At 38.7% G+C, this 72,089-nt stretch overlaps 1 protein-coding gene across 2 annotated transcripts; it reads left to right on the forward strand.

The window, feature by feature from the left end:
- Nucleotides 1-13,460: 13,460 nt before the first annotated feature.
- On the forward strand, nucleotides 13,461-58,524 carry GALNT1 (polypeptide N-acetylgalactosaminyltransferase 1). 2 transcript variants are annotated; one of them, XM_054382043.1, is made up of 11 exons: nucleotides 13,461-13,599; nucleotides 19,558-19,732; nucleotides 32,838-33,004; nucleotides 39,765-39,972; nucleotides 41,399-41,569; nucleotides 44,172-44,289; nucleotides 46,159-46,339; nucleotides 53,556-53,695; nucleotides 54,736-54,834; nucleotides 55,589-55,723; nucleotides 57,793-58,524. In XM_054382043.1, the coding sequence occupies exons 1-11, from the start codon at nucleotides 13,461-13,463 to the stop codon at nucleotides 57,937-57,939; spliced, it is 1,680 nt and encodes a 559-aa protein (XP_054238018.1). In that variant the 3' UTR covers nucleotides 57,940-58,524. The 2 variants fall into 2 exon arrangements, with proteins under 2 accessions (XP_054238018.1, XP_054238019.1); XM_054382044.1 differs by having other exon boundaries at nucleotides 19,564-19,732.
- Nucleotides 58,525-72,089: the final 13,565 nt, after the last annotated feature.

The following is a 72,089-nucleotide window of genomic DNA, read 5'->3' on the forward strand; positions in this document are numbered from 1 at the left end:
GAAACCTTACACTAGGTGTCTGTTACCAACCCCCAAACCAAGATTACAGGACCAATGAAACAGTATTCAAGTCACTTCAGCAATCCTCACGTCAACAGAACCTGCTTCTTATGGGAGAGTTTAACTACCTGGACATCTGCTGGAAGAACAACACCTGTCATCCATCAAGTTTCTGGAATATGTAGAGGAGTCCTCCCTCCTCATACAAAAGTTAGATGTGCCAACCAAGAATCAGGTGCTGCTGGACTTGCCTGCTTTGCAGTATCTTTGTTAGTGATAGCCTTGGCTGCAGTGATCACACTATTGTGAAATTTGGGATATGGCTGAGTACGCTAAAGGTTAGTTCCAAGACAAACTGTTTAGATTTTAGAAGAAGAAACTTAAGGGTGCTCAGGCCTTAGTTGGAATGGATCCTGTGTGAAGCTTCCATGGAAGATAAAGGAGCTAGCAAGTGCTGGTAGTTTTTCCAAACTGCACTCCTAGATACCCAAAACCAGTTCATCCCCTAACAAGGCAAGGGAAGTAGGTGGAATGAGAGACCCTCCCCTTGACTTAACTGCGAGTTTCTGGGTCTCCTTAGAACCAAAAGGGAAGTGTACCAGAGATGGAAAAGTGGAACATTACCTGTTGAAGATTACAAGGGCATTACCCTAGAAATATGCAAAGACATGCAAAGATGCATTGAAGCAAAAGCTCAACTTGAACTGAAATTGGCCAGAGATGTCAAAAACATCAAGGAAGGGTTATTCAGATACATTAACAATAAGCAAAACCTGAAAGAGTCTATAGGCCCACTGTTAAACAAGGTAGGTAAACTAGTCACCAACAACACTGAAAAGGCAGAGGTCCTCAACACTTATCTTCACCAATGCTGTTGGGTCCCAGACCTTGGGAACAAAAATGCAAGTTGATGCAGACACAGACCCACTTTGAGTGAAGAGTTGGTGTGTTAACTATTACAGGAGCTTGATCTGTACAAATCTATGGGCCCAGATGCCATTCACCTGAGGGTGCTAGGAGAGCTGACTGAAGTCATTGCAAAGCTACGCTCCATAATATTTGAGAAGTCAGAGATCAGGAGACACCCCTCAAGACTGGAAGAAGGATAATGTCACCCCCATCTACAAGAAGGGTTCCAAGCAGGGCCCAGATAATTATAGACCTATTAGCCTCACTTCAATCCCTGAGAAATTTATGGAACAAATCTTCCTGTGGACCGTTGTAAGTCAACTGAAACACATGATTGGGAAAAGCCAATGTGGATTCACCACGGGATTCACCTGATCACCTTCTGTGACAAAGTAATGCTCTCGGTAGATGCAGGGCAAGCAGTTAACGCTGTCTACCTGGACTTCTCTAAGGCTTTTGACATGGTTCCCACAACCTCCTGCTAGAGAAACTGACATGTTGTGGCCTAGATAGATGGTCCATGCAGTGGGTGGGGAAATGGATGACAGGCTGTATCGAAGGAGTGGTAGTAAGTAGTTCTTTCTCAGCCTGGCAGCCAGTCACAGGTGGGATCCCCAGGGATCGATACTGGGTCCAACATTGTTTAATACTTTCATAAGTGATCTGGATGTTGGGATCAAGAGCACCCTGATAAAAATTGCAGTCAACACTGAGAGGTGAGGCTGACACTCCCGAAGGCAGAACCACCCCCCAGGAAGATCTGGACAGGCTTAATGAGTGGGCTAGAAAGAACCTTATGAAGTTCAATGGGGACAGAGGCTGCCCGGGAAGGTGGTTTGGGCCCCATCCCTGAAGATATTCAAGGTGATGCTTGACAGGGCTCTGGGCAACTTGCTACAGTTGAGGATGCCCCTGCTTACTGCAGAGGGGGTTGGTCTAGATGACCTTTGGAGGTCCCTTCTAGCTCGCTTGGGCCCAGCTCTGCAGCCTGTCAAGGTCCCTCTGGATGGATCCCTTCCTCCAGCTTGTCTGCTGCACCACACAGCATAGTGTCATCAGCAAACCTGCTGAGGGTGCACTCAATGCCTCTGTCCATGTCATTGACAAAGACGTTAAACAAGACTGGTCCCAGGACTGATCCCGGACAGACTTCACTTGTCACTGGCCTCCACTTGGCCATGGACCCATGGACAGCCACTCTTTGGGTGTGGCCATCAAGCCAGTTCTTTATCCACTGAATGGTCCATCCATCAAACCCAGACTGCACCAGCCTGGAGACCAGGATGTGGTGCAGGACAGTGTTGAAGGCTTTTCTCAGGTCCAGGTAAATGATGTCAATTGCTCAGCTTTCATCTATTAATGTTGTGACCTTGTCATAGAAGGCCACCAGGTTTGCCAGGCAGGATCTGCCCTTGGTGAACCTGTGCTGATTGTACCCAATCACTTCTTCTGTCTCAGCAGTGCCTACAGGAGGATCTGCTCCATGATCTTACCAGGCACAGAGATGAGACTGCCTGGTCTATAGTTCCCTGGACCATCCTTCTTTCCCTTGTTGGACATTGGGGTTATGTTTCCCCTTTTCCAGTCAGCAGGGACGTCCCCAGACTGCCATGACTTTTGGAATATAACAGAGAGCAGTTTAGCAACCCCCTCCCCAGCTCCCTAGCACCCATGGGTGTATCTCATCAGGTTCCATGGACTTGAACACCCTCAGGTTCTTAAGATGATCGTGAACCTGATCTTCACTCACTATGGGCAGTTCCTTTTTCCAGCCCCTGCCGTTATCTTCCATGACTCTACGAGTGCGGCTGGAGCCCTGCCAGTGAAGGCTGAGGTAAAGAAGTCATTGAGAACCTCAGGCTTCTCCATGGCACTTCTCAGCAGCTCCTGTTTCCTTTCTCAGGGGGCCCAAACCTTGCTTAGGCTTCTTTTTACCATCAATATACCCATAGAGATCTGTACTGTTCCCCTAGATCTCCCTGGCTAGATTTAATTCTAACTGAGCTTTAGCTTTCTAAGCAGGTCTCTTGCTGCTCAGGCAGCTTCTTTACCTGCCCCCATTCCAGCTGTCCTTTCTTCCACTCCTTGTAGAGTTTCCTTTTGTGTGACAGCGTGTCCAGGAGCTCCTTGCCCATCCAGGCAGGTCTCCTAGCATTCTTTCCTGCTTTCCTCTTTGTGGGGATACTTTGCTTCTGGGCACAGAGAAGGTGATCCTTGAATACTGAGCAGCTGCCCTGGGCCCCTCTTCCCTCTAGAGCTTTGTCCATGAGACTTTGTCCAGCAGATCCCTGAAGTGATCAAAGTCTGCATGCCTAAAATCCAGGGTTGTAAGCTTGGGATATGTCTTCCTAGTTGCCCTGAGGATCTTAAATTCTATTGCATCATGGTCACTGCAGCCAAGGTTATCCCTGAGCCTCACACTGGTCACCAGCCCTTCCCTATTGGTGAAAACAAGGTCCAGCACAGAACTTTTCTCGTTGATTCCTCTACCATTTGGAGGAGGAAGTTGTCATCTGTGCCTTCCAGGAACATCCTGGATTGCTGGTGCCTTGCTGTGTTGTCCCTCCAGCAGATGTCAGGGTGGTTGAAATAGCCAACAAGGACCAGGGCTTGTGAACACAAGGCCACTTCTGTTTGCCTTTGGAGGGCCTCATCTGCTTGGTTCTGCTGGTCAGGTGGCCTGTAGTAGACCCCTACAGCAACATCTCCTTCCCCTGTCTTCCCTTTAATTTTAACGCATACGCTCTCAACCAGCTCATCATCCTTCCCCAGGTGGAGCTCCACTGATTCCAGCTGCTCACTGATACAAAGTACTGTGTCAAATATAAAACGGTTTCATTAGGAAGGGACCTTAGAGATCATCTATTTCAACCTTCCTGCATACGTAATTAGTTCAATTTAATCACAACTTGTAACACAATGAATAAACCATTATGTAGTACCTGGAAGCCAATAGCAGAAAGTTTTTGCATAGACATGAAGTTATCAGGTATTACAGTACTGGCATGTAAGTTCAAACCACTATTACTCTAATCTTTTCCTTATTAAATTGAATGGCAAATATTGCCTCTCCTGACATCTACAGAATAGGCAACCCTTTAAGGAAAGCAAATTTATAAGCCAATAGACATTTATTTTCCTGAAACAAGTACAGTCTCAAATTGGACTACTGACACCTCAAATGCTGACAGAGAGCAAACATTCATCTTCCAAGCCATAGCTACTTCACAGATACACTCTAGGAGGGCTACTGAGTGTGCTTGAGCAAAAGCCAGCAAGACAAAACAGACAGTATTTTCGTCACTGGTTATCACAGGCAGCATGAAGACAATGAGTAATTTACAAGTGGACAGCTATTGTCACTAATAGCAGGAAGCAAGGATTTTAATGTCAGTGCTGGCAATTCACCAAGCTCATAAATCCTCCACGTACTATAATGACTGAAGATGCACCAAGGTGAATGCATAAGGTGGGATGCTTTTTTGGTTTTCTTTTTGGAAAATTCACAGGACTCAGCTTCTTCAGTACAGCAGTGCTCCTGCCAGTCAGCATCCCAGAGCTATAAACTTAGGGGAAACTCAAATAAATCCCTGAAGAGGAGATCTTTCAACAAACATGACAGGACTGGAAGAAGAAAATCCAGGTAACATCAACACAGGTGTTCTAGGTGAAGACCTCCATTTCCTCAAGAAAAAAAAAATTGTCATGTGAGCTACAGAACATTCATTACTCGGAAGAAACAGTATTTTAAAACTAAGTAAGTTTAGCTTCCCTTTCAGAATTAAATGGCAATTCCAAGACTCTTGAATTATCCCAAATATTTATTTAAAAGGGATACTCACAGTAATAGAGATTAGGCTTTTAGTAAACTATATGCTGTCTACAATAAAAACCTGTAAGCACTTCTACATATTTTAGTTACTCCGGATTGTAATATGATGTAACAGCACAAAGGCTTCTGGTCAAAAGCAGCACCATTTCACTTCACAAAGCATATGTTCATTAAGACCACATGCATGCAAGTAGTCAAGAATTTCTAATAATCAGAAAGTCACACATTTCAAAAACTGTTTTAAATTATCTGGCAGGTGCAAGATGAGGTGTAAGTAGAACAGGCTAGCTGACAGCTTATTAATATTCCTGCTGAAAAAAATTAGATTTCTTATTGTGAGCAACCTTCTTTAAGAAATATGCACTGGATTAGCACTGGATTAGCTTACGTAAAAGTAAAAAAATAGTAAGCTGTTCCATATTTTCCATCTTGAGCTCATATTTTCCATATTCCTTTCTTCATAGTCCAGAAAACTCTGTCAGTGTGAGCTGAAATTCCCACCCCACCCCCCCGACAATAACCAGGCTAGCCCAGTCTGGAAGCAAATGAAAGCTGTATTTACAAAGCAGAATCTACCATCTATGATGAAATGCAATGAATATGTACAAATATACAAAATTCACAACATTTACAAATATATACAATCAACAGAAAAGCACAACCAATCTCCCTTTGCTTCCCCCCAAAGGGGACCCTTCCCAAAGGGGCCTCCCTCTCCCAGGAGCTTCCTCCCCAGACCCCCCTTGGACAGAAAGCAGAGTTAGTTAAGCAGAAAGTTGTTAACTTAGCTGCCAAGGTCAGTGTGTGTTATCTTCAGCCAGAAGAGAAGAAGAAACAGCAGCCAGACAGCCCAGCAACTGCCCCCACTGCAGAATGCAGAATGTGCAGAGTGCCCCACTTTGTTTTGAGTAATAGTTCTTAAACATTTCTATCTATCCAATGGAAGTGTTTAGAACAATCGTTATTTTGCTTTCTTACACCCAATAGTGACTTATTTACACTCTTTCAGTTTCTCTGTTTTGAACTTTGCAAGGAAAAATGAAAAAGACAGTTTCAAACCATCACAAAAACAAAATATACTTCCATAATTTTTTAAGTTTTACATTAAAATGTCAAACTGCAAATTCAGTCTTTACCAGCTGAAACTGAACTAAAATTAATACTATCCTTGTCAATAGATCACTCTTCACACAGACACGTTAAATATTTGACAGAATTTTCTGCAGATGATACTTTTTTCAGTTTGCACATGGCAACTCTTATGCACATCAGGCATTAGTTGGTTTTGAAGCATTCTGGGGAAATAAGCAGATTCTTCTTGAAAACATTAATGAATTCAGACAAATTTTGAGGAGCAAATTTTGACTATAAAGATCAAAATAATTTTTTGTCACCAAGCTAGTTGCACATTTTCGTAGAGGAAGACCTAAGCAGACAATGAACAATCAAGGGAATAAATCTTTTAGAAGACATTCTTGAAACTTTATTCATATGTTAGCAGCAATTGTTCAATCTTGCAAGCTGAGTCTCGTATGTTCTAAGATATCTGACCTTCATAAAGATTATGATTATTCTTTAGATACATAGCAGAGTAGAATAAAATTTTCATTAATTCAAACGCTTAAGAGATGGCAGAAAATTACAGAGGCAAATCCATTATCATTAAAGATGAATTGCTAATAAGCAAGAATACAAATTAAAGAAAAGCAGTCAGCTAATTATTAAAAAAAAAATTGTAAGGGGGATTTCTGGAAACATAAGGTAAATTGCAGTGAACAGATTCAACTATCCTTATACAAGTAACTGCAAAAACCTCTAATCCCAAAAACCTTCCTACTGTAGTTTAAAACTATAGAAGGGGAACTTGCAGAAATACCAAATCCATTCAAAGAATATTTTCTTTTGCCTTCAATACACATAAAAATAAATAATTGCAAGTTTTTCAGCAGAAAAGCTTTGAAAACAGTACAGGTAGAGAAAAATTGATGCTACATGCTGAGGCTACAGCATGTTTATCTTAGAGGTGCTGGCTGAATTCTGCCTAAAGGAACCGCAGAACTTGCAGATCAGCAAATCAAATACAGGCAGATTAATATGACAAAGCACGTAATTACATTTATTTAAAAAATAAAATAAAAAAACCTTCCACGCCCCACCACCTTCAGAGAAATACCAAAATTCTAAGCAAAAACTAGCTCAGTGGTTTTTCAGGGCTAAACACTGTTAGAAATAGAGAAAACAGTGGATCTCCTCCAAAAAAACCCACCACCCTCAAAGGAAATTCCCCAAAAAATCAAAACCAACCAACCAAAAAGCCAAAACACAGAAAAATCAAAACCAAGTAAACAACCAACTCCTCTTCCCTAGAAGGGAAAGCCTGATCAGATATGGTGAAAGAAAGGAAAGCTAGAATTGCCCAGTTTTGTGATACATTCATTAAATTATTGCAGTGTTTCTCACAAAAAAACATTACTATATCTGTCTGCAAATTTAAATTCTACAAAGAAAGCAAATGGCTGTATTTCTACAGACAGGCCATGTAGCTCTTAAGCGTGCATACACAAAGTCTCTTTTCCCATCATAAAGCTGTCTGTTCAGCAGGTGACTTCTGCTGCTGTCAACTGGTTTGTACTTAATGAACATGCACAGTATTGTGCTGAGGGTACGATTCTTCACATCTGTCCTTCACTTTCCCTCTTATTTGTACTCACTTGCTTTAGATTTTGTTTTTCTTAATCCTCTCTTCCCAGAGATCTCTGACAACACAAACTTAAGAAATCCTTAAAAGGATTTAAGTCCATTGTCAATCTATGTAAATGTATCTATACATAGTATAAAAAGAACAACCATAACACTTTCTTCAAGAACCCATAAATTTGTGCATGTAGAATGCACAAAGTAGGTAGGTTTTTATTTTGGGTTCTGCTTCAGGTAGGTAAACAAGAACTGTCAGGTAAAAAGCTAAATAGGTAGACTAATAAAGAAGAGTTCTGGAAAAGCTTCAGAACTTGGGGTCACTTGCAAATCTGGACAAAGAAAGAAGACACTCAAAGGGAGAAGGTTGCTATAGTAGTTTGCAAACAGCCCAATACAGAAATGGCTCTTCAGGACTACAGTCCTGAATACTTTCTTTGTCCCTAGGGCATCTTGGTTTTCAGCACTGACACTGTTATTTCCACAGGACCACTCCAGAATTCAGCCTCAGGTGAGCTACAAAGTTGTGTATTTTATAGAGGTGCTTACTGAAGAACTTGTTATGCCTGACGGTACAAGAAAATTTAGAGAAGTATCAGTTCATTCCGAACTGTTGGAAAGGCTAGTTTCACATTTTGGGACATTGTCACAACAGAAATCTACTTTCCCTTTCCTTTTCACTGCATTTTTCCTTTTGATATTCAAGCAAGCGAACTATCCTTAATCTCAGGCAGGCAGCAGCTCTTACCAATTCTGTTCCATGCAAGCAGATGCACTCTCCTTCCCCCACCACTTCTTATATCTACATCTCCTTGATTGCTACCTTAGAAACAAAGATTAATTTAACAGGTGAAGACAGAATGAAAAAGTTATCTTCTGTTGCTGCTGTAATCAAGCCTATATAACAAAGGAGGAAGGAAGAATGGGAGTTACACCACCTAAGAAACACACAGCTGCCCACAGGATTCAAAAAACCTGAAGCACACAGTGCTGACCTATCTACTGAACATCCTTCTCTAAGTGTAAATGCAGACAATTATAAATGATGGACCTAAGCACAGGAACTGTAGCTGACCTGTGGCCATACACTTAACTCGTTGTAAGTGCAAGGCAGGAAACAGTTTGATTGACTCAGGTCATGCATCAGTCCTAAGAGAATGCTAACATTAGCAATCCGTACTAGCAATATGAGTATGTGAAAAGCTGGATTGATAGACAAACAAAACAAAAAGCTCAACCATGAAAAACACAGAAGTTTGACGGCAAACAACAACAACAAAAAAGGTAACATATGGCCAGTTGAAGGAAAAGAATTACTTAATTGCAGAATACTGACTTTATGTACAAAAGAACCCCAAAAAAACAAACAAAAACTAAAAAGGACAAGAAATCCAATCTATTAATTTCACTGTGAACAGCCTTGTCCTCTCCCCCATGCCTCAAATCAGATATATTACATAACCTTATTAAAACCATATAAATTAAGAAACTAAGACTTCATTTGGCAGTATTGCCAAGCTAAGTGCTAGCTACATTGAAGACATTTCTTAGATTCATCTTCGATTTTACAATTGTAATGGGTTATTACTGAAACCAATACAACAGTAAATATTTTAAATCTCTTTATAGTCACTAGCATAGTACTTCCAAACAATTTAGAAAACGTAAAAAAGAATTTTAAAAAATTATTATTTAAATTTGGTCTGCTGAAACTTAAAAATACAAAAAGTATGAACATTGAAACCAAGAACATGTTGCATCTAAATCCAGCCAACGGTAACAAATAATGTCTTGATTTTATTTTTTTCATAATTTTTTCTGCACTCTCAACATACTATTATCAAACACATACCATTATTAATAAGAGAGAGTAACAAGAAAGAAAAAGGTCTAAATGAAACAGGTGGACTTAAATTTAAAACTCAGGTAACCCTGTCAATTCATTGATCAGAAATCCAGACCTATCAGGTATGTCCTCTAATAGCAGTTATTTTTTACAACAAGGGTAGTGAAATACTGGAAAAGGTTATCCAGAGAGGTGGTAGAGACTCTGGAAATGTTCAAACTCAAGTTGGACAGAGCTCTGAGCAACCTCTTGTAGTTGAAGATACTTCTCTTCATGGCAGTGGGGAGTGGCCTGAACGACCTTTAACGGCCTGTAATTTCCCCTCAAATCTGTTACTTCATTAAACTCATCATTAGAGCCAACAGCTGTAGGAAAAGGTGGCTGAGGCTACGGTGGAAGTAAGGTTGAGAGGCCATAGGTGTTACTTCTACTATTACTTAACAGTATGAGGTAGTAATTCTGGATATATTTTTCCCTTTTCCTTAAACTGATCCTTGTTCAAGCTGTACTTTTTAAGCACTGAATTTCACAGAATCACAGAGAAATTCAGGTTGGAAAAGACCTTTGGGATCACCAAGTCCAACCATTAACCCTGTTCTACAAGGCTCACCCCTAAACCATATCCTCAAGCACCACATTCAAACTACCTTTAAACACATCCACTCTTTCCCTGAAAATTTTTCTCCTACTGTTCAGTCTACACCTACCCAGTCACAGCTTGAGGCCATTCCTTCTTGTTCTATCACTAATTGCCTGCGAGAAGAGACCAGCACCAGCCTTTCCACAACGTCCTTTCCAGTAGTTGTAGACAGCAATGAGGTCTCCCCTCAGCCTCCTCTTCTTCGAACTAACCATCCCCAGCTCCTTCAGTCGCTCTTCGTAAGATTTATTTTCCAGGCCCTTCACCAACTTCATCGTCCTCTGCGTTCACTTGAGTATCTCAACATCTCTTTTGTATTGAAGTGCCCAAAACTGAACACAGCACTCGAGGTGTGGCCTCACCAGAGATGAGTACAAAGGTCAGACAATGCCCTCACTGCCACTCCTGCTGGGCACAGCATTTCTGATACTATCCAGGATGCCATTGTCTTTCTTGGCCCCCTGGGCACACTGCTTGCTCATACTTAGCTGCTTGTCATTTAGAGGCCCTGGGTCCCTTTCTGCCAGCAGCTTTCCAGCCACACTGCCCCAAGCCTGTAGCATTACCTGGGTTTGTTGTGACCCAAATGCAGGACCTGGCACTGGCCTTGTTGAAGCTCATCCTGTCAACGTTGGCCATGGACCCAATCTATCCAAGTCCCTCTGCAGAGCTTTCCTACCCTTCTGAAGATCAACGCTCCCACCTAACTTGGTGTCATCTGTAAACTTACTGCTGACACACTCTGTGTCTTCACCAAAGATTATCAATAAAGATGTTAAATGGAAATGGTCCCAACGCTGAGCACTGAGGAGCATCACTTGTGACCAGCTGCTGGCTGGATTTAACTCCATTGACCACCACTCTTTAGGCCTGGTCATCCAGCCAGTGCTTCATCCAGCAGAGCATTGTTCAGCCAAGGCACAAGCAGCCAGTGAGAATTCTGTGGGGAACAGTGTCACAAGCTTTTCAAAAGTCTAGGCAGACAATATTCATATTTGAATGAATAGCCAAAGGCAGTACTTGTCAGTCTTTCAACAGCATCTTGGACAGTACAGCTCTTCTATAAATGCACATCTGCAGACTTCCCTTCTGTTGCCATAAGTCACTAATTTCCTGGTTTTGTTACTTGCTCTCCATCTTGGAAGTCTGGTTGTCTCTTCTTCATCAAGGGGCTCAGACCTGTGGCACTGCAAGGTCTCTGAAAACACACATACCTATTGTTTGCCCTTCTCACAGTATACAAGGCTGCCCACTTTGTCCTGCAGCCCCTTCTGTGGAACAAACAGCACCTCAGTCAGAGCACCACTCCCATGGGTGAGACCACATCATGGCTCCAGCACCAGATAGATTCCTGGTATTTCTTAACAGCCCAAGCTGTGGCTGGTGGAGTCCTCTTTACGTCTGAGTCAGGGCTCTGGTTTGCTAAGAGCAGTTGCTTTAGCAGAGTTTCAGGGCCCCTCTGTTTCACTGTTGTGCTGCCTGAATTTTGCGTGTAAGCAGACAGTGGAAGCGCTATGGTAAAACCAGTGATAAAAATACAATGTAATTCATTAAATCCTCATGAGGGAGTGAGAACCTATGTCTGAAGGTGTAGGGAGAGGCCAACCAATGTATGTTGAAAAGAGAAGGCTCTGGGGTGACCTAATAACAACCTTCCATTACTTGAAGGGCACATACAAAAAGGCTGGAGGGGACTGTTTCCAAAGGCTTGTAATGATAGGATGAGGGGCAGTGGTTTAAAATTAGAGAAAAATAGATTTAGATTGGATGTCAGGAACCAGTTCTTTACCATGAGGGTGATGGAACCCTGGAACAGGTTGCCCACGGAGGTAGTTGAGGCTCCATCCCTGAAGATACTCAAGCTCAGGCTCGACAGGACTCTGAGCAACTTGATCTCTTGGAGGATGTCCCTGCTCACTGAAGGGGGTTGAGCTAGATGACCTTCGGAGGTCCCTTCCAGCCCAAAGCATTCTATAATTCTGTAGCAAAACAATATATATGCAGACTGAGATTGTCTCAAACAAAACTCTTGGCAACTCTTGTACACCCTTTTAGCCTTGTACAAGGGGAACACTGCAGGCTTTTATGTTGCTGTGCCATCCAAACCTGTGCCACTAAAGTGTATACAGATACATGGAGACATGAATATTTCTGGTGCTAATAATAAGAAATAAGCTGTTTTTAGAAGGACGTGATAGTATTTTCCCTCAAGAATTGGAAGGGAAGCAGGAATCAAATTACAACGATGAAATACTAAAGCAGTGGTAGTCTTGATGATACTGTTTTTTGGTGAGGTGTGTTCATAATCATGGCTTATGATTAAAGTTCTCCTTTCCAATGCATTCTTCACTTTAGGCTGAAAGTATGTAGAAGAAGCTATATGTATGTCAATTTTAAAATTATACTGTGTTTTGTCAAAGAGTCTGATTTTCTATTTATTTTATAAGCTAAGAATATCTGCAATTCTGGTTTTAACTACTAGGCTCTTCCCACTGGGAAATACTTCAGGAGTACTTTGTGTTGAAACACGTCAGCATTGGTGGGGAAGCCATTAGTTAAAAAAAATACTTTAAAACCGCCATCTTTTAATGTAAGTGAAGAAGCTCAAAGCTGTTCTTGATGCCATCCTATGCAGTTGTTGGTTACAGAAGTAAGCAGTCTTTGTAGCAAAATTTGCTTGTAATTTGAGTGGGACAAAAGAGAATTTCAGAGGTTGGCATTCTAAAATCTTAATGCATACATGTTGAAAAATATCTAAAAATCTGCTCTGTGATCAAGCATTAAACTATTAAAGTCACTTTAACCATGAAAATTATCAGTTGATACCTTTAGCTTTGAATGCCTAGTAAGCGATCACAGTGGCTTTGCCTACTGTTTAACTTCACCAAAGGGGATCTTTATTTTTTGTTTCCTAGAAGCAAAGAATTTGTCTTTGTGATGAAAGTGAAATGTGCTGTTAGTCTATGTAAAATATAGACATTTGTAGACTAATATTCCTAGTAATAGGCCCAGAAAGTCAGCATATACTACAGGAGCGTGAGAAATGTTGGCTGTGGGCTTTGTGCAGCAAAGATTGATACCCTGCTTCCTGAGAAAAACCTGGTTTTCATTCATTTATCTTGTTTTGATTTCCAGAGAATCCAAAGAGTGCCTTTTCATTTCATTAGCTGTACCTGTCCTCTTATCCAGTAGCTTGGCAGGACACTCTGTTTTGGTCACTGATTTAACATGTGAGGTGATGAATGGTAACATAGTAAATGACTGAAGTAATTATGCTTTAATTGATTCCATTCCCTTAATCTCATTGGAATGCATGGAGCATTCATTTTGATACATACAGCATTTGGGAATTAAATGGTTAACTTCAAACTGTAGTCAAAACTTCTACTTTTAGCTGCTATCCTTGGGTAACTTTGTGAATTTTATTTTTGTTTTGTTTTGTTTTCCAGATATAGAACGTGATCTTTCGAACTGGATTAAAGCAACCTGTTGATATTTTTATTTATACTTTTTAGTTTTTGTACTTGACTTAAAGTGCCATGAAAAAAATTGCATATTGCAAGGTGGTCCTTGCCACCTCTTTGGTTTGGGTCCTTGTGGATATGTTTCTATTGCTGTACTTCAGTGAATGTAACAAATGTGATGATAAAAAAGAACGAGGCCTGCCTGCTGGAGATGGTAAGTTTTCTACCTAAATAATCCTTAAATTATTCTTGTTTAAAATGGCACTCCTTTTAAACATCTGAATCCTTTTATTCCCTGACCTCTCCCTTCTTCCAGTGTAGTATAGCATCAGCTTTTAGACGTCATGGAATGTTCAATGTTTCTTTGAATGCCTTGAGCATGGTACTTGAGGTGTATATTGCACACTGATAAGATACAGAATTCTAAGCACTAATGTATATATAAAAAAAAATGTATGCAGCAAGTAGTTCAGGAATGTAAGCTATTTTAATGTAGTCTATGTTCTACATTTCCATCAGTGAGGAAGCAAAAAAACCCCAACAACCTAAACAACCAAAACCAAGCCAAAATTTGTTTGCCCAGTGACTAGAGCAAGAGGGAACAATGATTCACAGAATCATAGAGTCATTTTGATTGGAAAAGACATTTAAGGTTGTTGAGTCCAACCAATATCTAAGTCTACCAAGTGTGCTGCTAAACTATCTTCCTTAGCACCACATCTATACATCTTATAAACACCCGAAGGGAGGGTGATTCAGCCACTTCCCTGGAGAGCCTATTCCAGCATTTGATAACCCTTTCAGTGAAGAAGCTTCTTATAACATCAAATGTAAACCTTCCTTGATCAACTTCACACAGTTTCCTCTTGTTCTATCCGTTGGTACTATGGAGAAGAGACTGTCAACCACCTTGCTTTCAGGTAGTTCAATAATGTAATGAAAATAAATTCATGAAAATAACTAGAATAAATTTTTATATACATGTGACAAATATGAGGGAGGGTGAGTTAGAGCTGTATCATTCAATTCTAAGTTATTCAGATTAGCTTTCAGTGTTCCTACTGCTATCTTAGTTTTTTGAACACTTCGTAGATGAGCTATGTTTTTGGGTTTTTTTTGAAAGCCAGTGCTATCCATGTTACCAATTTTATTTTAGGGACATTGTCATAGTAGATCACATGGGAGAAATGGTTGGAGCAGGGAGAATTTTCATCTCTGCAATGTCTCGGCACACGCATTTAAAATTACAAGAAGCTGCCACCTCCAGTTCATGTGAAATATCTAATTTTGTAGTATGGTGTCTCCCACCAGAAAGGCAGGCTGTCTCTCTCACTGCCTTATGCATACTGCAGTATGTTTCACTGCTTCTATAGAAAACTCTAAGTTTTCTATTCAATGTTAAATTAATGTACATTTTCCTTGGGTAATCTTGTAGACTTGTAGTAAGGTATGCACAAAAATGTATTTGCTAGAAACCGTGGTTGTAGTGTGGTGGCTTGGTCCGGCTGAAGGCCACCAAAGTCAATCTATCACTCCCTTTCTCAGTTGGACAGGGGAGAGGAAAAATATAACAAAAGTGCAGGAGTCAAGATAGAAGCAATTTAATAAAATGCAAAGCCAAAGCAAAGGCTGTGCATGGAAGCAAAAACAAAGATGTTATTCTCTACTTCCCATCAACTCTCGGGAAGCAGGGCTCCAGATAAATGAATATCCCTCACGCTTCCTTCTTTCACTTAGCTTTTGTATCTGAGTTGATATCGTATGGCATAGGATACCCCTTTGGTCTGTTTGGGTCATCTGGCCCAGTTGTGTCCCCTCCCAAGATCTTGCCCACCCCTCAGCATACTTTTGGGGTGAGGGAATGTTGGAAAACTACAGCCTGGGTGCTGGGTTCAGCGGTAGCCAAAACACTGCTGTGTTATCATCAAGCAGCTACAGCACTGCAAAACACAGCACTAGAAAGATGCTCTCAGGAGAATTAACTCCAGCTCAGCCAACCCAAGTAACACTGCAGTCACCACGGTGATATTTCTTCTAAACCTAATTGCATGCCTCATCATAGATATTCTTGTTTCATCGGTTTACTGACTTGAAGTCTGTAGTAAGTTTATTTTAGACTGTTCTTGCCTAGTTGGATAAACTAGTCTTTAGATATTTCAGCAGGAGCAAAGGATTTTAAGGATAATTTTAGACAGTTCACACTTTCATGAAGTTAGAAGGATGTTTTACTTAAATTTTTAATACGGAAAATGGAGGGAGTTTCTTTATCATAATGGGATTTAGAGTTATGGTCTAAACTGACTTTTGAAAAAATCCTTCTCCTTAATATTGATGGCATAAAATACTAGCATCTTAAATCCTGAGCTTCTGATTATGTGTCTAATATGGGATTGTTTGTATACCACCATTGTGTTTTACAAATTACTGAAAGTAAGAAATAGTAAAGGAATGTGTGTACACGATTGTGGGGAACTGTAAAGTGAATGGGACAAAAGTCTTTGTGTCTGCTGTCATGGAAGTTGAGGGTTGGTGATTGATGTGAATGTGGAGATGAAGGAACAAAAGGGACAAGCACTTAACAGGATGTGAATAAAGAAGCTGAAGTGGAGATGTTTTGGGAAAAGGGAGCCTGGTATGGGGTCTGGGTAGCAGGGGGCTGGGGAACTAAAGTGATATTGGAAGAGGGGTATTTGGAATCTAGTGTCTGTAAGTTGTGTGGGATGATTTTAATGTAGGGTTAAGCCTTTGCCCACGTCCTCCATCATGGTGGTATAAGACAATAGTAGCTTCAGGAGGTAGCCTGGAGAAGTGGGGTCCAAACACCTGGAAGTGTTGGTTCCAGCATCAGTCCATGGGAGCTGGGATGGAGCTTGTGCTTGTCCTGGCTGATACTGTTGATCTTTTTCCACACTGTGACCACTCCAGAAAGTGGAAGTAGGTCGAGGGAAGCTCTCTCCAGTGCTCAGTTCTGAGGTTTTCTCACGTGTTGTGAGCTAGCCATCTGACCTGAATGGTCTGCACTCCTTGCTCAAGCTGTCACAGATGTTCTTTCTGTTGGCACATCTTATGAGTGGTGGTTTGCTTTTTGTAATTCCTGATGACTCATCAGTGAAATTCATACAGACTAACTGTTGTTAATGGAAGACTCTTTTTATAAGTTTAAAGGTTGCTAAGAGCTGGAGAGAAAAATCACTGAACTATAGTAAGCATCATCCATGTTATGTAATATTTTTTTTCCAAATGTAAACTTCATAGGATAGCTAGCTGAGCACTGTTGTTTCCAGATAGGGACTAGTACTGTGGTTTTACTAATAAAGATTTTTTCTTTTTTTGGTAGCTCTGCCTTACTTCTGTAAGAATCTTGTATGTCAGCTCTGAGATCTTGACTTAAATGAAGATCAAATCATTCTTTCCTTATTCCCAGTTACAGTCTTCTTAAAGTTATGACTGCAAAGGAGCTTCAGCTTTTGCACTTGATGCAGATTCTAAATAAACTTCCAAACTAATCCATTTTCCCCTTTTTCCCCCCTCAAAACACATTCCATTTGTGTGATGATTAGAAGCCCTGAAAAAAAAAAAAAACAGACCTAAGATTGATCTGCAATTGCAAGATTTGTGTGTTCTCAGCTACTTACCATCCATTTTAATCAAGTGTCAAGTCATAATCCAGACCTTGTTTTCTGAATTCAGAGCATTTTAGTAAAGACAGAATCTCTAAGTTGTGACTTGAATATCTTCATCTGCATAAAAAATTCTGAAGAGGAAAAATTAACGGCTTCAAGATACAAACCACTGATTTTAATTTTTAAAAATAGAAACTATTCTCATAAATCAGTTTTGTCCTATCATGGCTGAATTGAGTGTAAAATACAAAACTCTGAAATTTTACCTATCTAAATGTCTTCCTTTTAATTATAATGGTTCCTTCAAAGGTGACTAGACTTTGTTTTGGTCAGTTTGTCACTGTTGTGGCTCCTAATGATGTGTCATGGAAGAATCCATCCCTTCTGCTGTAATGGTGTTAAATTTTGAAGTATCTGTTTTTCATCAGACATGTTGCCTGACAAAAAGAAATTTGTAGTCCATAGACATAAAGAGTTCCCTAGTTTTAACAAAGTTCTGGAAAGAGATCCAGCCCTCTTTGAAACCAGTGGTTTACTGATACAAATGAGACATGTATGGAAAAGCATTACTTGATTTCCTGTTGGTCAGGTGATGATGGAGAATTTATTTAACTCCAAAACCTGTAAATTAAGTTTCTGGTTGTTAAAAGTATGTCATCAGTAAGTGTCTATAGTCCTCTAAAGGAATTTTTATTTCATAGTTAAAAAGCAAAAGAACATGGTGGTTTGAATTTTTGACAAAATATTGGTCATTTTAGGAGAATGTTTGTGTTTATATGAAAATTATATGTTTTGGTGGGAAAACATACTAACATAAATTCAGAAACCTGAAAGAAGATGGTTAACTTTCCAAGGAAAATAATGTCTCTGCCTGCAGAGCAAGCTTGACAGCCTTTGCATTTAGTGAGTTCCGTAAAGTACCTGTTGATCTAGTTAGCTGTTAATGGATTTTTCAGCAGGAGAAGAGAGTATTTAAGTAAAATGTGCAATCAAATAGTGTTTATTTGATAATGAAATTAAAAAACTGCTAATGAATTTGTGGAATTGCTACACCTGGATTCAACTAATCTGCTAAACTAACATCTAACAATAGATCTGCAAATGTGAAAGATGAGTTTTTGGTTACTTTAACTAGTTCAGTCCAAGTTAAAAAACAACTGGAAGTGTAAATGAAACAAGAATTATTTTTTTCTTCTAAATAGCAAAAATAGTAGCATAAGACATTCACTCTTCAGAATGCTGAAAAACATAGTGGCTATAACTATATTCTGATAACTTTTGTTTAATCATCTTAAGTATGTTGAACACTCATAATTTAATAATATTTTTTCCAAGTGATAAGAAGTTATGATACCCAATGTAATAAACCCAAGCTGAATTTATAAAATCAAGCCCAAATAATTGCTGCTTTATATTCCATAATTTTATGCTAACTAACTCCAACAGGTACAAACTCTAGTTTAAAAGGTTATACAATTGCAGATTGTGCCTTCAACCACACTTTCTTAAGAGGCAAATATGCAGAACAAACTGCTTGCTCATTTTGCCCATGGTTAAAACAAGTGCCTACATTTGCTTGGCTGAAAACTAATAGAGTAAGTATGAATGTCTGGCTGGCAATTTGTAGAATTTTGTAACTTAATCAAGGAAGTCAGGGTGAGTTTGGTAAAAAGAAACCATCTCTGTGGTGGGAGGATTTTCTCTGCTAAATGTTACTGCGTGAACACAAGAGCAGTTGCTTCAGGTATTCGAAAAAGACAGTTTCTCAAGGAACACATTATGCTTGTGACCAATTAATGCTAAATTCAAACTAGCAAAGTGCTTTTGTTATCAGTAAGTATATATCTTAAGTGTTAGTGTTTTGGCAAAGATAGCAGGCTTGAGGTTTTGGGGTTTTTATTCTATATATGGCTGTTTGCTTTTGGCATAAACTTGAATTACGCTGTGCTGTCCTGGATGCAAATTAAAGGTAATTTGAAGCTAGGCTTGTTACTGAGGGCTTTGGTGCCTTTATTTTAGAATATTTCCTATTCTTCTGTTTAGATCTTAAATGTTTCTTAAGTAAAACTGAATTTGTAAAATAGTAATATATTTCAAATTCAGTATTCAAGAACTTAAAACATTTCTGTTCAGGAAGAAACTAAAGTGGTATTCGTAAAGAAAATGTAGCATGGGAGTTTTTAAATGTTTTATTGTTTGTTTTAAAATCTCAAATAGTTCAAAGAATCTAGATTCTTTTTCTCTTCCTCTCATCGTTTGATCAGATACTTGTTATTTAAGTTTTCTTTGGTTTAAAAATGTCAGGTGTTACTGTTTCTGTTTTGAGTAGTAATATCAAACTTCAGAATGTAATTTTGTTGGCTAAAATAATGCTAGTAAAACTGAGAGAAACTTATTTCATGCTCCAAAGTACAAAAATTTGTTTTCACTGCCAAAATCTGGTGAGTTAGAACTCTGGTTTAAACAGGAACACTCCTACAGTGCAGAATAATATATAAACAAACACAAGTAAGCATTACAGTCGTTACCAATATTTTATTTATTCTTAGTTCCAGAACCCATACAAAAACCACATGAAGGACCTGGAGAGATGGGGAAGCCGGTAGTCATTCCAAAAGAAGAGCAAGAAAAAATGAAAGAAATGTTTAAAATCAATCAATTTAATTTAATGGCAAGTGAAATGATTGCACTCAACAGATCTTTACCTGATGTCAGGTTAGAAGGGTAAGTGCTCTATGTTTTATTAAAAATACACTCTACTTAAATGAAGAATGTGCAAAGTGTGACCCAGACCAAGAGTTCTGTTCTGTAGGGTGTTACTGTTGGAGTCAAAAGTAGGAAGATTTTCTGTATATACAGTACTTGTAAAATAAGATGGGACAGCAGAAAGTAGTGTAATTAACTTTGCTTGCAAGAGTGAATTCTCTTTGAGGAACAGAAATTAATTTGGTTGAACGAAAACCAAATTAACTTAAGGCTTGACGTTTCAGAAAGAAATGAGTTATTTTAAAAATTCAGGCACTCCTTGTTAATGAGGCAGGCTAAAATTCTGCATTATACAAATTAGAAAAAAATATGATAAGAAATAGTTTAAATGTTTCGTACCTAATAATATGGGCAAAGCCTCATTTGATTGCGTTATGTTTTCTAATATCTATCTGGTTTGGTTTTGATCTTGCCTCTGAAATACTGATCCTTCCAGAGCTATTTGAATCATAAGTAATTTAAAAATAAAATTGTAGACTTGTTTTAAACGAAGTTAATATTGGTTTACTCTTCTGGGGCTACTCTGAATGGGTAGCTGGTGATTTCCCTCATCACCACATCCTCTTCCTTATGAAAGGGACTCTGAAGTTAAATAAAGCTCATGAAACAGTGTTTTATCAGTTACCTATATTCTTCTGCAAGTATCAGATGCTATATAAAATCCATTTCTTTAGAAACTCTGCTGTTTCTACTGTATACAGAAGGCCTAGCTGCTGAATTGTTTTCGTTTCCTTCTTCAGAAGATGATGTTAGAAGAATGAGATAACGCTCAGACCACTTTTCATTGTTAATGAGTGGTTAAAGAGCTGGTTTTGTAGGTACTTTCATCTCCTATAACTAATGTGATTCTGTGTAGCATGTGAGTTCCTTGTAGTAACTGAGCCATATATTTTTTAAAATATGATTTTGTATGTTGAATTAATGTAACTTTTCAATTTATTTTCTTACATATATTATTAAGTCAGATTTTATGGTCACTACTTGCCCATTTCTCTATGTAGTGGAAGAATGCAGACCATTAATTTCCAGGGTTTTCTTTCAGAAGTGACGTAATTTGGGGGAAGCTAAATACTTTTCTCATGATGGTTGGGATCACTTGGCATTTATGCAGATTGATGTGGTGTCTGCCCCTATGCTTGCACTCTATATAGGATAAGAAATTGCCTCACTGTAAAGTGGTGACTTCCACTGGTTAAGAGCTTGTAATTACCATTCTCAGCTTTTAGCTGTGAGGAGAATAATGTGTTTCATTGGAGATTTTTGTCAAAGCTGGGATGCTAATGATGTGATGATTTCTGAAAGACCAGAATGGAAGGAATTAGCAAAGCTTTGGAAAAAATAATAGTTACCAACAACTGGCTATTCAGAAGGCAAATATGAGTAATTTTTTGTTATTGCTCTGGAAATATGGAGGAAACTAAATTACATCATCTGTTCATCAGCATTCATATTGGAAAGCTTGCATATATATATATATATACTGCCATTTTTATAGTGTAAGTATGAAGATAAAATAAATTAGTGAATCTAAAAAGCTGACTTAATCATAAGCTTTTTTAAGGCTATACTAATAATTAGTGAAAAATAGCAAGAGATATTGTTACAAACTATTAAAAATGTGTTACCTAAGTTGAGCTATAGGAATTATTTTATCTTGCACATTTGGCCATGCTCTGCAATTACTGTGTTTTACAGTGAGATATGCATTATAAATTTTAAAATGTTGCATTTGTTTCTTTTTCCCACTTGTATGAATGCAAACACTATCACAATACTGTGTGTGAAAGTGGAATCTTAGAATAAAATTTTAGATAAGATGTCAGGGCAGAGTTGGATTTTCTGTTTTGGTAAATTGCTGCCAAAAATGTTTATTTACTGTGTGCATTTTTAGTGGATTTTGATAGAAAAATGGTCTCCAAGAAGCTCCTCATTTTGTCATTTTTCTATCTACTCTCTAAGGTGACACTAATTAAGAAGCTGGGGCATATGGTATCATTTGCCCAGCAAATTTAAGAACAATACTGTGTTTGCAAGGCAGACGTAGCTTAATATATATATTATTGCTACTTTCCAAGAACACTGTAGCCATTTTCAAAATTCTGAAAAGTATAAACATGTTCCATTGTTGTATATGTGTCTTATGAAAGTATTTATCTGATCAGTCAAAATACTCACATGGTCAGAAACACTTTCTGCCATGTTAGTGGAGAACTTCTTTTGTAAATTATTCTATCTGTATCCCTGCCAATACGGAAACAGCGTGGGGAGAAGGAGAATGGGTAATTTCAAATCATTCCATACCACATTTATGTGCTTAAAGCAGAGCTGCAAGTACAACTCAAGCGAGGTTTTGAAGAAGCAGGATATGTTCAAAGGCAGAGTAAGCAGTTCAACCGTGTAGGTGTTTTCTTCACAGGTTTTGCTGGTTGCTTCTTTTCATGGTAGGAGGGAGGAAGATGTGACTTTTAAGTCCTTTTAAGTCCCTCAGCATGTCAGTTCTGAAATTCAGAAGTCTGTAAAAATTTTGCTTAATTGTTAATCATCGAACAGCTGGTGGAATCAGGTATGCCAGGACCTATTTGCCACACATGTTTAATGGAGATGGCACAACCTGTCAGCTGGAGAGCAGCTCTTGAAGTAGTCTGCATTACCTTTCACATTGATTTCTAGTTCTGCCAAACGTCTTGTGTCATCTGTGCAAAGAAAGTACATTTGTGTACACATTCAGTCCTCAAGTGGCCACAGGTTAATCTCCATAGATGATGCACTCTGGGCAAGACATTTAGCCAACAAATTTTGTTTTCTTACTAGAAGAACAAAAATGTGAGCTAAACCAGAAGTAATTTTTTTAGCCTGTATACTTCCCACAGTCTGGACTCTGGGACATGCTAATGTAACTAACAAACACAACTGGACTAGCTGGAGATAGCCGATCTGGATTTAAGTTGTTAATAGAATCATTCTTATAAGCATGTACTCTTTTGGTCTGTGAATCAGGAAGGAGAAGTATGGATACCTTAGCAACCCTTTCTTCAAGGCTGCAGGTTGTGTAAAACTTGGCATAATAGTTCTTCCTTGTCATTTTATTCCTTGCTTGGCTGAATTTTGCCAGAATTAAGGGTACCTTAGTTAATTCTGCATAATATTTGGGATCTTTTAACTGTCCTCTTCTCAAACTCTCAAATTCAGGAAGTAGATCTATTAGGGTTCCAGCGATATAGGTGATATTAGTGTATAGTCAGAGTTTTTAGCAAGGTGGCCCTACATATTTTAAGTGAACTGGGTGTAAATTCATGCAAACTATTTCTTCAGCCACTTAATAGAAAAATAAAATGCAGGTCTCTGAGACCTTTATGTTTAACTAGTACAGTAATGTGACCTGTTTAGGCTATTATTGAAGGCTTTTTTTTTGCCAAGTCTACCCTTCTCAGCTCTTGCTACCGAGCTTACTTACTAGATTCCCTTCTCAGTTCCTTACTGCCAAGTTGGGAGGAAGTAGAACATTTTTTTTGTCTGGTGTTAAAAAACATTCTTCTAAGTAACTTAGATAAATGTTGTGGAGTTCATAGCAATTATGCTAGGCTTCTTTCTGAACAAGTCCTTCATGTGACTCATTCTGTCATCTCTTTGCTTAGAGGATCTGTATTTAGATTTAGGCACTGCTAATTACATGATACTGAAAAGGATATTGTTATGGGACTACAGTCTAGTTTTCATTTTGTATTTTAAAAATGTATTGTTGGTTTTAAGCCTCAGATACATGTGAGACGACACTGTAGTTTGGAGTGTTGACTTCTCAGAAAAAGTTGATTTCAGAATCATAATATGACATGTTCCTAAAATTCATTTTCCTATAAATAGGTTTGAGTATATCTATTTATAGTAGAACTAGTTAAGACAGAACACATGCAAGAGCGTGCTCTTTGGACTCAAATGTGTGACATTGTATGGGTTTTTAAATGACAGCACTTGAAGTATTTACTTCTATGTGAGGCTTGTGACGATGTGCTGTCTTTTTAAAATTAATTTAATATAGGAGAAAAGCAAAGGTGCTAGTGTTATACAACATACAATCTGGTGTAAATGTGGACTTCAGCCAGAACAAGTCTTCTCACTGCTTCTGTTGATATTTATCTGATGATTGTGTAGCCTGGCATTTACTGGCTGGATGGAGTATTGCATGTGAAAAAGGGGAAACCCTGTATTTTGCTGAATGATCAACAGCCCGCAGTTGCATCAGATTAGATGGAATGTGGCACAAAAAAAAAATCTTTCTTGAAGTGCGTATTAAACTCCTTGTAAGATCACAGGGATTTCAATAACTCCAGAAATTGTGACATGCTTTGTGAACTTTTGGTATTTGCTTATTTCAGGTAATAGTGATGTAAACAATAATAAAAAAACATAACAAATTTGTCTGCACAGGAGGACTTCAGAGGTTTATTCAGTATTTTATTACACACTAAAAATCCAGGCTGTTAATTAATCTGGCATCTGTAATTTGTGGGTCTGATTACCAGCCATGTAGCTTTCAGCAGTGTCATGCTGGAAGTCTGAAAGCAGGTGACTTTAGAATTCTATCAAGCAGGATTACTTTTTTCATCTGGGTTTTTTAGTGCATATAACTTGTTACTGGTCCAGTGTAGAATCAACATTTGGAAATGTTCTTGTTCATGTTCTCTTAATGATTTAGCTGGAAGAAATTAACCATAAATTATTTTCCTAGAGAAAGTTTAGAGGGAGAAAAGTCACTTTAAAATCTTACTTCCTCTAAACAGTTTACTTTTCTCTGTATAGACATATATATACACATTTGCATATGCATACATATATTTGTGTGTGTCTATATATACAGATAAAAAAATGGCAATCTCATTCTTAGTTATAAGCGTCTTCTACTTTGGATGAGCAGCCATGTCCTGAACTATATTCAAATTGGTAGGTCAGGTATGGATAATAGTTTGTCTAGGGATCTTGAGGTTCAATTTTCAGTGCTTGAGGACAGAATTATTTTTGCTTCTGTCACGAGATGCTTTCCGGTGATCAGTTTCAGGACAATAGTCAATTGCAGCTAATTATTTTTGTGAAATTCTGCTTGAATTCTGTAACCACGATGGTTTTAAGGACCATTTTGGATTTTGTTTCCAGGGTCTAAAGAAGATTTCTACTTGACTCATGAGATAATGCGACCTTTCTTATTTCCAAATCTTTGAGATCAGAAGAAAGGAAAATTTCATACTCTTGATGTCAGGTAAATTATGTAATACTATTGAAGGCAGATATTAAGCAGACTGGATGGAAATGTTTAAATAATAAGGGATTTGCCAGCATTCAGGTCACCTCTTCAGAAAGATTAATTAGAGTTACGATATGAATTATAGAAATGAAGATCTCTTTCTAAACCAAACTGTTCTGATTTGATTGGAAGAAGCAGCTTCAGGAGCAGAATGAAGTGTTGCTGCAACCTTATCTGCACTTTTCTCCTTATGCAGCCACATGACAAAGCTGTGGTTGACTGCAAAGTCTGTGTAGTGAAAAGTGGTTTGGCATGTTACAACAGTCAGTCATTCTGTCTTTCTCAGAAGTTATTTTTTTTTAGCCCTTTTAGCTGTATTGTTTCTGTGTGAAGATCAGATTTTTATCCAGCTTATCTTCAATTTGTGAGCTTGAAGTATCCTCAACATTTTTGTTTGAAGCACCCTCATTCCTAATGATATCAGGAGGCTGCTACTCATATCCAGAAAGGACTGTCGGTGTTTACCAGAAGCACACTACTCAGCTTGAGGTGCTGGTGGTTCTTGCCGTAATCTTCTTGACACTCTCTGCCACTCTCACTACAGGATATTATCCTCTGATGGAAATGTAGGTCAGTCTCAGTGGTTTCAGGGTGACTCAGTCCTACTTCTAAACTTTTCAGCCATGTTAAGTAGAGAGGAGTTTTGCATTTGGCATAGTTGTTCCTCAGCTTTATTATATAAACGTTATTGCAGTCTATAACTTACGGCAAAATAGGTAGGTAAACAATGGAGCACTGACGTTTTATGGCACTGCAGTGATGTTGATCAGATATTGGTAACCAAAGTCTGAAGTTTTGTGAGAAGAGATCAGATTTTCTTCTCTATCGGCCTTGCATTAACTTTGATAACTTTAATAGAACATAAGCATGTGTTTTCCAGTCAAAAGACACAGGTGCTTACAGTCCAGAAACTCCCAATATATTTTAATACCAAAGAGTACACTGTTTATACTGCATCAGTAACATTAAACACGTTTATTACAGGTCCTGTGCTGTGTAGCATTTCATCAAAACTTTAGCTCTAACCCTATCTTCAGCAAGACTCAGGTTATTCTTTTGTCAAGTTTAAGTTCTGGGATGCAGCTTGTTTATAACTTCAGCTTACAGTTATAATCCCTGCTGTTGCTCATACAGCTTTTAAAAACACATCAGCACTGCATTATCATACTGCAGATATGAGTTTCAGTCTGAGTTCCACTGGGTTTTCCCAGCTGAGTTACTTAGCTCACATTAAACACATTTGCTTGAGTTCCATCTCTATGCTTTATCAGAGCACTTTGGGCTGCATGTGCTGGGCTAGTTTTTGAGCTCCTGTAAATTATTGAATGTGCCTTTTTCCTGTGCAAGGCTGATGGAATCTGGGAGTGAAATTGGCTTAAGGTTGTGTGTAAGTCTGTTAATTTTTTGTCATTTTTTAAATTCTATCTTAAAAAAAAAAACGTTTCAATGCTTCTTTGTTCTGTCATTGCTCCTCTGTGAAGAATAACCTGTTGACAGCATCAGAAGGGATAGGGGTATGCCCTGTAGTACTTAGAAATCTAGCATTTATTTCTAGTGCAGAATGCAATTATGAAATAATCTTTCTAGAAAATTGCCTTATTTTTCCCCCTATTTTGTCTCTGTGAATGAGGTTTCTGTCATTGTGTCTCACTGCATAAACACTATGGTAGTGTATGATTGATTTCCTACAAAATCTCTATCCTGTTTGTAGTTTTTTTGGAGTGTGTTGCTTTAGCCTAAATATAAAGTATTTAAGAGCTATCAGGATATTAAATCCTGGTTTATTACATTACTTTCAAAAGTTATTTAGCATGACAGATTATTCAGCAAACAGATCACTGTTAACATTGTAAATATTTGTCTTTTAATATATATGGCAGTATTACATGTATCACTCAATCTTGGGGGTTAGGAAAAATTTCCAAGTAAATTGATCTATGAATACACTTTTGTAGTACTGATAATGTCAAGTGCTATTCTGTGATAAGGTGGCTGAACAGATGCATTTTCTAAGGTAATCTTTGATGTGTTTGTCTTAGTCCCAACAATAAACTGAAAAGAGTGGCATTAGGATAGCAAAGGATGGTGTAATGAGTTCTTGGCATCTCTGCATCTCAGGAGCCAATGCCTATAGAGAGTAAGCCTTACTGATCTCTAAGACAGACACAGAGCAGAGCAGATAGGTATCAGAATTTTTGTCCTGAGGGGAACAGAAATGAAGAATCTTGTAAGATTGCCTGGTCTGTCCCTGCAGTGGTGAAGCACCTTTTTCTCTTGCCTTTGCTAGTGGCACCAGATGTGGAGGAAAGTTGAGAGTAAAGGTTGTGGTGTTGTAGAAAACACAAAATTAAGAGTTGTCTTTTTGTGCAGGAGTGTGATGAAGCAGCAATTAAACTGTGAGATTTAATGGCTTAATTTGAACAGAATTGCTTTACTTGGTGTCTCTTGTGGTTACTTTTGTAATAAGTCCTGTGGACTGTTTGTACCCTGGGCTGAAAGCAGTTTTTTGTGAGGGTCTTCATGTATTCAGGTAATTTTCAAGGGGCTATACATAATCATCAAATAAAATTCTTTATGATTTCTTTTTCTGAACATCTCCCTATCTAAAATGTGCAGAACATCTATACAATATTCAACTAGCGCCTTCACAAAAAGTTACCATAACAAAGAAGCATAACACAACTCGTTACTTTGGCCTTCCATTGTAAAAACTTGCAATCAATTAAAAACTTCGAAACCAGGCTGGCTGCAAGGTGGTAGGGACAACAACTTGTACTTATTTTGCTGTCATTGTTCTTTTTTAGCAATATTATAGATATGTATGCTAGGGTCTGTGTTACTTCCTTTGCTTTTAGCCTATTAAACTTCAGTTCAAATTATGAAAGACTTGTACGTGTTACACTGCCTTGTGCTCTTGGGGAGATACAGATCTAGGAGTAACCATAGAGTTACAAGGAACTTAGGTCAAGATATTCTTAGCATATGATGCAAAATTGCAAATATCTGAAATGTTGTGAAGAATGTTTGTGAGCATCTTGAAGAGGTCAGAGCAGAGTCATGCCTTTATAGTCCTGTGCCTCCTTCATAAAATAACTTTTTAAAATACAGTTTGTAAACTTTTTTTTTCTCAAATCTGAATTTGATGGGCCATTGAAAATCTTGGATGATTTTATTTCCCAATTCATTTTCTTTCTTATATCCTAGTTGCATGAAAGCGATAAAATTAATATTAGGGAAGAATACAATATTAGGAAAGAATGCAGCTGAAGGTAGAGATTGCAGTGCATGAGATGGAGACTTGCTGTTTTGAGTGCTGGAACATGTACTTCAAGAGAAGTAGGCTAGGCTTTTTGTCCTGATCAGATTTTAACAGTCTGACCTATTCTCTTCTGTGTGTTTAGGTTCTCGGGCAGTAAGTTTCTGTATGCATTTAAAATATCTAACATTTTTTGGGAATTTCCACAATCTAAATTATATATGGAGTCACGTTAGCCAAGAGTTTGCACGGTGAGTGCCATGGATTAAGCAAAGGATGATGCATCCCATGTGAAGCAGACATTTTCAGCTGCTGTTTGGAGATGTTTAGCCTTCCTAATAGTATGCCCTCAGTTTTTAAACTGTTTCAGGTGTGATGTAACAAAAGGAACATAATGCATTAGTAGTTAATTATGATTTAAATTGTCCTTGATTCATGCTGTGTCATACCCCTCTTGGTTATATACTGCTACTAATGTTGCATAACTGTTGGTTGAAACTAATGCTTTCTTTTATATTATACAATAACCCCTTTCTGGGATGGTTTGTTTCCAAATGAAAGACAAAACTTAATTTCAGTGTTTGTTAGTAAGGAAAAAATGTGAGGCTTACATAGAAGGTTAATATTCTAATGACAGGTGTCAGCTGTTCTGTTGTGTTTGACTTATGTTCCTAAGGGAGGAGTATATGTCAGTGTTTTCAAAATAAAAACCAGGGCATTTTATTTGTATGTATTCATAAAAGTTTGTACAAATATAGCTAAAAGGTATATATTTAAGTGCAGGTGAAAGGAGTATTAAAAATTGTACTCCTGATTTGTTTTCTTTATCCTGCCTGCATCAATGAATCTTTCCAGATAGACTTCACACCGAATACTTTATTAAGAATAGTATTCAAAACTTTCAAGCCAGTTCTGTTATGAAACACTTCTGTGTTTTGAATGGCAGCCTTTCACATATTGGTAAACAAGCGAGTCTAGGGTCACTCTTAAATTGTTACCTCAGAAAGGGTTGATCTCTGGGGATGAGAATAGGCAAGTCACGGTATGCAAGGATGGTGTTCATCTTCTGCAGGACAGGGCAGTGGGAATGCCAGTTGGAATGACTTGGTATGGGGGAGTATCTTCCCTCCCCACCCCCCAAATTCCTGTAAGGCTTCCTCTTAGTGATGAAAGCTCCTCTTAAAAGATGGATGTTAAATGTTTTGACATATTTATATTTCAGACAGTGTAATAGTTTATAAACATGGGACTTGGCTGGCTATTTAATTGATTTGAGTTCAGTAAAAATAAAATCTTCTGTAAAACTGTAAAAAAAAGGGCAAAGCCAGAGATGTGAGATTTAATATTACAATAGTACATCCTGTGGCCACCCCAATAAGGTATTCCTGGTGAATGACCCATTGTTATTACCCTTCACAGAAAACTGCTAACAGGCATCTCTCAATGCTTTTACAAATACTTGATCAAAAAGTAGAGGAACTATTGTTGGGATTATATTACTGCGGAATCTGAAGGTTTGCATTCAGACGCTTATCTTCTGGTCTAAGGAACAGTGCAGCAGAAGGAATAAAACATTAAGAATTTGGTTTTCAAGTAGCAAAATAGACTGAAAAATTGACTACAATGGGGGCCAAATTATTTGGTTTATGGTTAAATTTTTTATCTGAAATTCCTAGCTGCAATGGTTTAGTGCAAGGGCTAAAACACCTGCTCCCCCAACACAAAAGTGAGGGGCTGAGAAAAAAAGATCAGAGTTGAATATAACATAAGATATCACAGTGTGTAATTACCTTAGCTAATAATCTAATTATACAACACATGATTACCTTAGCTTAGCCTATTTGCAGAAGAAGCACCGTGAAATACACAGCAGGAAGAAAACGAGTATAAAACTGAAAACCAAAACCAGCAGCTACCCAACTCCCACTCTTTCTGCCACCCTGCCTGTAGAAAAGAGACTGCAGCCAAAAACCAGAACCCAGAAACATCAACTGGAACTGGAAGCCTCCCATATTGCAATCTGAACTTCAAGCCCCATCATACTTTGCTCTAGGTAGCACTTTCATTTTTTTGAAGATGGCATGACTTGGTATGAATAGCAGTGGCAGGTTCAACTCAATCCGTGACGCTAGTGTTTTTGTGAAAAGCTATTTTGTTTTTCAAGTGATACTGTAGAAATGACTTTATCAGTTGGCATGCTTTGCAGGGGTGTTTTTAATATGTGGATTAAATCAGCAAACACAGGGCTGTAGCTGATTTCCTTAAAAGATTTGAGGATGTTCACATCGTTGTGGTGAATGATTGTTTGACTCGAATTGTATCATAAGTATGTATAATATTGAAGGTATACTACCTGATACTACTACTTCAGTTCTCAGAAATGAAACTTTCATATACTTCTTCAATTTTACTTGGATTTACTGATCTTTTCTGGGATCTCAGTTGTGATCGACCATAGGTTACTGTGCATCAGTGCATTGTCACCACCTTGGAGCTGAAATGTCTGTGTGCTCTCTCTTGGAGCTCTGGGGAAACCAAGTTAGCCAGCCCAGCTTTGGCTGTCATTCCTGATATCACTGTTTGGGGTGGGACTATATGCTGACACCATAATCTGGAACTAGAAAGCTGTTCCTTCTGTATTGTTTTTATGTGTTTGGGGTAGAGGATATGCACTATGTACCTCTTAAGCCCTCAGAGAGCGCTGCTGTTAAGGTGATAGTCACAAATACTTGTTAACTTATTTTAATAGCAATTAGATTTGGTAACATTACAGGGAAATCACTCAATAATTTGGGATCTAACAAAAGCATTTTTGTTGGAATGAAGCTTCCTTGAATTTCATGTTTTTCTGCTTCAGTGTTTTCCTTGTGTTTGACATCTGCATGTATCTCTTAGATCTGATTCTTAATGAATTTAGTACCATCAAAACTTATGTAAGTTTCTAAGTGTGTTCTAAGGAACAGATCTGTGCAGACAACGCTTGTATGCTTATTTCTTTAAAGCAGAACAGATTTTTGGAACTTTTAAGAGTACTTAATGTACAGTGGATTGATTTTTCTAAAAGATACTGAAAATAACGCCTGTGTAAAGTGTTGGCAGCATGTGGGGTTACTTGGAGTGTTTTGTATGTGTGTATGTATCAATGTCCTATATATTTAGTTAGAACTAAATCTGTGGTCTTCTGTGTAACACTGTGTGTCGGTGTGAGCTGAAATTCCCCCCATACCAACAATAACCGGGCTAGCCCAGTCTGGAAGCAAATGAAGGCTGTATTTACAAGCAGAGAAATGCAATGAGTATGTACAAATATACAAAATTCACAACATTTACAAATATATACAATCAACAGAAAAGCACAACCGATCTCCCTTTGCTTGCCCCCAAAGGGGACCCTTCCCAAAGGGGCCTCCCTCTCCCAGGAGCTTCCCCCCCAGACCCCCCTTGGACAGAAAGCAGAGAGTTAGTTAAGCAGAAAGTTGTTAACTTAGCTGCCAAGGTCAGTGTGTGTTATCTTCAGCCAGAAGAGAAGAAGAAACAGCAGCCAGACAGCCCAGCAACTGCCCCCACTGCAGAACGCAGAATGTGCAGAGTGCCCACTTTGTTTTGGGTAATAGTTCTTAAACGTTTCTATCTATCCAATGGAAGTGTTTAGAACAATATTTTGCTATCTTACACCCAATAGTGACTTATTTACACTCTTTCAGTTTCTCTGTTTTGAACTTTGCAAGGAAAAATTAAAAAGACAGTTTCAAACCATCACACACTGATATGTGAAAACACTTCTCTTTTAGTGAACCTTCATAGTGCTTCCAGTATGTATGCAATGTGGAGAAAAAAAACCCTTTTTGTGTAATATAAACACATTAACTGATGACATATACTTACTTACCAGTATTATAGGTAGCATGCATGTAGTCTCGGCTATTTCCAAATATAACTATCCAAAAGTCTTTACCTCTTTTAGTTATTATTTGGTTTTATTCATTATATGCTTTTTATTAAGTTTATTCCTAGTTTATTTATTATATACCTTTTATTCATTATATACTTTTATTGCATTTACTGCCTAGTTTAAATTTGCCATTTCTTACTTTGTGTCTCTCTTTCCATCCCCCTTCTACAGTGCTAGAATTTCCCTCTTGCCCTTTGAAGGGAACGCAAACCTAAATTAAGGGTTTGAATTGATACATCTGGACACAGTACTCTTCACAAAACAGATAGTGAAAATAACTGTTATCATTTCTGTGTTAGCAATATGCATATCTCATTTCTAGAACTGGTTATTGAACTGGTGTTCTCCTTTCTTAGTGGTAGGATGGAATACATGTATATATAAAAGTTGGGGTCGATTTTAGGTAAAAATATAAATGCATGTACCATCTGCTCCTTTGTCATACTTCGCATAAAATTTCTATATTGTAGATGTTATTACTTGTAGTCAGAAATAAACCCCAAAACTGCAGTTCTGATTACTTGACCTTTACAAATATATGGCTTGGTTTTGTTTATAGGTGTAAAACGAAGGTGTATGCAGACACCCTTCCCACAACAAGCGTCGTCATTGTTTTTCACAATGAGGCTTGGAGCACACTTCTACGAACGGTTCATAGTGTGATAAACAGGTCACCACGGCACATGCTGGAAGAAATCGTCCTCGTTGATGATGCCAGTGAAAGAGGTAATAATGTTGATGCCCTAGCTTGCTGCTCTCTTTGCTTCAGAGATTGAGACTGACTTCTGTGGGTTTCGCTCTACTCAGCAAAACAGTAGTTGGGGCGGGTGAAGATAAGAGTGAGCAGTGCCCATTTTGAAGTACAGGTGGGTCATTCCCCACTGAAAACTAGTGTAAATGAGTCTGTCTACTTTTCTACTGTCTACTGTTGGCAGTGTAGAGCTTGTGTTTGACAGTGGATTTATCCTATTACAGCTTTTACACTTTGTGTTTAAAATTTTAACACAAAGCGTAAAGCTTGAGGGCATTTGATACTTCAGTCACCTGTTCCTCAGACACATCATAAATTGCTGTCATCTCTAACCACATGGAAGGCAAGAAGGTTATCAGAAGTAGCCAGTGTGGATTTACCAAGGGGAGATCCTGTAGGACTAATCTAATAGCCTTCTATGAAATGATGACCAAATGGGTAGATGAGGGCAGAGCAGTGGATGTCTTATACCTTGACTTCAGTAAAGCTTTTGATGTTGTCTCCCATTACATCCTCACAGAAAAGCTCAGGAAATGTGGCATAGATGATTGGTCTGTGAGGTGGGTGGAAAACTGACTCAACAACAGAGTTCAGGGCATCGTCATCAGTGGCACAGAGTCAACACTGTTGTACCCCAGCGATCAGTACTGGGCCCAGTTTTGTTCAATATCTTTATTAACAATCTGGCTGAGGGCATTGAGAGTACTCTCAACAGGTTCACTGATGATACAAAACTGGGAGGCTGGCTGTACACCCCTTAGGCTATGCTGCCATCCAACAAGATATAGACAGGCTGAGAGCTGGGTGCAGGCAAACCTCATGAAGTTCAATAAGGACAAGTGCAGGGTCCTGCACCTGGGGAGGAATGACAGCAGGCACCAGTCCAGGTTAGGGGCTGCCCTGCTGGAAAGCATCTCCACAGAGAAAGACCTTGGAGTGCTGGTGGACAGCAAGTTCTGCATGGGACAGCAATGTGCCCTTGTGGCCAAGAGAGCGAATGGGATCCTGGGGTGCATCTAGAAAAGTGTGTCCAGCAGGTCTAGGGAGGTTCTTCTCCCCATCTACTCTGCCCTGCTGAGACCACACCTGGAATACTGTGTCCAGTTTTGGGCTCCCCAGTTCAAGAAAGACAACGACCTGCTGGAGAGAATCCAAGGGAGAGCCATGAGGATGCTTAGGGGACTTGAGCATCTCCCCTATGAAGAGAGACTGAGAGCCCTGGGGCTGTTTATTCTGGAGAAGAGAAGACTGAGAGGGGATCTGATCAATGTCTATCAATATCTGAGGGGTGGGTCTCAAGAGGAGGGGGGCAAGCTCTTTTTGTGGTGTGCAGCAATAAGACAAGGAACAATGGGTTCAAACTTGAACATAGAAGATTCCACCACAACATGAGGAGAAACTTCTTTACAGTGAGGGTGACAGAGCACTGGAACAGGCTGCCCAGGGGGGTTGTGGAGTCTGCTTCTCTGGAGACTTTGAAAACCCACCTGGATGTATTCCTGTGCAGACTACCCTAAGTGATCCTGCTTTGGCAGGGGGATTCTATTCGATGATCTCTTGAGGTCCCTTCCAACCTCTAATATACTGTGATGCTGTTGATACTGTGATACCGCCAAGCATAGCATTCAGAGGGATTAATTTAGATTATTCAGGTCATGGGAAGTTGATTCCACTGGTGCTCCAAATGAAAACTCCATGCTACAGAATGAAACTTTATATGTGTAATGAAATTAATAGATCAAACTTGAAGCTATTTTTTTCCTTGAAAGATAATTAACTTTATTTAGATTTTACTCTTTTCTTGTATTTTGTAACTTAGAGTGTAGTAGAAATTTAAAAAAAAATCTACACAGTACTTGGCATTTCGTTCTAGTTGGTTGATATTTGGCCTGTTCCTTGCTTCATCTTCCCTAGTGATATAGATTATAAAATACAACTTGAGGGGTTTCTTTTTTTCTTATAAGAAAATGGATATAAGAGAGTATCATGGCGTTTTTTTAATCTAAAATGTTTCTATATTTTTGTATTTGAAACAACTCCTTTTTTTTTTCTATAATTCTACATTGAAAGTTTTCCACTAGGACTAGCTAGTAGGCCACTAGAAGAAGTCTTGGCAGCCACCAGTTGTAGGCTGTTATCTCCATCAGCAGGAGTTCCCATGCTTAAGTCATGGATGGGTTTTACACCCAGCACACTGACATCTCTGTCTAATGCTTCTGATTCCAGGAATACAAAAACTGTTTCTGCTCCTTATGGGGATTTCAACTTCAGAGTAAAATGATTGTTTTCCAAACAAGATCAGTCCAAATAAGATCTGTGTATGAGAGACACTAGATTTGAGATCATGTGATCTAAGTAGCATTATGTTACATGGATTACAATGGTTGACAGGAGGTTTTATCATAGTTAGTAACCATTACAATGGTTAATTGGAGTTTTTGTAGTTGAAGGACTAGGTTTTTTTCACTTCATGCTTAACATGGTATCAATTGCAAATTTCTTCTTCAGTTTGCATGCGTGTATGATGCCTTAGCATATTATCTGACCTATTCCAAGCTGTAGGTCTGGAGTACAGCTGCTTGTGGAGTAGCTGAGTAGAATAAAGAAAGATCATAGAGCTAACAGATCTCTGAGTAACCTGTTTCCTAAAGAAAACACTCAGGTGTTTCTTTGCATTTGTACCAGTCTGTGTTCCTTTAATTTCTTAGGCACTTTTGCCTTTTTAGCTGATACTACCTTTAATTTGTTCAACCAATTTCAGTGCAATTTGGAAGGCGGGACAGAGGTCTTAAATACAATAATGCCCTGGCAACAGAGGAGAAAGGCTTATGCAATGTATTCTTGATGAGAGATGTGATTAACTTTTGCTTTTAGAAAGGCACAAAAGCAAATTTTCAATGTTTTCGGTTGTGGAGAGTTTGTTGTTACACCCCTCAATGTCTTCTAGGTTTTTAACCTTTATGTAAAGATTCCACATCTCTTTTGTTCTAATCTTGTGAAACCGCTTATGTGTCCTGGGAGTTTTCCCAGGGAGCCACCCTCTTTTCAGGTGCCCATACTAGGTTATTGTACAGGTATATGCTTCCTTAATGGAGCAGACATAGCACATTTGTTTTGGTTGGTTAGCTCGTGTGCACAGATTCCTAGAAAAACAAAGTCTATTACAAGTGTGCTCTATTTCGCTTGTCAAAACAGTCCTTGGCATTAATTCAAATCAGTGCTAATGATTAGTTGTGACATGACGGCTTTCAGAAGGACCTAAAGAGCAAGCTAATATGAAAGTAACGTGGACATATTTCATGTATTTTGCCTCTTCAATTGCTATTTTAGAAAACATCAATGTTACAACAGTAGCTCATTATGAAGTAGAATTATAGCCCAGTTGAAAAAGCAAATGGTTTTCTCTAGAGAACTATCCTGTTTCTGGGTTTGGGTTAGGTAAGAAAAGCAAGAAAAAATAATTCCAGGCTGAAAGATTTAGCATTTTGGACTTGTTGTTGAACCTATTTCAGTATTTAGTTTTGAAATCTGTGACCTTCATTTTGGATCACTCGGACACCTTTTATTTGTAGTTATTTTCAACAGTTACTGAAAGTTCTGGATTTTTGTTTTGTTTTGGTGTATTTGGGGTTTGGGGGGTGGTGGTGTTTGTTTTGGTTTGTTTGTTTCTTTGCTTGTTTGTTTCCAATAACTTGCTATGGCTCAAGCAAGCATGCTTCTCCAGTAAACAAAATGAAAGGTGTACATGTCTGGAAATTTGAAAGATTTATCATGTGCTACTTAAGCATTCTGTTTATGTTAAACTAAACCAGCAGATTTTTCCAGAAACAGAAAATGTTTAGCATGAGTTAGTGTATTTTGATTTCTAACATCAGTGCATTTAATTGGAATGAAGCAAGCATTCTGTCTGCCTGCAGCACACTCTGTACCTGCTAGTGTCATGCTCTTAGAAGAATGAATTTGTATAATGTTACGCACTTATTTACACCAAAAAGAAAATCTTTCGAGAAACAAAGCATATCTGTAACATTGTGTTCTGGTTACTGAGCAGAACTGCACATTTAAAGTACTGATCTTTGGTAACCATGAGAAATCAAGATTAGTCAGTACTTAAAACTAGGTTATCACTGAATGGCCGAGCACAGTAGGCAGGTTGCATCAGGACAGAATACATTCACAGAAGTTAGTTATACAGATACAGATCAGAGCACTGTAACCAATATTAAATTCCTGCCAAGAATATTATACAAAAGTATTAACACTTCTGAAAACTGTGCGTATGCTTATATGTAATAAAACTGTGTTTTATTATAGTTTAATATTTAACAAGTTTGAAACTTAATTTTTCATTTATCTTCATATAAATGTGACTCAGTAATAGAACTGGCAAGGTATTTTTCAACTTGGCACACTCCATTCACTTGAACTGAATATATCTGGTTTTTTACTTTCTTAGTTCTGTCACAGAATATGCTCTTTAAACTGTCCATAGGCGAAGGTTAAATTACGCACCCTCTTGATACACAAAAAGACTGAAAGAAATACCCAGCAGAAAGACTTAAGTGAAACTAAGGTTATGCCTCCGAAAATACATGAATTATTATCATTCCCAAGGAGAAGAATCTGGGGAGGTTTGTTTGGTTTGGTTTGGTTTGTTTTGGTTTGTTTTGGGGGAGGGGACGTGTTTAGTATTCTCGAACCTCACTCTCTGAAGTGTATGAGGCAATGCTAAGAATTTACTTAAATGTCATCCTGTGTCACTCAAAAACGATAGCATAAGGCTTCATTTGAGTGTTTAATACAGGGTTTAGTATAAATATTCTTAACCCTATTCCCTACATACTGAAAACACTGCACACATATGTGATCATTTCTTAGAGAGAAAAAAAAGCACCTGAAAAGGTAAATTGAAATATTTAGTGGTTTCCAGAGACAACATTGGTAGGACTTAAGATTCTTGCATGCAATGTGTTGACCATGGCCTCTGTAATGTAACTTTCTGGTTTATGTTGAGTTCTTGACTGTCATTTTATTGGAATGCTTCTCTCTGACCAATGTCACAGCCCATACTCATTCAGCTTTAAATGTTTAGAACTACTTGAAGAGGTTATCATTACTGCTCCTGAAATGTGCAGAGGAAAATGCTGATTTGTGTGACTTGCTCATGAGTTTATTAGCATAGAAAGAGGTGCTTCACTGTTTTATTTTCTTAGCGTATATTGTAAAAGTCTTACATACTAAAATGATAAACATTACCATGATGCTGGTTCTGTTAAATTAGTGGGTTTGGTAAGCCACACTTTAAAGAGATGAAATTATATTTGCTACTGATTCAGTCAGCCAAGTGATTTCTGTTTGTGCTCAACCCCAAAAGGCCTGCAAAATGTTCAGACATGTACACTTTGTACTAATAAACATTTATTTGCATCTTTGTTAATATCCAAAATCAGAATTAACTTGCTTTGAGTTTGGGGACAAATACTTAAGATCTAGCAACCTCTCCTGTGTTTTTAGCACAGTCCAGCTTTCAAAATTTGTCAAAACTTATTTATGTGAGTTTTAGTGACAGTCCAACAATGCACCAAAAAAAGAGTTAATTAGAACTCTGGAGCAGTAGTAAGGAATGGTAATCACCCTCAGGTCACTTCCTACCTCTCAAGACTTACAAAACAGCCACAAAGAGTTCAGACCATGCTTTTTCCCCCCTGCTTCAGCATTATACTTATTCTTGTATGAAGTACTTAATATCTTCATAGAATCTTATGCTAAGTCTTGTCTACAAGCTTTGCACTGTTACAGTACAACAGTGTTGCACAGCTCCCATGTGCTTTGAGTGTATAATCTGAAATACTGCATAGGTGTGCCTTCTTCACACATTTGAAATTTGCAAGTTATTGCAGAAGTGTTTCTGTGTCTGTAAATGGCATTTTTCCTCAGTTCTTTGTTCGTTGATGTCAGCCATCGCAGTAGTTTTTTGGGTTTGATTGGGGGTTTTTTTGTCATTTTTCCTTTTTTTGTTTTTTCTGATGATGAATACAAATTGACTATGGTGAATTTCTTCATTTGGCAGCTGTTTGTAATAGAGGTAATTTTGAGTCTCCAGGCACATGTAGTTACGGCTGCTTTTTTTTGAATAATTCCTTCCCCTGCTAAGCTGAAATTTATTAGTGTTACAGATACTCATTTATGCATAGCTGATTTTGTCATTTTTGGGTTTAGGTTTTGCTAATACAAAAAGTATTAGCCAGAAAAATCTCAATAAAGCATAGAAATCTTGAAAAAGTAATTTGATCATGTTTTAAACTGTTTGCAAAGAAATTATCTGTAAGTTACTTTCCTGTAGGAGGTAATTGATTATGTTCAGCTGGACATATCATTTTCTGTACTTTCTTGGTAGAGAGTTGTTATGACAAAGAGCACTTACGCATATGTTTTTGAAAGTAAGTCACAGCTACTCCATAATAAGAATTTACTTATTCCATCTGGTTTCTGTGTGAAGAAGTGAAATACATGAAGATGTGGAAGGGCATATTGTGAAGTGTAGAATGAGCAGCAAAAGCAGAACAGTTGCAAAAGTAGGAAGAAAGATAGAAAAGAAATGAGGAATTCTCGCTTAATTCAAGTCTCTTCATAAAAAAAAAAAAAGGAAAAAAGAAAGAAAAAAATAGAGAGAAAGAAGAAGAAAAGCTGAACTATGTAACTGACAGTTTCCACGGTTTTATTCATTATTTGCAGACTTCTTGAAAAGACCACTGGAGAACTATGTGAAAAAATTGAAAGTACCTGTTCATGTGATTCGAATGGAACAGCGTTCTGGATTGATTAGAGCCAGATTAAAGGGAGCTGCTGCTTCTAAAGGCCAGGTCATCACCTTCTTAGATGCTCATTGTGAATGTACAGTAGGCTGGCTTGAACCGCTGCTGGCAAGGATCAAAGCTGACAGGTAATTATCCATCTAATTGGTCCATGTTCATTTTTCCAGTCATTAGGAAGTGTTCCGAGTATGACAGTACAGCCTACAAGCAAGAATCTGCTCTCTGAAAGGCTGGATAAATTCTCATTGATGTAAGGGTAAAAGTCTAATTCCATACGACTTCTAAAAAGTAAAACTTGGTTTAAAGTTTAGCTTATATTGGGATGCATGGCATAATGCATTAAATAGCACGAGACGTAAGCTTGAATGGAGTTGAGAAAGCAGCAGAATTTGGGGTCTTCCATCTGCAGCCTGACCAAATCATCATGAATTTGAGCAGATATTCTTGAGGAATAAACGGAACGCTGATTTCACATAACACCACCATTGTGAGAGAGAGCCATCAGGTTCACAGTTTTCAGGTTCTTGTTCTGATTTCTTTATATTTTTTAATGTATGTGTGTTATGGAAATCTGTGCTGTTGCTTGGTCTTCTGGAATGCATTTTCTAAAGTTAGAATTGTTGCCAGAACTATACTGATCTACACTGAAGTGACATAGCTTTATATTTCTATCATAAGTCAATACTCAACATATTTAAACATGATAGTGTGATGGAAATTGGGGAGGGGACACACAAGTGAAAGAATTGTCTGCTTTATGAAACATTCATACATCTGAGCAGTAACTGTGATTGTACAGTAGTCTGTGTGTAAACAGCATGTTAAGCACACTAGATGTTAAGTGTGGTGTTACAGATCTCTATTTTGTTCTTATGGAGATATATATAGACATAGATATATAAAAACCACTTCTAAAATTTAAGATTACAAAATACAGCATTACATGATGAAAAAGCTACAAGTAGTAAAGAACGTTTTTTAATCACTGTGCTAAAACACATACCTTGAAATTATCACTTTTTTTTGGAAACTAATGCATAGGCTTCTGTCTGTCAACTTTGATGGAATTCTTGTGCTTTGATAACAGTGACTATATAGTCATATAGGAATACTTCCCAAGTGCTAATGACCAAGTTGTAATTTCAAAACGTGGAAGTTTTGTTGATGACTTAGCTAGAAACTAAAATCCCTTGTTTTCTATACAATTACTATGTAGCACTGAGAAAACTGGGATCAGTTTTTCGTCTGCAGAGGAATATATGTTTATTACTGGTAATAATGCAAATACTATTTAAAGAAAGAGCTAGTACTGTGAAAATTGTTTCAGAAAAGCACATTTTCCTTTAGATGAATTAACTCTAATTAGTAAGACAGACTTTGAATATGTTTCATGGTAGTAATCTATTGAGTACTAGTGTTAAGAGATGGCATTATGAAAATTTAAACTCTGTGTATTACAAAAAAAAAAAAAAAAAGGAAAAAAAAAAAAACCCCAAGCAACAAATCTTTTTTTGACACTTCAATTAATAGGTTTTGGTTCTTTGCTTTTTCTAGGAGAACAGTGGTGTGTCCGATCATTGATGTAATTAGCGATGACACCTTTGAATATATGGCAGGCTCGGACATGACTTATGGTGGATTCAACTGGAAGTTGAATTTTCGCTGGTATCCTGTTCCTCAGAGAGAGATGGATCGACGGAAAGGAGATCGAACTCTTCCTGTTAGGTAATAAGAAATTATTCAATTTGTTAAAATCTGTACCTGATGTTTACTTGTGTACTTTCTAGGTGATTCTTGTAAGTACATACTTGATGAATTGTGTTGTAGCACCATTTTTGTCTGCTTAAAGGAACAGCATAAAAGCTCTTTGGTTGTTGGCAACTTTTGGTATCAATGAAGGAAGCAATCACTGTGCCACTTTAGAAATATTTTTTTAAACTTTGTGAATTACTGGCTTTTAACTAGGCTTTATAACAATGCATACGTTTTTATTTAATCTCTTTTTTATTTTTTTAATGGAATCTTATTTTTAGTTTTTATTCTAATAAACAATATTTTGAAAAGATGCATTGATGCATGGCGGCCCTGTAGATTAGGGAATCTCTCAGCGCCACAGAACTTGAGGTTAAGGATGAAAGGATTGAGGGCCTGTGGGTTAAAATCAGAGGGAAGGCTAACAAAACTGACATCCTGATTGGAGTCTGTTACAGACCACCCAACCAGGATGAGGAGGCAGATGAAGTATTCTACAAGCAGCTGGAGGTCATCTCAAGATCGCCAGTCCTTGTTCTTGTGGGTGACTTTAACCTGCCAGATACCTGCTGGGAACTTAACACAGCAGAGAGGAGGCAATCCAGAAGGTTCCTGGAGTGTATGGAGGACATCTTCTTGACACAGCTGTTATGTGAGCTTACCAGGGGCAAGACCCTGCTTGACCTGTTCTCAAATAGAGAAGGGCTGGTGGGGGATGTGATGGTAGGAGGCTATCTAGGGTGCAGTGATCATGAAATAGTGGAGTTTTCAGTATGCAGGGAAACAAGGAGGAGCAACATCAAAACCCTTACTTGGGACTTCTGCAGGGCAGACTTCAGCTTATTTAAGCAACTAACCTGGAGAATACCTTGGGAAGCAGCCCTTAAGAACAAAGGGGTCCAGGATGGTTGGACCTACTTCAAACAGGAACTCTTGAAGGCACAGGAACAGACTGCTCCAATGTGCCGAAAGATGCGCCCATGGGGGAGGTGACCAGCTGGGATGGGCAAGCATCTTTTGAAGGAACTAAAGGAAAAAGAGAGGGTACATCCTGTCAGCCTGACCTCAGTGTCAGGCAACTCTATGGAGCAGATCATCTTGAGGGCAATCATAGCTCACCTGCAGGATGGCCAAGTGATCAGGGCCAGCCAGCACAGATTCAGGAGGGGCAAGTCCTGCCTGACCAACCTGATCTCCTTTTATGACCAGGTGACAGCCTGGTGGATGTGGGGCAACCAGTGGCAGAACAAGAGGACACAGTCTCTAGCTGTGTCAGGGGAAGTTTAGGCTCAAGGTGAGGAGAACGTTCGTCACAGAAAGAGTAATTGGCCATTGGAATGTGCTGCCCAGGGAGGTGGTGGAGTCACTGTCCCTGGAGGTGTTCAAAAAAAGATTGGATGTGGCACTTGGAGCCATGGTTTAGTTGTCAGGAGGTGTTGGGTAATAGGTTGGACTTGATGATCTCTGAGGTCTTTTCCAACCTGGCTGATTCTGTGATTTTTAGCATTTGTGTGTATATGTGTATAAAATTAATGTCTTCAAATTGCATGGATGGGAGGTGAATTTATACTTGCATGTCATGTGGATCTTATGACACAGGTAATGAGAACGAGATAACGTATGTGGTAATGTGTGTTTGTAACAATTGCAAACCTGTGTTTTCCAGTCTTCCAGTTCTGAAAAGTGAGCAATGGCCTTTGCTGGGAGATGGTCTTTACTGTGTTTTGTTTAGTTTTCATTTCAAAAAATCCAGAGGTCTTCTCAGAAAGACTAACAGTATTCCCCACATGTGCTCCCACCACTGCCCTCCACATCCCCCCCCCCCACCCTCCCTGTTTCCTTTCTGGGGGAGGGAAAAAAAAAAAGAAAATAAAAGGAAAACAAACAAACAAACAAACAAACAAAAAAACCCACATACATTTTTAGTTAGATTGTGACCTAGCTTATGCTTTGTCTTTCCAAAAAAAGCCCAAATTATTTTCAGGAAAATGACTAGTGATAGAAAATCATTTGTACTGAAAGTGTGAAGAATTTGTATATTCAATCTACAAAGTAATATCATCACCCAAATGTATGATTAAGTTTGAGAGACGACGTTAAATTTGAAAGAAACTAGCACGGTTGTTAGGATGGGGTTCCTACCAATAGAGGAATTTGTAAAGAAAACCTAGATGTACAGTTTTCTTGTATAAAGCAGTAACAGTGAAAGCAAGCAGGCCATTTGATATCTACTTCATGACCACCTCTAAGAAACTGGTTTCTTTTTTATGAGTCACCAGCACTGGAGACCGAAGCCTTTCTCAAGAACGGCAGAAGCTTCCTAGGGGCTGCTTCCCTGTCCAGATCACATTTTGAAGACAGAAAATAAGAAACTGTCACTAACTTGGTTCCATCTTTGGAAAATTATGAGTAACAAATAAATCAATAGTAAACCAGTTTGGTTGGAAGTGTACTGAGAAGTAATATATTAGAAACTTGAGAGAGAAAAAGCCGTGGTGTTAGTGTGTGAAATGTATTTAAGTGTACCTTTTATGGTAACTGACACTCACTCTTTCTGTTTCCCCCATCCTTCCAGGACACCTACAATGGCAGGAGGTCTTTTTTCAATAGACAGAGATTACTTTCAGGAAATTGGAACATATGATGCTGGAATGGATATTTGGGGTGGAGAAAACTTGGAAATTTCTTTCAGGGTAGGTAAAACCCTTCTCTTTGCAATGTTTTTTTACTCAGGCCTGGAAAATATTGCTGCCTGCTGCCTGCATGATTATCCTTTCCTGTTGCAGATTGCACTTTGCTTTCCACTCAAGGTCCTTGAACAGAGATATGCAAAGACTGTATCTGTCAGTGAAAAGTGCATGGTGAATAGTTGGCAGAACTTTGTAACTAAAAGAATTGGGGGGCATAAGTCTGAGGAGAAAGTTCTTCACAGAGAGAGTGGTTGGCCATTGGAATGGGCTGCCCAGGGAGGTGGTGGAGTCACCATCCCTGGAGGTGTTCAAGAGGGGATTGGACGTGGCACTTGGTGCCATGGTTCAGATAGTCATGAGGTTTAGGGTGACAGGTTGGACTCGATGATCTTTGAGGTCTCTTCCAGCCTTCTTGATTCTATGATTCTATGAATTATGTCATCAGTGCATGGTTTAATGTGCCAGTGAAACGTGCACACCTCTTTACAAACTCTCTTCTTGCTTGTTTCTAACTTGATGATTCACAGAATCATTTTAGCTGGAAGAGACCTTTAAGATCAAGTCCAACCATTCTACCTAGTACTGCCAGTTCACCACCTAGAATAACAGAATGCACTGGGTTAGAAAAGACCTCCAAAGGCCATCTAGTCCAACCCCCCTGCAGTAAGCAGGGACATCCCCAACTAGAGCAGGTTGTTCAGAGCCCCATCAAGCCTGACATTGATTGTCTCCAAAGGTGGGGCTTTCACCACCCCTCTGAGCAACCTGTTCCAGTGTTCCACCACCCTCATAGTAAAGAACTTCTTCATAATGTTAATCGAAATCTAACCTTGTCCTGTTTAAAACCATGGCCCCTTGTCCTAGTGCTACATGCCTTTGTAAATAGTCCCTCCCCAGCTTTCTTGTAGGTCTCCTTAAGGTACTGGAAGGCCTTCCTAGAGCCTTCTCTTCCCCAGGCTGAACAACCCCAACTCCCTCTGCCCATCTTCATAGAAGAGGTGCTCCAGCCTTTTGATCATTTTTGTGGCCCCCTTCTGGACCCTCTCCATCAGGTCCATGTTCTTGTGTTGAAGGCCCCAGAGCTAGACACAGTACTCCAGGTGAGGTCTCACCAGAGCAGAATGGCACCTCTCAATCTGCTAGCCACTGTACTTTTGATGCAGCCCAAGATGCAATTGGCCTTCTGGGCTCCAAATACACATTGTTGGCTCATGTTCATCAATACTCCCAAGCCCTTTTCTGCAGGGCTGCTTTCTGTCACTTCATCATGTGCATGTGTTTACTTGGATGTGGACCAAATCAGTGCTTTCTGAATTTTTGTTTCTACCAAATAGCACTATTTCTTTCTGTTTTACTTACCAGATCGGAGTACATAGTTGGATACTTGTGACATAGTTCAGCTTTCTGAACCTGCCATTTTTAGAGGTCAAAATGAAACTGAAAATATTTTCAGAAGTTTTACTTGGGAGATGTGTATTTTGGTTGGTTGGTATTGGTTGGTTGGTTGGTTTTGACATGGCAATTCTATTTTATAATGGACTTTTTCTGGACAGATCACCACTTTCCTGTGATTCGTTTGACCCTTTAACCTTTCTTTGTTGTCAGCGTGCCCCGTTCTTTAAAGTAGTCTCTTGCTGGTGTATTTTTGCTGTGGGACCTAACACACTTTTTCTTACACTACCTTACTTAGGCTTGTGAGCACCTTTTCTGCTGAGCAAGAAAGAGGCTTACATTTCTCTTCCATGCAGCGTGGTTGTGCTAGACCTCAACTAATGTTGTTTCTCCAACTTGACCAGAAGCAAATGATTAGTATTTGTAAACTTTCTTTTTAATGAGTCGAAGCTGTGCAGTAATTTATTCTGTCGCTTTCAGATCTGGCAGTGTGGTGGCACTTTGGAAATTGTGACTTGTTCACATGTTGGGCATGTGTTCAGAAAAGCAACACCATACACTTTTCCAGGAGGTACAGGACAGATCATCAACAAAAACAACAGGCGGCTTGCAGAAGTCTGGATGGATGAATTTAAAAACTTCTTTTACATCATTTCCCCAGGTGAGCAGGTCTTATACCTATTAAGAATTAAAATGTTATTACTGCTGGAAAAGAACATGGATATTTAAAGTAAAATGTTACTGTTATGGAATTATTAATATATAGTCCCCAGGTGCAGGACTCTACATTTGCCGTTTAATAGCAACCCCCTTCAGCAACCCCAACTGTCTATGAGCCTGTCCTCACAGGGGAAGTGCTCAAGCTGTCTGAGCATCCTTGTGACTCCCTTTGACTTTGTTTCAAAGTCTGTGACTTTCTTATGTTAAGAGCCCCAGAGCTGAACCCAGCCAGAGTGTGAATGTGCTGGAGTTCGGCCTCAGGCTTCTGTGTTTTGGGTATTTCCAGTTGAATAGATCTGTAGTGGTTTAAGTGAAACATGGTAGCAGGAATGACAAAATTAAAAATTTTTAGGTTTGGTAGAGTTTTCACTTCGCTCTCCAGACTCTAGGGGCAAGTTGCTAATATACTTGAATGTGATGGTTTTTATTGTGTCTTCACATGAATGTTAACAGAACAAGAGGATGTGAAATGTAAGAGCAAATTTCCTATGAGCTCAAACTTTGTGGAAAAAAAAGTCAGGAAAAGAATGCAAGCTGGGGAAATACTGAGTTATTCTTTCCACAATGGTGTATTTTTCTTGCTGTTGTTTAAAAAGACAGATGAAGAAAGACAAGCTCTGGATAGTAGCAGACATCCTTTTGAAAGACTCGAGACATTTGACTTGAAATACTGAATAGTAGTTCCATATGCCGCATCTGCCTTCCCAAAGACACGCCTTTACTATCTCCTTATGACTTGCTTATTAAGCTGGCATTAAGCATTAGTAATGAAATGTTAAAGCTGTAACACAAAATAGTATGAGTTGGTGTCAAATTTTAGATTACAAGTTTTAAGAATAGTTGTGAGGACAAGTGACTGCAAATTTATGGTGGCTTTTCTATCTCAAGACTGCAAGATTTTTCTGAATTGAAAAAGGTCTTGCTACTACACCAAACTTTTTAGTTGACTGCAGAACCTAACAACTTATGGTATTATTAATGAAATACTATGAATTCAAACATGATGTAGTCAAACATGTATGTATAAATTCAAACATGTATTCAGAAAAGTTGTATATATAAGTAGGTACAACTGATTTTGATTAAGATTGCTTTTATGCATCTATGTCAAGCTAGGTCTTAAAATGTACTAAGTAGGTGAAACTCAGCTATAAAAATAACCTAATACTTAAATGTAAATTACCGAATTCGCACCATGATAGAGCTCTGTTACTTTATTATACATAATCTCTGTAGTCCTTCCATTTCATCTGAGAATCCTAAGCTACAGATGGAGTCACACTGATTTTTTTTAGGATAGCTATTTTCATAGGACTGTCTTTCATGATCTTTGCAGTATTGTGAAATGTGGGCATTCTCCCATTGGAGAAAAGAAATGAAAGAGTTTAATTTAAAATACAATACAGTAAAATTTTTGAAATAGTGAAAGTAACTTAAGCAAATATCTATAACCGTGCTGTGTATTTTCTTTTTTCTTTCAAAAGATGCATGCCTGCATAGCTCCTATGCTAGTAGCTGGAACGATTATTGGATAGGAATGTGTCTTTGCCTAGCTCCTCTTAAAGCATCTGCACCTCCCACGTGGCACACAATCTCACTTGCGTGCCCATGTCCATATTGACACGGCACTGAAGTTCGAGACAAGAATTTCCAAATGTTTCAAGAACAAGGTCATACAATACCTGAATAAGTTGGGTTGTACTGAAATCCCTTTGTTGCCTGGTGCTATGAAGAGTTCCAGTGCTAGTACCATGGGTAATTTTAGCTATAATCCAATACGTATTGTTAAGAGAGTGAACACGTAAATGTACTCAGTGTACAAGTCCATGTAAGTTGTGAGAGCCAGTAGGTATTATTAACTATAATAAGTCAATAAGTCTTTCTAGCCAGTAGTTATTTTAGAAACCCTGTGAATCACTGCTATGTTGCCTCATTTAGCCATACTCTGCTTTTCCAGGTATCCTTTTAATATAATAATGTAAGTTACTCGTTCTTGCAGAATCATGGTGTGGTGACCTTCTGACACAGTATTCTATGTAGCATGGGGACCTCTTTGCCAGTGCAATGTATACTTTCAATGTTACTGTGACAGTGTCATAAGTTATTGAAAGGAGTGAGGTGAGGAATTTTAAGCTGATGCTGGTTCTGAAGCCTAGGTGCAGATGAGCAAGGGAAACAGTCAATCCTTGGTACACCCATGTTTTTTCCCATTGGCTGACATGGGTGAGAAAATTGGATTTTGAAGGAGGTAGTATACCAACAGGCATCACTGAGCCTATCTAACAAGAAATGTGTTTCATCCTTTCTTTTCTGCTCCCCTAAGATAGTGAATCAGAGAGGGATTGCTATAGGAAAGCAAACCTACGATTCTCACTTCATGTAGTGTGTGTTATCCAGGAAAAAAAATCTGCTTCCTGCTTGAAGGCAGGAACTCAAGAGACTTACTACTATTGATGTAATGTAGTTAAATGGAAAGCTATCCTATGGAAAAGTCTGTAATCCTTTTTTCTTTAGTAAGTACAGACTAGTAGAAATCACTACATGTCTGTTTTAAGCTTTCATGCATTTTAGAAGCCACCTCTGCATAGAAGTGGTTAGGTACAAATGGAAGTTAGGCAGGAAAGTGTTACAGAAGCCACTGCTCAGCCAAAATCAAGCCTATCTCATGGCACACATTAGTGCAGTAATTGCACTAGCTGTAGTATTTTCTCTTTAGCCAACAGGCTTTCCTCACAGTCACAAATTACAGCAGGATGCCATTTCATAGACCGTTTCCTCTTAGACTTTCAGAAAACAGATCCAGCACATGCAGGTGAATAGTCTGATTCCTGGCTCCAGTTTGTTTCTGGCTTCTGATCTGCAGACTCTGCCACTTTATTTGTACCGCTGTCCTTCCAATCACTTTTTCCAATATAAAACACAAGACTGAATTGTCCAAGGTGAGGCTTCATGAGATGTCAGTTGAACAGCTTCCTGTGAGAAGAGTGCCTTGCTTTTTACAGCAGGTAATAGGGCTTCCCCTCCCTTTACTTGTTGATCATTCATCTATCTCAACTGATTCAACTTGCTGAATCTGTCAGGATGATTTGTCCTGTGGGCTGGCTCTCTACAAGTTGAGTTAGCACACAGCCTTGTGTGTCAACACAGGAGGTGCAGCAGGAATCTGGAGCCAAGCACAGGAAAGCTGCTTCTTTCCACAGTGGCAGCTGCAAAGCATTAGGCTGGCTGCCTCTGCCTAACACTGACAGTTGTAGAATTTGCAGGTATCCTTAAACTAAAGGTGGAGCATGGATGCTTTCAGACTGTGGTTTCTCTGTGCTCCATGTGAGTCTGAGTTCTAGCAGGATCCTACATGTGTCTTGTCCAGTATGCATCCCTGTCATCCAGCAGCTTCACATTCCAGCTGGTGAGCTGAAGGCATCTTGAAAAGCACCTCTAATGAGCTTGAGTGGAGTCTTGTCTAGGTTGTGTGGAAACGAATTTTATTGTTGACCAAAAGTTTGCCTCAGAAGGTATTGTCCATTGCGCTGGGTCTAAGTGGACAGGCAGAAGGCTTGCAAAGACAGCATTGTGGAGTTACCTGGCTATAATGTGTATCTCTGAAAACTGGATCTGTAGGTCTGTTTTCTAATTGTTGGGTGCACTTCTCTAGTCAAGCATGTTAAGTCAAGGTTCAGTACATGCAGACTGGCAATGGGTAACATTATTTATGGCTCATAGGGAGGACGGAGAAGGGACTGAGTCCACATCTTGTAATGTACCTAAAGATTGTGTTCCAAACATACTGACCGATTCCGTGTGTTGTTTTCAGCTGGTATTCCCTTTTAGCATTAAATGAGAATGCAAATAATGTAGCTATTGAAATCAGTTTTAAATCATTATTGCTTATCAGGTTTCATAATACTAAATAAAAACAAGTTGTATGTTTTTTAACAGAAGACTAGTTTTAGATGAAACAGTTTTTATGTTGTCCTTTTGAAAATGATCGAGCAATTTAATCATGATGAAAACATCATGTTTCTTTTTTTCAAAGCAGCTTAGTGTAAATATATTACCACACATTGAACTTGGCAAGCAAATCTGTAGCTCTTTTGAAATTTTGAGGATGGCAAAGCTGTTGCAACACAACAAGCTTAAATATAAGGTGTCAAAGAAAATTAAACTGAAAGAATATTCTACTGATATGTGTGCTTTTAGAAAGGTGTAAGGAAAGACCATTACGTATTACTAATCACAGTAGTCTGCTACTGCATACCAAACTTCTTCAACAATAGTAACAGGACAAGCAAGTGCTGAGACAAATCTTAAATTTGTGCAAAAGAACTGGTGATGGTGTGATTGGGTGATTTAGTAAGGTTTTTTTGCCTTATCAATATTTTTTTGAGTACATCTTTAATCATATGTGTGAAAAAAATTTAAAAAGCATGCAATTGTTCCACAGCAAACAAGTAAGCTGTGTGAAAAATAGAACCATCAGGGCAGTCCAAGCTTTTAATATAATTAGGGTTTGGGACAGAGGGGTTGAGGAAAAATACACATACAGGTGAAGAATGTAAAGGTAACAATTAGCAAGTACTGTAAAATACTATTTCCATTTTCTTTTATTTTAATGAGCAAACCCCAGATATTTGAAAGAACAACTGGTAGACATGATTGTCATCTTCATGATGTACATGCCTGTAGAGCCTGGCATCATTTTCTCCTGGGAAGCAGATTTGATCTAATTCTTGTTTTGTTGTTTTGGGGGGTTTGTAGTTGGTTGGTCTTCTTTTTTATCCGAGTCTTTATAAAAACATACAAAAACACTGGAAGGTATATAACACTGTGGTATCCACATAAGTTTAACTGATTTGTGGAGGAAATAATCATTTAGACATGTTCTTAAATTTTTTATATGCTTTATACTTTGAAGTTTCCTAGTTTGCTTCCATATTGGTTTCCCCCCTCCCTGTAGAACTATGACCCATAAGTAACTGCCATGGCACTGTATAGTACAAATGTATAGGAACAGAAGGTAGTTGTGAGCAACACAGGTAAGGTACCAGACACCTAGGTAACCCTGTAATTCTGCCTTGTTGGAGGACACCCCAAAGGCAGCTGTACCAGTTCTGCTGTTCAGTCCATTTGCTAGCCTGATGCTAACTGTAGTCTATGTGCCAGTATATGGTTTAGTGCAGACCTAACTTGAGAGAACTTTTTTAAGAGTGTTGCAGATTAATAATGGTTAAGTTGAATATAACATACACCTTTTATTTCATTGTAACAGAGGGAAAAGCTGACACTTTTCTTTCTGCATAGTGACATTTAAAACTACTTTAAGAGACAACACCCTTGTATGCTATTATCACTTTGCATTTAATTCATTATTGTAACTTTAATTCTTACTGCCATTCAGTGATGTAACAAAGTCTTTACAGTGTTGTTTTATGAAGATCAGTGTAGCAGACTGATGAATCAGTTTTGGATTGTCATAAGGTTGTCATCAGTGCCTTTTTCATCACTGAAGAAGAAATCCATACTTAATTGTGATTGGTACAGCTTCTCATCATCTTTTCTGAGAATGCTCCTTTTGGTGTAAAGCAAATATTTGCTTTGGTGAAGACAGGGCAGTGTTTTGGGTGTTTCTTGTTTGTCGTGCGGGTTTTGATTTTGAGATTTCTTTTGTGACTGGAAAGCCCAGGCTGAAGTTTTCTAGAATTCTGTTCCAAGAGATTTTTAAATTTATTCACAATAACCAAAATTTCACTAAAAAACAGGCTGTCCTTTACTTTGATTCTCTTACCAATGTAGTTGTCCCAACACCTTCGTTAAAAAGTGTTTATTTACTTGGGGTTTTATTTGTTTGTTGTTTTGCGTTGGATTGTTTGTTGGGTTTTGGGTTGTTTTGGGATATGGTTTGTTTGTGTTTGTTTGTTTGTTTTAAATTCTAAAAGCCTGGAATATTGAAATTGCCAATGTTTTTACTGATCTTTAAAAACATTTATCTGAAACTATGCTGTTATGTCTTAATTGAGTAGAAGTACACCATCTGATGGCAGGTTAATTGCATAACACAGTATGTCAGCTTAGAGATGTCTCTAATTCAGTTTCAAAGGTGTCTTTTAAGTGGAGGGATTTCTGGAAAACGTATGCAGGTGGAGGTCTATAGTGTGGCGGCAGGTTGAGTCATGTTTGCAGTCTGTGAAGGGAATTTAAATTGCTAGGACTTGGATTTGTTCTTTTTTTGGTTTCTCATTTTGGCAGCATATTGCTTTTGTACAGTGTGGAAAATACAAAAAGAATGTGATGCCTGAAAACTAGTAAATATCCTACCCTTAATTAATATAATTGGAATATGACAGTAGTGTTCAGTTCTGGTGAGGTAAAAATATCTACTGATCATACAAACCTTCCTTAACCCATCTGCAGATGGGACTTCTGCAAATTTATTTTCAGAAGGAATTAGAACAACCATAAAGGAGTGGAAAGATACAGGAAAAACAAGCACTTTCATAAATGAGGAGCAAAGGAGAAAAAGCAAAATTTCATGAAAAATGGTAACAGTGATAATGGTGAGCATAGTTTCTGCAAATGTTGCAATTATATTGAACAATTACTGGAGTATTAAAGGAGTAGTGCCCTATATGAGGGCTGCTTTCTGACAGTGCACTTAGAGAATGAAGGGTCCAGCAGGTGGTACCTGGCTTACAGAGTTAAATTTAAATGAAATTCTCCTTGCTCCACAGAAGGAGACTGCTGTGTTATACTGCATAGACAGGCATCCCACTGGCCACCAGGCATGGAACGGCATTAGTGACTGTAACAGTTTCAACCTTTCTCTGATAACTTAGCAAGCGACTGTATTCAATGTTTTTTCGCAACCCACATCTAAGAAACTGTCACCTTTAGCAAAGATGTAGTGATTCTGTCTTATGTATAATGATCTGGCAAGAGAAGTCACAGGTGTTGGTGACAGGTGGTGTCCTCTCTGAGAATATAAACAGCATAATGCTATATGTAAAAAAATAAAACCCGCAAAACACCAAAAACATTTATTTGTGTAGAGATAGCTTTCTAAAGAGAAAGTCTTTCATGCAAGCAGTATATTATACTGACAATTTTAGTATTAAGTTTAACAATCATTAGCAGTCACTGAATAAAACTTTTTGTTTCTACAGGAGTTACTAAGGTTGATTATGGGGACATATCCTCACGACTTGGACTAAGACGCAAGCTCCAGTGCAAACCTTTCTCCTGGTACCTGGAGAATGTTTATCCTGATTCCCAAATTCCACGCCATTACTTTTCTCTGGGAGAGGTAAGATTTTATCCTACTTACTTACCCAAAGAAAAGTACATTGCTCAGTAAGTTTTTTATATTCAGAACTGAGTGCAAACAAGTTAACTTCGTTAGAGTTCAAGTATCCTGTATGTGTGTTCCTGTCATCTGTCCAATGATATATTTGGAGCTGAAAAACTGAACTTCAGTATATACTACTATAATTTGAATAATTTTCTTTTTTTACTGCTGTACTGAATGTTGCAGAAATGTGTAGTTACTTTCTATATAATGTTCTCTGTGCAGAGTATGAGCAGAGTTTTTCTTTCAAATCTAGACCAGGTCAAGCCAAGACTTTTCCTGAAAACTGCTCTGAATTCCACCCCCAGAACTGCTGTCAGTGACCAGCCTATTTCAGTGATCTTTAATGCTGGGCATTTCTCTGATTTTTCTTTTAAGTTTAAGTAACTGTAGAGGTAGTACAGATGATTCCGTCCTAAATAAGCAGGCACCTTCTCTCCCCTACAAGTCATGTTGACCCAAATATAGAGCTAGTTGTAGAGTGATTTTTGTTTTGAAAAGACACACTTTTAACAAAACGGATCAGGGATTTGTGCTGCTCTGCGACTATCAGGAGACAATATTCATGCCTACTTACTATATACTAATAAGGGTATTAAAGCTGTAACTCAAGCAATGAGGAAATTGAACCTAGTCACCCTTAATTTCAAATTTTCACAATACCTAGAAGAGTGCTTCAAAACTTCTGAAGGCTTTGGCTCAATTGTGTCCATTCTGTTGTAGCTGAGTCTTTTAGCAAAAAAAATCTCCAAGACAGAAAGATCCCCAAAAGAAAGCAAAGAAACAAACATAATTCTGTAACCTGTAGCTTGTATGTTTGCTTGGGAGTTTGAGGCTTGGCCAGTGGTCTCTCATTGTAGTCTGGTTCCTGTCTGTTAAACTTCATTCACATACCCTGTTGTGTATAGCAGAGAGAACTGGTGCCATTGTGGTTTGATATGCACTTAGTTCTCTTCTGAAAAGAACTAACTTTGATGTGCTTTTTTATTTACTCCTAGATCAGAAATGTGGAGACGAACCAATGTCTGGATAACATGGCAAGAAAAGAAAATGAAAAAGTTGGAATCTTTAACTGCCATGGAATGGGTGGCAATCAGGTGACAATTTTTTTAAAATTACCTTAAGAAGTTTTTTGAACACTTCTCATCAATACATTTCTTTGTTTCTCAGTAGTTATCTTTAAAATATGCTTAAATTGTAAAGCTTAGGAAATGTTCACTGAAGAAAATGTGTGTAAGAGGAAATGGAGGAAAAGACTTGGTGATTTTTCGTTTGTAAATGAATTTGTAAATTTTTGAGGCTTGATTGCATTAACTTTCAGGTCAAGGGTGAAGTAAAAGAAGGAGAGTATGCTACAAGCTAGACTTCACCAGTAGGTTCTCTGGAGCTGTCTTTTGATGAGATCACCTTGTTGGCATCATTACTTTTGAAACAACATGCCTGTACATGAAATGCTGCTTTTAATATACAGTTTTTTTGAATGGCAGTTCTGGAATTTATTTTACATCTCAGGGGTGGGAGGGTTTTTTTTTGTTTGGCTGGTTGCTGTTTTTCTTTGTTTTGGGTCTTTTTGTTCTTCCTTATTAATAATTCTTAATTTATTGTTTTCTAGTATACAAATACTACCTGTGTTGGGAAACCTTGTATTTCAATACAACAAGCAGTGTGCAATTTTAAAAAATGTCAGTTTTAACTGAAGAGCTTGTTCATAGGGTATTTATGCCCTAAAAAATGTAAAAAATCTTTACATTCATGCTGAAGGGAAAAGGGAAGAGTGGGTATTAATAAAGTAATGCACAAATCTTTTAGTTGAACTTCTTTTTCAGTTCCTCTCATTGTTTTTCTGTCTAGGTCTTCTCATATACTGCCAACAAGGAAATTCGAACAGATGATTTGTGTTTAGATGTGTCCAAACTTAATGGTCCAGTAACGATGCTCAAGTGCCATCATCTAAAAGGAAATCAGCTTTGGGAATATGATCCAGTGGTAAGTCTTCCAAAGACTAGTGACATTAAGATGAGACAACTTGGGTTTTTATGTGAGCCTACAGAGCAACATATTCCCATGTGGGACCGCTATTTGACACTCAAAACAGGAAACAAAGTCAGGATTATGCATCTGTTTTGATTTGATTGGTGAGTTTTGGAGGAGCTTTTAGAAGAATACTTTCAATGCACTTTCGGATTCTCTTGAGAAAAAGATGATCTGCCAGTGTACTGTTGCATTATGGCATGATCAACAGTGGAACCATATATCAGATACCTACTGGACCACTCAAAGATAATCATGTGACAAATTCAGCACCTGGTGTCTTAATCTTGCACAAAGTTAGAAGTAAATACTTTTCAAAATAAAAAATTAGCATCCAAAAAATATAAGCAAGATTTTACATTTCTAATTGTAGTATATTTAAGGTAGAGATGCTTAAAACAGCTTTAATTTAATCATTCTCTTTCTTGTATATAATGTTAAAATTTATTTGAAAGTTCATATGTTGAACTGCCCAGTGTAGATATCATTGACTGTTAATCCATTCATCATTAATTTGATTTGCAAGATCTAAAAGCAATCTTGTGATTGAGTCCCTTTCCCCTTAATGACTACCAGGAAGAAAAAGGTGTTGGGGAACTCAAAACTTTGTTATTGTTAATTGTCTACTTAAGTCTGTCCAACTCCCTTCTTCATTCTTCAGTTGCTATATGAGTGCAGGACATAGATATGCTCAGGTTTTTGGTTGTTTGGGTGAGGTGGTTTGGCTCTGGCTGGGGGCCAGATGCCCACCAAAGCTGCTCTATCACTCCCCTTCTTGGATGGACAGGGGAGAGGGAAAATATAACAAAAGCGCAGGAGTCTAATTAGAAACAATTTAATAAAATGCAAAGCCAAAGCAAAGGCTGTGCATGGAAGCAAAACCAAAGAAAGATGTTATTCTCTACTTCCCATCAAGCCAGATGATGTCCAGTCACTCCCGGGAAGCAGGGCTTCAATCTGTGTAGCCATTGCTCCAGAGGACAGATGCCATCAACAAATGCCCACCACACTTCCTTCTTTCATTTAGCTTATGTATCTGAGCTGACATCCTATGGCATAGAATACCCCTTTGGTCAGTTTGGGTCATCTGGCCCAGCTGTGTCCCCTCCCAAGATCTTGCCCACCCCTCAGTGTACTTTTGGGGCGAGGGAATGTTGGAAAAGTACAGCCTGGGTGCTGGGTTCAGCGGTAGCAGCTACAGCACTGCGAAACACAGCGCATGTGTGCTTGTGCACATAAAGCCTGGCTGTTCTGCCACTTCTCAGTCCAGTGTCCTGGTTGTGCTGCTGAGAGAGAGGAAATACTGATAGTGATGCCTGTCAGTACCATAGACAAGTTGATGCACTGATGAGTATCCATAGTACAGTGGCAGGGAATGCAGCCTCTGAAGATCTCTCGTCAACAAGGGTAGTACTGAGATAGTGGTGTATGTAAGATGGCATGAGTAAGATTGGTAGATATTGGAAAAGATACATACATATGTGAATTTGCACAAATACAGTTTTTAAGAGAACATACTTCTTTAAAAGAACATATGGTAAGGTCAGTTTTGTGTCTCCAGTTGAGAAAAAAGGATACTTTTGAAGTATGCCTGTTAGATAAAATACATGTGCATGAAATACACATGCAGAAAATAGAAAAAAGTAAACATATTCAATTCAAGTAAACATATTCATTAAGCTATTAAAATAATTGAAGTTATGTATCTTACTAAATTTTAATTTTTAAATCCTAAGGATACCTAGCTTTATAGTCCAATATAAATAACAGGGGCTATTAGATAAGAATGTCATATAAAAGCTCAGATTGTTCCATTTTTCATCGAGCAATGTTTTCAGTACCTACAACATTAAATATCCTGTTTAAGTGTTCTTCAGTATTGAGACCTGGAGTCAGTAACAGAGGAGTTGTATCTAGTTCCTGCTTACCTGTGAAAGAGTTGTAATGGCCACTAGAAACTTTTTTTTGTTAGCTCATATCTGGTGATTTTTGTAAAACTGATTTATTTTCATTCTATCTTCAAGAAATTAACCCTGTTGCATGTGAACAGTAACCAGTGCCTGGACAAAGCCACTGAAGAGGACAGCCAGGTACCGAGCATCAGAGACTGCAGTGGCAGCCGCTCCCAGCAGTGGCTGCTTCGCAATGTCACCCTTCCAGAAATATTCTGAGAGGTTCTAAAGAAAAGCAAGGATTGACTGGGCTACCTCGGCTGATACTTTGGCTACACTGTTAAGTAGCAACAGTAGAAAGTTCTGCTTGCGGAATCCAGAGTTTGTCAGCTGTTAGAACTCCTGCAGCTTCTCAGTAGCTGTGAACCAGCCTTCCTGTAAAAGGATGTGAAACTGCCACAAGTACTAGTGAAACTGTATCCACTGATGTTTACAAGATCAAAAAAGTTTCTTCCAGCAAGTAATTTAGATAACATTTGGACAGTAGGAACATAATCAATGAAATAGTCTCTCTGAAGAGCTGCATCTGCATATCATTGTCATTTGCTTGCACATCTGTTGTAATGAAGAAGGTTCCAAGACTGTTTTTCTCCTACTTAGAAGTGGTGACTACTAGATCCACGAGCAAATGAAAGAGAGCTGGAAAACAGATTCTGTAATATGGAATAATAGTTCTTTGGTTTAAAAATAAAATAAACAGGGTTTAATGGAAATTAAATCAGAACTATGAGAAGTACAATTTGTTATAGTGAAGTATCAAATTTATATGTAGATTTATACCTCAGTGGGGGAAATAACTACATCAAAAGGCAATTGTTTCTCTCTTTCAATTGTGTAATAGTCTATAAATACTTTTTTTTTTCCTGGTGAGTCTAAAATTATTCTGGGCACAAACAAAATGAAAATAAGAATAAACATGGCTCTTGAATATCACATCAACTTTTTTCTTTTAATTTTTTTCTCTTTTAATTTCTTGGCTGTTGGAATTGTATCTTTTTATTGCTCTCTGCAATCTGGAGGTTAACATGTTGTCTTAACTTTTTTTTTTCTGTTTTGTCCAGACCTGCTACCATTTCAATTTATACTTGGGTCAGTCACCTTACGGACTTTCATGGCCAAACAAAAGATTTAAGTACACTTTGAAATTAAGATAACTTGAAAGTATGCACTTAGCACCCAAGACTCATACTACCACACTATGGTTTCATTTTCATAGCAATAAATCTTACATTTTTTGTTTGATTTCTGTCATCAGAAAGCCAGGAGAAAAGATACATGATCAGGGTAGCAGGAAACTAGCAAAACCAAAGGTTTTCTGAAATCCTTTTTCACTTCATATTCAAATGTGCTTCATTGTTAAGTGCATATTTAGAGTGGACTCTGAATTGTAATGATGCTTTTTTTTTCTAATAAAACCTAAATAAAAATAGCTAAATTGGCTTGGGTTTTAAAGCTAACATAGCCAAAAGCAATATGACTGTGTTATTACATTGGTCTGTATTATTTAACTGATTTTCTCTGTTTTGTTAAGAAATAATCTGTGTGGGCTGATCCTGAAAATGAGACACTGAATGCTCAGAGTATACACTGAATTTTCTTTTGGAAAGAAAAATGGAATTTGCTTAATGGAGAGGATATTTTTATGATAAATGGCATTGTTTGGCCAACTGTCCTGTAAAGCAAATTAAATCTAGACTCATGCAAAAGTTGTGTGGAATTATATTTGACTATTATGGCTATTTTAGGTTTGCTTTCCAGGGTGCTTTATAGGTTATCTCCTATATTTCTGCAACAGTACACAATCCCTTTTCACGCACAAAAGCACGGAAATGTTTACAAATTGCAGTATTATGTTGCTACTTCAAAAATACAGACAGATGATGTTGGATTAGTATGACATAAAGCATCTAAATTATTGACTAATCTGATAGGCTCTTATGATGGTGTGACTGAACAGGTGGATGAGGTGAGAGTTGTGGAGGTTGTCTACCTTGGCTTCAGCAAGGCTTTTGACACTGTCTTCCATAACATCCTTGTAGGTAAACTCAGGAAGTGTGGGTTGGAAGCGTAGACTCTGAGATGGATTGAGAACCGGCTAAACAATAGAGTTCAGAGGGTTGTGATCAGTTTGTGCAGAGTCCAGTTGGAGGCCTGTGGCTAGTAGTGTTCCCCAGGGTTCAGTACTGGGTCCAGTCTTCTTCAGCATCTTCCTCAATGACTTGGATGAAGGGATAGGATGTACCCTCAGCAAGGTTGCTGATGATACAAAACTGGGAGGAGTGGCTGACACACCAGAAGGCTGTGCTGCCATTCAGTGAGACCTGGACAGACTGGAGAGCTGGTGAAGGGGATCCTAATGAAGTTCAGCAAGGGCAGGTGTAGAGTCCTGCACCTGGGGAGGAATAACACCATGTATTGTTAAAGGTTAGGAGCTGACGTGCTGGAAAGCAGCTCCATGGAGAAGGACTTTGTGGAGTCCTAGTGGACAATAAGTTATCCATGGGACAGCAATGTCCCCTTGTGGTGAAGAAGGCCAGTGGTAACCTGGGGTGCATTAAGAAGCAGGTCGAGGGAGCTTCTCCCCCTCTGCCCTGGTGAGACCATATCTGGAGTACTGTGTCCAGTTCTGGGTTCCCCAGTTCAAGAGGGCCAGGGAACTACTGGAAAGAGTCCCAGCACAGGGCTACAAGCCTGACTAAGGGACTGGAACATGTCTTAGGAGGAAAGGCTGAGAGACCTGGGGAGTGTAAAAATGATGTTATGTATTAGTCCAGAAACAACTTCTGAAATCCCTTAAAAAGCGCTGCCAGCATGGAGGCTCTGAATCAGAGGTTGATAGTTTCATGTAATGAGAAGCAGGAGCATCAGAAGTGCAGTGTAAGAGTCCTGTACGTTTTCAAAATTTCATTTCATGTTTCACATTTCATAAGTGAAATGCCTGCATACACAAAACCAAATACATTTTCACTTTATTTTTTTAACTCTAATGATTAATACTGTGATACTCTGTTAACAAGACATAAGTGCCATGGCTTTTAATGGAACTAAGCCTGTAGTCAGGCCCCAGCATTACCATGATTTTACCCTCATTGATTCAACAAGTTGTTTTGTATCCTGGTCACACAAAACTGCAGTAAAAGTCATGGCACAACTAAAAGCACACATATCAAGTTGTCAGATTCAGAAAGTCGAAGCAGCAATCTGATTTCCAGCCTATCTTACCGATCCTTATCTGCAAAGACAGCCCTGCCTATGTTCTAAAGACAATGATCTGTTCTCCATCTCTTCTCATTTGCCTGTGCAAAGACAATTATTGAGAAACACCAGTGCCTCTTTATTGGTTAAATTATATCACATATTATAGTGCAGACTTTGGCTAACTACACTGTGCCAGGTCTGATTAGGTCATCTTCCATCTGTTCAGATACTGAAAGTCACAAAACAATTATCTTTGTGTAGATACAACTGTGAATGGCTTTGTCTCAAGCTGCCAGTTTATCAATATGAAATTAATTAGTAGTTTTATTTTTATTTTAGTACTGTACAGAATAGCTTAGCAATTGCTATTTATCTTGTCACAGCCATGGTCCTAATCTGAGGTGAGTACTATACACAAAAGAGAGAATCTCTGTGTTTCAAGTTTACAGATTTATTAAGATAATCTTTCTAATTCTTACTCTGCAGAATGCTTCTTGTTTGCTCAAGTAATGTAACAAACTCAACATGAGCAAAGCCTTGGCAGATTCGTTCTGCTCCATTTCGCCTTCAAGGTAAGTAAGGCCTTGGTTGGACTGGATGATCATGGAGGTCTCTTCCAACCTGGCTGATTCTATGCAAGTATGCTTCAGGAAATTGACAGAAAAATACTCAGATCCTCTTCACCACATCAACAATTCCTTAGTGATTTTAAATTAAGAAAAATTGTGTTACAGATTAGATTTTAATAGCTTTAAGAGCCCTGCTTCTTATTTGAACTTAACTGTAATGATAGAGGTTTAGGGTAAAACAAGTATATGTCAGGTTAAAATTATCAAACATGCATATAGACCCAAGGGGAAACACTCCAATAAGAACATTTCTTAAAGTCATCTTAAATATTTCCTGAATTTGTCTTACTTTTCAAATCAACGTAGTTGTGATATTCTGTGAAGGTGATGCACGTGGCGCACAGTACTTTGGATAACAGAACAGCACTTGTTCTGTAAGAAAATTTTTCAATGTAGAAACCTAAATGGGCACATCACTAATAGGTATTTAGAGGCTAGAAATTATGATATTGAGATGAAAGCTAAGTCATTACATTGTCCACTTTTTTCTTTTTTAATCTTGGAGAATATATTTGTTTTGTTCTTGCATTTCCTGCAGTGTAAACCGATCTTTACCATGCCAAGCCGTTCTGCTGGGTGATGCTACTCCATATCAAAACCAAACTCTTGAGATGAAAGCAAGCTGCTACTTCTGATAATAAAGTAATTTTCCTCTGTGAATTTCAATGTTAATCATAAATCTTTACTGTCTGCTATGTCATTTCTCTGTTTCTGGAACTGTAACCAGTTGGCCTGTAACCAGTTTATACACTGAAAGTGAACTGCTAGTAGGAAGTCAAACCACTGTTTTAAGAGGCTTCCTCCAAAATATGTTTCCTACAAACTTAACCTTGGCAGAGGGAGGCACCTATCCTGTTAAATGGTCCAAGAAAAACTTTTGAGTCCATGTCTAGTCCACAGGAAACAGGAAAGGAGCTCAGCCTTCATTGCTGCAGCAACTTCAGCATTGGAAATATTCAAATCAGAGAATTTGAGAATAAGTTTTGTAGTTGCCTTGGCTGCATGATGAATGCATCTGAATTGTTTCAGAGCAGAAACCTTGTTTCAAGTTCAGTGGAAACAAAGAATTTTCTAGCTGCTGTTTTGCATCATGTTTTTTATGTACATGAATGGATTAATTAAGCTATCCACGTCTCTAATGGATCTTTTTGGTCTGCAAATAGTTTCAGGTAGCTAACCAGATCAGCAAAGTGGTAGTTTCAGTTCTGTGAGTTAGATGGATACACCTCAAATGACCACTTCTGAAGGTAAGTATTTTAGGCTCTCAGGACATATAATAGTTGTCACTATAGGTGATTGCCATAATACTGTAAGTGATGACATGTTGCATGCTAACTAACCATTTGCTTGCAATTTCTCTTGCACTATTTTAAGTCAGAAAAGTACTGAGAGTAGAAAGTGTCATTTCCATTACCAGTGTAAAAAAAACTCTCCCCATGTGAAATAAAAAAATAAATAAATTTTTGAGGCAGTGTGCTCAAGTTGCACATGTTATTCCATTCAGATGGTGAATGAACTGGAGACATCTCAAATCCAAAAATCTTCTTTGTCATTCCCAGATGCTGAAAACCACGGGAACCAACTCACTATCACCCATATTTTCAGCTTGCTTGAATGTAATAGCTCTTAATTTTCCTCAATCAATCATTCCTCTTAGGTAGCCTGGGCTTTTGTGACCTTGAATGTGAATTACTGAAAGAAAAAGCAAAGAATTATGTAATTACAAATTGAGCATATGTGTGTGTGTTTATGTGAAGTAATTTAAGCAAAACACCTTAAACCACTTCAGTGTGGTAACATGCTCAAAACCCTTCTTTCCCTCTCCCCCTTGTGGAGTCAGGATGGGGGAAAGAGAAGAGCAGGGGAAAGGGGCAGGAGAAGGCACCTTTCCTGCCTAGGGCCGGGGTCAGGGCACATGGACCCTTCCCCACGCTATGTGTCAGAATCCACTGTTGCCCAGGATGCAATAGGTTGAGTTTCCGCTTTTGGTGGCGTTATGACAGCAATTACTCTTGGAGATCCTAAAAGGAAATGAGCTGAAAAGTGCTGCTGCTGCTTCCTCGTGGCGATGTGCTCTGCCCGCAGCACAGCTTCCTAGTGGCACAGCTTCCTAGCTGCACAGCTCCCTTTGTAAAGCGCTCCCTTGCTGCAAAGCACTCCTGCTCTGTCTGGGTTTTTGCATCAGGCGTTGTGGATTATAAAATTGCAGTTGTGGAAGGCTTCCTGAAAAAGAGACCATAAGAGGAATCCTCAGAGCTACCAACGCCGCCTCGTGAGTAAAACTGGAATATTTCCTAGACTCTCTAGGGAATTGCCTGCCTCTTGTTAGTGGGGGGACAGTCTCTGTTTGTGGACTTATCTTTTCCCAATTACTGTTCCTTAAACTGTTTGTTCCTGCTTTTATATATATTGTGGAAGTATTTTCCAATGGAACACCGAATCTGTGAAGTTTTGTAACTTTATATATAGTTATGTGGGGGCAGGGTTTTGGATTAATAAATAATTTATGTTTTTATTAATTCCCTTCCTCACCAGCTCTACATTTTGTAAGAAACTATTATTTGTTCAGCCCAACAGGGTTCCTTAATTATTCAAAGAAGTGACAGAACTACTCATAGTAATGATAACAATGTGGTAATAATGTGATCTGATGGGGACTGTCACGATGAAGTGAATGTCTTTATCTTGTTCACAAAGCTGTTCTGTTACCGTCCCTTCTCCCAGATCTTCTGAGGGAGAACCGTGGAGCGCTGTGCCTAACAATTCCCCTGTGTGTCATCTTGGACATGGGTGTACGAGCACTTCTAGGAGCATTTTGCCTTGCAAGATATTCTCGTCAATGGCAAATAAGATCACACAGTGTATGTGATTTTCAGTGTAGTTCTTACAGTATTTAATATTGCTGGTTAGAGCAGTGGGAACTGGAGGAGACTCTATTGCAGACACCATTTTGTAAGGGGTTTTGATTTTTGTTTTGTGAGTTTTGTTTACTGTACTTTGCAGTGTTCATGTTCCATAATGTTACAGCTCCATAAGGAGGTTAGATGAATCCTACTTATCCCTTGGTGGAGCTTTTCTGTGAAGATGTCTGCAAGAAGGACAAATTCTGTCAGAAATACAGAGAAGGTAAAAGCACTTGTGAATAATAACTCCCCTACCCTGCACCAACCTTAACCCAAGGGGGTTTTGAGATATGATAGCTCGTTTTAAATTTCTGTCGTAATCTGAGGTCCACTTTATTTGTGATATAAAGGTGGTGGGGTTTTTCATTAAACTACTACAGACCGTTTTGCCTTTTTCAGTGGTATGAGGTTCTTTAGATGAGCCCACAGAAGGTTGTCTGTAGTTGACAAATCTAGAGGAATGGTCACTTTTGTGTATGCACCATGTCCACATCCTTTGCAGAATACTTCACTACCACTGGGTTTTATTAATTGTTCTTCCTGCCACTTCTCTCGTAGACTCATATGTGAGCACCTAGTGCTAATGTGGTGTCCATAAGGTGTCTGTAAAGTTACTGTTTGTAAGAGAAAAACCCCAACAAGATATGCCAGGTACTTCATTTTGACACTCTAAGTGCTCCATGCTTTTTCTTTTGATAGAAGAATAGTTAAACACCCACAACTGGAATTAATTCATATGTGTGTGCACCTTTTCCTCCCTCCTTTCCCTTTCTGTAGGAGTCCCTACAGTGATAGTCCTTTGTGGCTATCACTCAAATGGATGAGAAGGAAGTTAGATGGATGTACAGCCAAAAGGCAAGTTTGAAAGTAGACTGCAACTTGGAGAATTTAGAGGTAATGTGTATGATATTTTTTTTTTAACTGATGAGGTGAGCTTTAATTTCTATGTTGATTTTTCAGAGCATGAAGTTGTTGTAAAGGGGTTAAGTAAATTACCCCTTAATTAATAAATGAGATGGCAAACAGGTATTAATAAAAATATTAGTAACCCTTTATTAATATGAAAATTGCCAAAACTGGTTAAATAGGATAGTTGTACAGTTGGAATATATATTTACAATAGGAATTTACAGTCTTAGGGCAAAATACAAACAATTCTATGCAAATTAGGAGGTAGTAACTTGGAAAGAGAAGGTCCCCGAAAGCAGATAGCACTCAATTACAGTGCGGGGGGAGACTCAATAAGAACCTTTAAACCCAAAAGGCAAAGAATTAATTACAGCTGGTTTACCTGCATGGGGGATGCTGCCACTGCTCTGTTAGCTATGAAGCTTTGGGGCACTCTCGGACAGCACTGGCACAGCAGATTGCTGGCAAGAAGGGTTTGCCACAAAAAACTGCCAAAACTGATTAAATAGGATCATTGTACGGTTGGAATATATATGTACGTTCTTTGGGCAAAATACAACAATTCTATGCAAACTGGGAGGAAATAACATGGAAAGAGAAGATCCCCAAGAGCAAAATAGCGCTCACTCGGGGGGGGGCGGGGGGACGGGACACTCGTTCAGGACCCTTAAACCCTAGAGGCAATGAATTAATTACTCACAGCTGATTCTACCCACACAGGGGGATGCTGCTGCTGCTGTGTTAACTATGAAGCTTTTGGGGCGCTCTCATACAGCACTGGCATGGCAGACTGCCGGCAAGAAGGGTGCCATGTCATCCCAGGGCTGATCTGGCTTCAGCGGACTGTGGGCTGCTTACAACGCTTCTCATGATGGGCACTTGCTTGTCCTGGGTAAACTGAGGCATGGCACGATTCCAGTGGCAAGGGGAAGCTGGCTAGGCTTGGCTCTGGCCTCTAGGCTCATGGCTTCTCTGGCTTCCTGTATATGGGCTCATGGCTTTATCCCAGGTTCTGGACCAGGTGCTCGAGGCAGGGCAAGGCAACTTGAGGCAGCCTCTAGCAAGACAGGTCCAAGTAGGCTTGAAAGCAAGGCTTAAGAGCAAGGCAAGGTGACTACAAGTCAGCCTGTATATATGTATTGCCCGAGATCAATTTGAGGCCAATAGGGACAACTGAAGCTAACGTGTAGCTGCCCAATGGAAAGGCATTCTGCCAGGCTATAATCATAAAAGGCATAAACAAAGGCCTTCTGGGGGATCAGTGGTCAGCACACCTGCTCTCACCCCAGGTAAACAACTTGTTTACCAGAAATGCAGGGGTCCTGTCCCCTTTGTTCCTTTTCCCACGTTGTCCTGACTTTCTGCAGGAAGGGGGGAGGAGAAGCAGACCATGTCTAGACACCTTAAGGCCTCTCTGGGTTTGTACTGAGCCGATTTGGCTCTACCATGACAACAAGTTTTAACTTGAACCTATTACTTTGGATCCTTTCTCTGAAATGGTGAAACTCTTCTTAAAAGTTAAAGGAAAAGCAATTATTAGATTCCCTTTTTGTTGGAAAAGAGCACAGGTGTGAAGAAGCAGAGAAGCTAAGACAATGTTTAGTCTGCAGTACCTCCACTGAACAGGATTTTGCAGCTGTCAGCATGAGTATCTAGTTCATCAGAATTAAAATCATACAAAAAGTATTTGCTTTTTAAAGAAAAAACCACAAGAGTTCCATGACTGAATATTTTGAAATTTTTACATTTGAATATACAACACATCAAGTTGCAAAGAATTGGCAAAGTATTTTGAAGATGACATCCAAAAAAAGCACATTTTTTTGGTCTAGTCCCATTTTCTTGGTATTACATTTCTTTTCAAGTTCCATATCTCCCTCCCTTCCCCTCCACCCCTTGCCTTGAATGCCAGAAATGTAGGTCTATGGTTACATCAGAGGCGAGGCTTACTCTTGGGGCAGAGCAGGAGGTATGCAGGTGTGCTGTCTTGCTGCTCTTCCGTTTCTGAGCTTTTGTCAGTTGCAATTATTCTTGCAATTCTGCCTCACACTGTTTATGCTGTTACAGGGTTGCTTCGTGTGGTTTTTCTCTCACCACATCAGAGCAGCCAGCCACCTGTCTTTTTCTGATCTCAAACCAGGGACCAAAGATCCCATTAAATTTCAAAACCTTTCCTCCACTGGTTATTCCTCTCTAACATTATCTTTTCTCTGCTTTCCCTCTCAGTTGCAAGAGTGTCATATCCAAAGCCAGAGCCCTGCTCAGAAGGGCGATCTCTATCCACAGTTTCATTTAACTGCCTCCTTGACCAAATAGCTGTGGCAGACACAGCTAAACCAGCACTAACCCCACTCCTGGCAAGCTATGGCTACTGCTGGCTGCCCAGCTCCTGCTGTTCTTGTCATCTCCCACAGGGAATCTGCATTTACCTCGGATCACTTGGCTGCCATGGGCCTAAATGGCTTCTGCTGCACTTACCTGTAACATGCAATCCTTTTCAAAGTGACAGCTTAAAGCTGGTCGCAAAGAAAATGTAAGTTGATGCCAACTGTGATTCCAGATGGCATTTAAAGTGCCTGTGAACATTTTGATTTTGACATTGTGGGAAAAAAAAAAAAACAAAAACAACCAAAGCAGTCTTTTGGTTTGGTGTTAGTATCAACATAGTTTTTGTCAAATTACTAGTTACTGTGAAGAGCAAACTTGGACCAATCAAAACCAGGTCTCCTTCTTCATTAGTCTCGTCCCTTGTCAGTTTCATTCTGAGTTTCTCCCAAAATGTGCAGTCTTTTTTCATCTGTGTAATGAAAACCTTTCAGAAAACTGGGTATTGAAGGCAAAATCTTTTGTATACCAGCAAATGACCAGATCTTAAGGAAAAACATTTTACTGTTGCTTTAAATAGATTTTTAACTGTTTGTACTAGACCCATTTTTGGCACCCCCTTTTTTGTTGATAAAGCTGGGAGCATCAGTTAGTATGAGTACAACTGTACAAGGCCAGAGGCAGCTGTATAGAGAATCACAGAATAGTTTGGATTGAAAGGGATGGTAAAGATCATCTAATTTCAACCCTCCAGCCATGGGTAGGGACACCCTCCACTGGATTAGTTTCTCAAAGCCCCATCCATCTTGGCCTTGGTGGGGCATCGACAACTATTCTGGGGCAACATATTCCAGTACTTCATTGCTCACAGAGTGAAGAATTTCTTCCTTATATCTAATCTAAATCTACCCTCCTTCAATTTAAAGCTATTAATCTTCATCCTGTCACTGCACTCCCTGATGAAAAGTCCCTCCCAATCTTTTCTGTAGGCTCCCTTTAGGTACTGGAAGGCCACTATAAGGTCTTCCTTGAGCTTTCTCTTCTCCGCACTGAACAAACCCAACTCTCTCAGCCTGTCTTCATAGGGAAGGTGTCTCAGCCCCTTGATCATCTTCCAGGCCTGCTCAAGCAGGGCCATGTCTTATACTGGGAGCCCCAAAGCTGAACACAGTACTCCAGGTAATCACATTAAAGAAAACAGCACCTCTTCGCCATGCCTTATAATGTTGTAAGTTCTATGATGTGAAATTTTAGGGTCTTGGAGGGTTAGCAGTAGTTACCAGCTGTCCTGTCAGACTTTGTTATAGCTGGCTTAAAGTGCTGGAGTAAGCACAGAATTAGGCCTGTCCAAAATACTCAGCTTTCCAAAAATGCAGAGGAATACAAAGAATGAGACAGCAAATCTTTCAAGCTGATGTCAAACAGATTTCTAGATGACACTGAAACTGTTTGCATCTGGCTGTGTAAAACCTACCTGCAACTGGTGCCATGTCTTGATTCAGAGCACAACAGCTAACATTTTCAAGACAATTATCAATGACATTTGCATCTAGCTTGCAGATTTTGCTTTAACAGGCAGGCAGGAAGTACCCTGATTTAAAAATAAGAGGTTGCTCCAGTTAGTAATTTACTTTGCTGATTAAATGATCTTTCCTGTGCTTTTCTGGATAAGTAAATGGAAGATATCTGTGGTCTTTTTATTTTGTTTAATTTTGAGGAAAGGAATACAAGATCTACATCATCCTTGTGATTTTAAGAAAGTCTGTTTAGGAGCATATAGCTCAACTTCAGTTCTGAAGGTCAAGGTGTGCACAAGTATTGCACTTCAAGTCTTGTTTGTTCTAAAACTAAATAAGAATTTTGCAGAATCTTGTTATTACCACCCTGCTTTTAAGGAGGAAAATAGCAGTAATTCCTGGGAATTTTCCTTTCTGTGCTTATATATTACCATATCTCAAGAACTGGCCTAGAATTGACTCGATCTTGCAGAACTAAAGAAGGCAGGCAAAGTTTTCAATTAATCATAGAATGGGTTGGGTTGGAAAGGAGCTCCAAAGGTCATCAAGTCCAACCTCCCTGCAGTAAACAAGGACGTTCTGCAATAGATCACGTTGCTGAGAGCCTTGTAAAGCCTGACCTTGAATATCTCCAGGGATGAGGCCTCAACTACCTCTCTGGGCAATCTGTTGCAGTCTTACACTGGAATATTCCACTCTCAGTCACTCTGAGTCAAATTCCTGAAAACAGCCAACAAGTAACACCCCTTTATGAAACACATCAGTTGATGTGAAAACCACCATGTATTTGCATATTTCTATCTATCCAATGGAAGTGTTTAGAACAATCGTTATTTTGCTTTCTTACACCCAAGAGTGACTTATTTACATTCTTTCACTTTCTCTGTTCTGAACTTTGCAAGGAAAAAATTAAAAAGACAGTTTCAAACCATCACAAATATCTACCAGATAGTTATACAAATGACTGGTTTTTAAATGTCTGGGGGAAAGCAGTTGTACCAGAAAACTTGAGCAACAATCAAGGAGTCTGGAAAATAAGCTTAAAGTACTTTTTATTTTAAAAGCAAAAACTAGTTTTATTACAATTATTAGTGAAAATGAGTATAAGCAATTAAAAAAGTCAGTTGACTCTCCTCAAGCCTCTCTGCAAAAGACAGTGCACAAAGATTCAGGCTTGCAAACTTCGTAACAGCTAGAAAGCTGCCAGGTATTAAGGCAGTGCAAGGTCCCAAACAGAACAGTTTATTTCCAACAAACTAAGAATGCAGAAGAGAGTGCAGAGTGTGAGAGGATTTGAATAAAATAGCGTGGTCTGCTTTTAACTTAGAAATAATACTGCATTGAACTTATAAGCTATGATTAAATAAATACTTCAGAGGAGAACATTGATTTTCTGCTATGATACAACATGACTCCTTTTCTGATGCACAGCTCTACCGTAAGAGTTTCTCTGGGCTATAAATGTCATCCTCTGACAACTGTGCCATGTGCCAAGGAGTTAAGGTGGGGAAGCTGTTTCAGTCCATGAGTTTGACTTTGTAAAAGTTAGATTAGGCTTTTGTTGCATAAAATTTGGTGCATTTGGTTGGTACCACAATTCAAAGGAGAAAAATAAAGGGGAATGAGCAGAGCATGCAGCTGTGCCATCTGCCTCCAACACATTTGATGCCGCATGGAAAAGTGTGAGTCTTCAGCCCTTGTGCTTTTGCTTTCTTAAATAATGCTGTATGTGAATTTAGTGTTGTAGCTATTATTTAAGTAGGTTGTTTAAAATAATTACATTTCTTAGTCTGTTGCTTAGTGTGTTTTTTCACTCTTCATATAATGATCATCATCTGTTTGAAATTAAAGCTCCATATAGAAATAATCTGGATGCAATTGCTGTGTTCTTATTTGGATGTTTCTGTTTGGGGCTTTTTTGGGTGGTGTTTGTTTGCTTGGTGTTTGTTATATTCTAAGTTTAGTTCTGACTAAAAAGAGAGGGATTACAGGAGTATTTTGGGGTATTTCAATCTCAAGAGCCACTCAGAGTATCTAACTTCTTAGTTAAAAGCTTGAGCACCAGCTATCAAATAAACTTGCATTATTTGTTTCTCTATTTGATCAGCTCTTTCAGTGAACTTTGTCTGTTTGCATTGTGCTGATACCAGCAGTCTGTTCCCTGTGAGTTTTCTGAGCTATGTCAGGCACTGTTCCCATGAGGGGTTTGGAGGATGTATCAGTTTTGTTTCCTAATAGGCAGGATGGATTAGCTGACCCTTTTCTTCCTCCTTGCCCCTTCTCAAGTTGTTTTGGTTTAAGCTTCTCCCAGAGCCCAAAAGCCCAGTGGAACAGATTTAGGTTGCCTCCCCTCTCCCCTTTTCCTGGTAGGGGAAGCAAATTAGGCAGGAAGAGAAGAGAGAGGTAAAACTATGAAAGAACAGTGTTAAATCAGTTTGGAAGTGAAAAGGTAAGTTTAACAAAATATAAAAGCCATTTGAGTAAAAGGAAGGTTACAAAGCTATAAGGAAATTAGATAAATTAAAAAATATATATACAAAACCAGACACAGCTGGCAAAGAATTCTGTGGGTGTAAAATGGATTCTCTTTAGATGCAGTTCCCTTTGGTGTTTGGAACAGCATGGAACAGGCCCAACCATGTGGTTAATAGCTCACAGCAACAACAACAGCAGAGCTTTGAAGAGCCAGGGGCAGGAGAGAAAGAGTGAGACAGGAAATTGCCCCCTCTTAAATAGGTTTGTGGAGAGGAAGTGGGAATGGAATAAACTTTGACCTGGGAACCTCTCCTCCTGGGGGGTGGGTGAGTGGGAGGGAAGTTTCTTTACCCACCTGGGGCTAGGGGTTTTTTTTAGCCCACCCCACCTGGGCTGGGCTTAACCTAGCAGAC

This window comes from Indicator indicator, chromosome 6, assembly GCF_027791375.1.
Source record: "Indicator indicator isolate 239-I01 chromosome 6, UM_Iind_1.1, whole genome shotgun sequence".
In the NCBI taxonomy this organism is placed as follows: Eukaryota; Metazoa; Chordata; class Aves; order Piciformes; family Indicatoridae; genus Indicator; species Indicator indicator.

Excerpts from the sequence above, each read along its gene's own strand:
- GALNT1 (XM_054382043.1), top strand. The coding sequence starts at position 13,461 with ATGAAAAAAATTGCATATTGCAAGGTGGTCCTTGCCACCTCTTTGGTT. Across the intron at positions 39,973-41,398 it reads GCAAGGATCAAAGCTGACAG|GAGAACAGTGGTGTGTCCGA; the intron begins GTAATTATCCAT and ends TGCTTTTTCTAG. Across the intron at positions 55,724-57,792 it reads TTTGGGAATATGATCCAGTG|AAATTAACCCTGTTGCATGT; the intron begins GTAAGTCTTCCA and ends TCTATCTTCAAG.